The 63,790-nt window shown below is 45.3% G+C and overlaps 3 protein-coding genes and 1 long non-coding RNA gene across 8 annotated transcripts in view; 1 reads left to right on the forward strand and 3 right to left on the reverse strand.

The window, feature by feature from the left end:
* LOC122155607 (acrosin binding protein) overlaps window positions 1–529 on the reverse strand; it is an 18,419-nt gene extending 17,890 nt beyond the window's left edge. Inside the window, exons 1-2 of the mRNA XM_042809611.1 lie at window positions 505–529; window positions 1–185 (exon numbers count right to left, since the gene is read on the reverse strand). The exon at window positions 1–185 is cut by the window's left edge and continues 25 nt beyond it. Of these exons, the coding sequence (XP_042665545.1) occupies window positions 1–185; window positions 505–529 (210 nt within the window). The remainder of the gene's footprint in view (window positions 186–504) is intronic.
* Window positions 530–8,052: 7,523 nt separating this feature from the next.
* ING4 (inhibitor of growth family member 4) lies at window positions 8,053–24,118 on the reverse strand. Of its 5 annotated transcripts, XR_006167357.1 has the most exons (10): window positions 19,238–20,453; window positions 16,939–17,027; window positions 11,129–11,200; window positions 10,787–10,953; window positions 10,493–10,607; window positions 10,068–10,176; window positions 9,608–9,755; window positions 9,150–9,211; window positions 8,748–8,922; window positions 8,053–8,654 (listed from the first exon to the last, which is right to left on the reverse strand). XR_006167357.1 is itself a non-coding variant. In XM_042810440.1 (9 exons), the coding sequence occupies exons 1-9, from the start codon at window positions 19,312–19,314 to the stop codon at window positions 8,883–8,885; spliced, it is 879 nt and encodes a 292-aa protein (XP_042666374.1). In that variant the 5' UTR covers window positions 19,315–20,453; the 3' UTR covers window positions 8,053–8,882. The 5 variants fall into 5 exon arrangements, 4 of the variants coding, with proteins under 4 accessions (XP_042666374.1, XP_042666376.1, XP_042666375.1 ...); XM_042810440.1 differs by having other exon boundaries at window positions 8,053–8,922; XM_042810442.1 differs by lacking the exons at window positions 16,939–17,027; window positions 19,238–20,453 and adding an exon at window positions 24,038–24,118 and having other exon boundaries at window positions 8,053–8,922.
* On the forward strand, window positions 23,841–29,714 carry LOC122156021. The gene is made up of 2 exons (XR_006167358.1): window positions 23,841–25,328; window positions 26,672–29,714. It is a non-coding gene; the product is annotated as an uncharacterized LOC122156021 (long non-coding RNA).
* Window positions 29,715–29,766: 52 nt separating this feature from the next.
* On the reverse strand, window positions 29,767–53,454 carry ZNF384 (zinc finger protein 384). The gene is given in 12 exon segments (XM_042810439.1): window positions 29,767–33,925; window positions 34,080–34,238; window positions 35,083–35,161; window positions 35,971–36,153; window positions 36,806–37,030; window positions 43,612–43,692; window positions 48,343–48,474; window positions 48,476–48,674; window positions 48,993–49,233; window positions 49,386–49,456; window positions 53,241–53,289; window positions 53,436–53,454. Coding segments are annotated over 10 exon segments (1,641 nt in total). The 5' UTR covers window positions 49,452–49,456; window positions 53,241–53,289; window positions 53,436–53,454; the 3' UTR covers window positions 29,767–33,649.
* Between the last annotated feature and the right edge of the window lie 10,336 nt (window positions 53,455–63,790).

Below are 63,790 nucleotides of genomic sequence, written 5' to 3' on the forward strand. Positions count from 1 at the left end.
CTGCTCATCCAGCCGCAGGACTGCAGGGCTGAGGCAGCCAAAGGTCTGACGTAGGTGGCAGGATGCATGGGCCTTCCAGATTGGCCACAGGCTGGAGAAGAAGAGCTGGTACTCGTCATTGGACAGGGGGCTGCCCACGGGAGGCACTGGTGGCGCAGCAGAGGATGCCAGCAACATCAGCAGTCCTGGGGAGACAGCAGAATATACTTCCTCTCTTTTGCCTTTGGCTGGGGTCCCCCTTCTCTCCTTCATCCCCTGTGCCACTTTCCACTCTACATCGTTTCTTAGAACCTCCAGATCCCCCCCTGGTTGAGCATGATTGAGGGCTGGAACAGAGAGCAGGCCCGACATGATGGTCCTGTGAGAGGCACGGGGCTGGAGGAGATGTGGGGTGAGGGCACAGTAGCAGGGAATTCTAACACCCACCCCCTAGCCTAAGCACAGTGCCCCAAGGCCCTGCTGTGGCCCCTGGGAGGATGGGCAGCAGCCTCGTTAGTCACTCACTCAAAAGGGAGGGCAACCTCAACATTTCTACCCCTTGTCCCAGCACTCCCGTCCTGCTGGGCCTTCTGCTTGGTGGCCATGGCAGCAGCGGAATGAGAAGGGGATGGCATCACAGCTGGAGCCTGGAGCCCTGCTGGTACCAGTAAGGTGGGAAAGGCTGGTGGGAGCTCACAGGGACATGAGGTGCGAAGGGCTGATGAGGGGACATGTGGACACAAGTCCCACTGGTATTAGTGAAGTGGGAAGGGCTGGTGGGCACTAGAGTGACCAGTGTAGGAGACCCGAGGCGCAAGCTCATGATGTGAAAGAGCTCTAGCATGACCATACTACAAGGGATGAAGGAGCTGATGCAGAGAGCAGATAGATGGGGACTAGGGGACAAGGCAATACCAAGGAGCAGGAGTTATGTGTGTCCCTTAAAACTTTAAAGTATTTTGTGCTCTTCTGCAGAAGAAAGGATATAAAACTGATTCCTCTTCTACCTGCAGAGACTGAAGCCCACCTCATGCCTCCACAGAGTGTCCAACCAGCAACTTGCTTCAAGAATCACTAGGAAATCGGTGTCAGCTCTCTTGGACAGCTGTGCCACTTTCTGGTTGATTGGAGTCAGTGGAGCATCTTCCAGAGGGAGTGTCCCAGGCAGTAGGGAACAGAGCTGTGCTCTGGACATGAACACCTCCATGGAAAAAGGAGGGATTTTGACTGTGGAGTTGGCAGAGCAGTGCTGGTACAGCCTGTGAGCATGGAGCAGCCCAGGGGCACTCAGCTACCAAGGCTGAAGCCCAGTGAGCAAACACAGTGACCCAATAGCACACTGCATGGTTGATGGCCAGCAGTGCTTGGGAGAGCCTCCTCTGGCTGGGTGCCTTCTGATGTGACAGAGAATGACCACAATCATCATGGGCAAGGAGCTGTCAGTGTGGCTGTGGCTGCAAAGCAGCGTCTGGCACAGCTGCACCAGAAACTGCATCCATAAGCAAAAACCAGGGCAGCACAGCAGCTTTCAGTACCCACTGCCGCATCACACAGCCTAATCTGATCTGAGATCTGCAGGCAAAACAGAGTGTTGGACAGCCCAAACAGCAGGAAGCCCCCAAAAAAGTGGTTTCCAATGCAGATCGCAGGAGATGCAAGCAGCTCTGCTTTGTGCAGCAGCTGCAGAGAGAATGCAGATATGCTGGCTGCCCTTGCAGAGCACCAGCTGCCAGTGAACAAAGTGGCCACACAAGCTGCCAGGAAAGATCAAACCACTACAGCCAGGCACTACAAAGGCATCTGGCAGCAGCACAGAGCTTTGTGTCTCCCTGCAGGAGACAAGCTACTGTTTGCTCCAAGAGGTCCTGTTGACAGGCAACACTTTCTCGAGGCTTGAAGGTCAACCTTTTAACAACAGCACTGAGTTTTAGGATGCTTTTATGGCATCTTTCAAACACAGTGAGCAGGAGACATTTTCTAGCTGTTTCTTGCCACTCCCATTAAAACAGACAACAAAACTCAAGCTTTTTCCATTTCTTCTTTTTTCCATTGCAGAGTTTGAGATGCATTTTAGACATCTCTAGAGCCTTCAGCTCCCCAGACTCATGAATCACCTCTGCTCTGCAGTGACAGCAGAGTCCAGGCTGTGTTCTGCCATCACTGGGCATCTCCCTGGGGGAACATAATGCTCACCTCGGTGGCTGATGGAAATTCATGACTGAGGAAAGCACCAACCTGGCACATCACACAGGGTTATCACAAGAGCTCCTGTTTGGACCTGCTGTTTATGGCATATAGATGAAGGAAACAAGAATGAGCATGCCAGAAAACAGTGCCCCCTCCTTGATCAGGCTGATGGAAAACATCACAGGATGGATGTAAGCACACAGAAACGTGCTGGGTGTGATGTGCTGATGAAGCCTGACCAACTTCTGCCTTGCTGTGGTGGCCCTGTGAGGTGCTGACGGCCTGGCACCAAGCTTGGCCCTGGCTCTGCTGGGCAAAGGACCCACGGGGCCAAGGGGAGTGCGGAGCCTGGTCGGAAGTGGGGATAGGGAGTGAGCACCAGCCTACTGTGAGCAGGGCTGGCATCTCCACAGGCAAAAGCATGAGACAGTGTGGTGAACTAAACCAAAGTGGTACAAACTGATGAGTTTAATAACAAGTTACCTGATCTTCGCTCTGAGTTGCACTTTATTTTTGTGGGTTTACTGTCACTGACCGAGAGCTATTTGAATGTGCTGGTAAATATAGCCTTGCTTTAACTCAGTGGGTGCATTAATCTCTTCACACTTATACAAGCACTCTACGTAATAATGTGCATTAATTCAGATGGCCTAATTTTATTTTGTTAGGAAGTAATGAAGTATTTTTTTACTCCCCATTTAGAAAGTGGAATATTTAATTGATTGCAAAAACATCATTTTAAAATGGTTTCTTGAACTAATAACTACAATGAGGCAGATTCTTAAAAGCATGCTTGAATGAACTGCTCTGGCCTTTCAGGCAGGCTGACTTGGGCAGAACAGCCTGAGCACACAGCCCGGTGCAAGCAGGGGGCTGGGCAACAGGGCTCCTGAGGTCCATCCCCACCTAAATCTTTCTGTGGCAACTGAATAGCATCATCCAGGCTTTCAGAACAAGGAAATCTCACGGTCTCACACTTTTTCTGAATGCTTGTCATCGATGTGTAAAAACTAATTCCAGCCTTTTCTCCTCCCAGCCTTGTTTCCTGCTTTGAACAGGTTATCCCCTCAATGGCAGTGACCCAATCCACTAAAATTAAATTGTACAGAAACTAAATCGTGCAGAAAGCAAATCTGCAAAAACAGACTGAAGTGGACAACTTTGAGAACATTTTCAAACCAGTAGGAGCTTAGTGCTCATCACAGGCTTGCCTGTCTTTAAGACACAGGCAAAAATGTCTTTTTTAAACTAACGTTTATTTTTTTTAATGCATTTGGAAGAATAAACATAAATTAGCATATATTAATCAAGACGCTTGACTATTTTTATAAACAGAATGCATTTTATTTGATAAGAACATGTATACATCTGATACTGCAACTACTAGGCAACAGAGTTGGAGTAGTATTTGGAAAGAAAGGCAGGACGCTGTTTTCTGTCTTGGTTTTGTTAGTCTTTAGCTCTATCAACACGTCACTCAAAAACGTTAAGCACTGCAGGTCAGTTTGAAGGAGGATATCACCTCCCCAATGGAAATCCACCACGAGAGAGATAAGAAGCTCAGATCAGCCAAAAGGAGTGTGTATGCTCACTGCTTATCCATGGACTTGGAAGTCAACCCTTGAGGTCCCTTCCAACCTGAAGCTCAGTCCTTCCTGTACATAGCAGGTCCATATGTAGCCACAGAACCACTTGGAAAATTGTCTTGTGGAGCTAACAGAGCCCTTTGATTTCTCAACAGTGGAAGCGATCTGGGAAACTTTGGGCCTGGACTTGTGGAGGAAGAATCCATGTTATTACCAGTGTTATTAACCTCAGAAACACAAGATCCAATTTCTGCTTGGGCATGAAAGTAAAACTCTTTGCACATATTTTATGCCAGCAAGGCCTTCTGCAAGATCTTTAGCCAGAAATCTGAACTATCACTGACAAGACTAAGGTCAGCTCTTCCTGGCTCACACAGCAGGGAGAAAAGTGCACTGTGGCCATTTATACAGGACAACTGCTCAGAGACTGCTGAACCAGCCAGGTCTGCTTAGTGCAGGGCCCTGGTTCCAAGTTCACTTGGAAGTTTGGATTATCAGACAAGCCACCAACATGCAGCTGGGACACGAGCAACGTGTCTTGCCCTGCTCCAGCAGAAACGAAACATCAATGATCCCACTGCCACTTTGCACGATGACTCACTGCAGCTGTGTTGCAGTGCTCAGTCACCTCAGCAGCCCGCATGCTTTTAGTGAAGCTTTACTGAGGTGAGAGCACAACGAGATACCCTTCATGTCCCCTTCTGGAACTTGGAGAAAGCATCACCCACTTCTCTGCAAATGCTGGAGGGGAGCAAACCCATTGTCATCTGCAACTACCACCTCCTGATAAAGTGCATCTGTAATGAGAAACATCCTGGGAGAAGCAAGCTATCTCTCAGGTAAATATATCTTTCTTCTCAGCTGTCAGCTTGAGATCTCCCGAGTGATTTGGTCAGCATTTGAATCAAGCCCTAAGCTCATCAGCAACATCACCTTTTTCTTGGAACCACACAGCAGCCACTTCCTATCTAGCTTGCCCTGCTGCAGCACTGTGCTATCCACACACCTCACTTGCCTGAGGACTGGCAGCAGCCTGACTTTGTAGGGGAAATGGAACCAGGTGACTTCCAGGAGTCCCTTCTAATCAGTGTTTCCAACTCTCAGATACATATATTTATACCTAGTCATTTTCTCATAAGAATTTATCCCCAATAATTTCAATGAACACCACCAAAGTCTGCGCTCGCTCTGCTGCCTGGGAATGATGCCCACTGGTAAGAAAATTGTGTAGTGAGAAGATAAACAGGTCGTTTGTGTGCATGGCCAAGTTTTATTAGTAGATGCGCTTACAGAAGTCAGCACAAGTCCTACTTCTTGTAGTGCTGCATTGCTCCAGCTACTGAATCTCAGATTTGACTTTAGCCATTAACTATGTCATTACCAATTGCTCCAAGAGGCAATTTCTCCAGCTCCATTTGAGAAGGTGGTTATGTTGTGCTCATTGCTATTGCAATGAATCTGTCAACCACCCAGCTCTATTTAAAGGAATTTGTGATGACTCTAACATAGTTTCTCCCTGTCTTAAGCACTATAATCAAACTTTTGGATGAAGTAGAATTTTTGGATACTTACCCATGTGATTATTCCCATGACAGGTAACTATTAAAAATGACCTTTCAAAAAAAAAAACCAAAACAATAATAATAAAAAAAAAATCACGTCAGGTCATTTTTGACAGATTTTCTTTTTGCTATTTCTGGTCAAAACATTTTTATTGACCTGGAATTCTCCTTTGTTTTAAAGAGAAGCAATTTGCTTATAAGTTCTGCCCTGTTTCAAACCTGGGTTGGTAACAGTCAGCTGACTTGTAGCAATCCTCTTGCCACCCCAGAAGTCCAGCACAGAGCTGATGCTTTTCCAATGTTTTAAACCTGTCGGATTTTGGAACCCAGGCACCTGGGGCAGCTTTTGCAGGGCTACAAATGCTATTTACTGAAGATTACCAATTCACATTGTTCTCCCCAATAGACGCCGTTTAAAATCCTCCTTACTGTTTGCCTGAGAACTGTATCATTCCAATATGACACCAGCACAAACTCATAATAAATATTTTCAGAACACTTCCACCTCCTCTCATTACAAACAATTCTGCTATCTGCAGTTGGTAATGGACATGTGCCATGTTCAGTTACACCAGAAACAAAAGACAATCTAAAAAAAGCTGCTTGTGTTTCCAGCCCTGTCACTTGCAAGCTTTGTTTCTAATGGCTTCAATTTTGTACTCGGTCATTTCTAGCTTCTATTGATTCTGTTATTTTCTCCCTTTGATTAAGTTTTGCACAGTTACTGCGTTCATTCCTTCTCTTTCAATGCTAGTTTTTAATGTCCTTTCATCTGTCATCGTAAGCTGTTTAAAAATTCTTGGTTTTCACACCTATTTGTCAAAATTCCCACTTTAAATACCCCTCTAGTAGACGTTTCCCAGAGAACTTCCAGCTAATGCTGGCCATCACAACCAGAGGCCTATCTCACCAAAAGCTATCGCATCCTTTGTCATTCTTGCACTTGGCCCAGATGCGCTTTTCAACTACAGACCATATCCTGCCTTTGCTCTGTTAGTTCAGCACTCATTTGGTCAGTGGACAATGGAAGAGCCACTGATGCCACCTATCAGAACTTTGGTGAGGCCTTTGACACAGTCCCCCATAACATCCTTCTCTTAAAATAGAAAAGTAATGGATTGATGGATGGGCTGTTCAATGGATGAGTGACTGGCTGCAAGATCATACCCAGTAGCAGTCAACAGCTTAATGTCCCCACGGAGATCAGTGACAAGCAGTACTCCTCAAGGGTCAGTGCTGGGAGCAATGCTCTTTAAATCTTCACCACAGACACAGACAGTGGGTTTGAGTGCACCCACTGCAAGTTTGTAGACAACACCAAATTGCATGGTACAGACAACACACCCAAAGGACAGGATGCCATTCACAGAGACCTAGACAGGCTCAACAAGTGGGCCCAGGTGAATATCACGACATTCAATAAACCCAAGTGTGGGGTTTTGCACCTGGGTTGTGGTGACTCTTGCTATCAAGACAAGCCGGAGGATGTAAGGATGGAGCACAGCCCTGTCAGAAAGAACTTGGGGTTACTGACAGATGGCAGCTGAACACAAGCCAGCCATGTGCCCTCACAGCCCAGAAAGCCAACTGTATCCTAGGCTGCATCAAAATTGTGGCCAGCAGGGCAAGGGAGGTGATCCTGCCCCTCTGCTCTGAGCTGGTGAGACCTCACCTGTAGTACTGCGTCCAGATGTGGAGTCCTCAGCACAGAAGAGACGTGGACCTGTTGGAACACAGCCAGAGGAGGGCCACAGAAGTGATCCAAGGGATGGAACACCTCCCCTACAAGGACAGGCTGAGAGAGCTGGGGCTGTTCAACCTGGAGAAGAGAACGTTCCAGGGAAAACTGACGGCAGCCTTTCAATATTTGAAGAGAGACTATAAGAAGGAAGGGACAGGCTCGTTAGCAAGGTCTGCTGTGAGAGGACAAGAAGTGGTTTCAAACTAAAAGAGAGGAGATTGGAAATAAGAAAAATTACGTGCAGTAAGGGTAGCAATAATGCACTGGAACAAGTTGCCCAGACAAGTGTTGGAAGATCTGTATTTGGAGACACCCAAGGTCAGGCTGGATCAGGCTTTGAGCAATCTCATCTAGCTGCAGATGTCCCTGTTAATTGCAGGAGAGTTGGACTAGATGACCTTTAATGATCCCTTCCAACTCAAAAGATTCTGATTTTAGGAACTGATTAAACTGATAAAGGCTATCTTCAGTAAGGAACATTTCCTCACCTGTCAACATTACAACACTACCTTATTAACAGCAGCTGGAGTTTCTGGCAACAAAGTGGTCCAGGGTGAAGGTGACTCACTGGGGAACAAGTTAACAGGATATCTAAAAAACTTGTCCACATTCTTGGATGCAAAAGCTTTGCCCTGATAACTTATTTTCTTAGCGTTCTGCCCAATAGCTATAGTGAGGGCTGGTCATCTATGTTCTTCCTCACTCATTTAACAGAGGACCACTGACAAAAAGAAAAGCCAACAAAAATGACAATAAGCATCTTTTCATTTGTGAGGAAATGACTAAAGAGGCAGATGTTCTTCACAGACATTAGAAAGCTTAGAAACTCTTTTGCAAGTGTATTAGTTGTATTTTAAAGGATGACCTTGGCAGAATGTTCAGGATTATTACATGAAAAAAGCTGTGCTGCATTTGTCAGTAGAAAAGCTGAGCTGAGAAAGAACCAAAAAAGAGACCAATTACTTACTTTGGAGGTAACAGCAAGACAAACCGAGCATTTGTTTGAACGAATTTTATTTAGTTCTATAGTATACAAGTGGGATTTGGATCCCTGAACTTTCCATCATCATCAACATAATGGAGAAGCTCCACTGTACTAAAGGGAGGGAGAATTCTGGTGCCAGAAGACAGGCTAGATCAAACTGTTTCTCACCACATGGCCAGAAATTCTTCTTCCTTCATACAATGTGCTTCCCAGGAGAGCAGGTTTACCCCAGGAGTAAGAGATAAAGCTAGCTCTAAACACTCCTTCCTCCTTGCCCCAACAAAAGAGGCTGCTCAATGCCAGACAAAGTAGTGGAATGATTAAAGATAGGGAGTACATTAAGTTTTCAGTCTCTCAACCAAGCTACTAGATTAAGCAGTGGCCTGGTTACTCCCTCTCTCCTGAAAAAGATCCAGGAAAATAGAAGACCTAAAATGCTGAAGACTTACCTCCTTTCCTTCCCCCATCTCATAGCCTTGTTCTCTCAGCAGAGAGTAGGCAATGAACTCTGAGGAGGCTGAAGGAAAGCCAAGGAAAATCAGGGGCTACCTGAATCCCTGGGAATCTGGTGGCTACCCTGGTGCCCTCATTCACTCCCTTTGAGGTTCAGAGACCTGTTTGGAATAGTACACAGAGAGGGCCTCCCTTAGGGATTCGGAAGCAGCCAGGGATACAGAACATACTGGAACTGCCGTGAGGGTACACACCATTCCAGGGATGGCCCAAACCACAAACAGGGCAAAGACTCCCCCTAGCCAAGGTCCCAAGGGCTGGGGGAGCTGGGACGAGGCCCTGGCAGGGGGAAGAGAGCTCCTGCAGCAGTATCCGAGGCTCATGGGATTTTACTTCTTCTTCCTCTCCTGGGAACAGCGAGGGCAGAACCTGGTAGAAAGGAAAGCAAAAAGCCAGCATTTATGATCTCATATGAACCCTGAGTTTACAGTTTCAAAGGATCTTTTCCAAGATACCAAAGCCTTAATTCAAGTTCTTTTGCTGAAAAAGTCTTACTCTCTTTAATTTTCTCTTATTTTCTCTTCTGTCATCCACAACCCTCCTCTTTTCAGAGACCAATGGGCCGTGCAGTATGTTTGTTTTAATCACTCACTCACCATTTTCCTCTTGGTTTTGTTGTCAGACCCACACAGGCAAAATGAAACCATTCGATGGAGCACTGTTGAGGTGGAGAGCATTCAGTTAAAAAGCTGTTCTCTTTTGAAATCCTTGTTTCTGGTCTGCTGAAACTTCCCAATGTTTAATCACAAATTCTGAAACCACTAGTAGCAATCCTAACAGGATCTGTCAGAAAACAGGAGTCTCATATCCAACCTATACATCGTTAGTAAGCAGAATTATCCCTTGCTGAGTATGGGGCCAAGAAAACATCCATTTATTAGGGAAAAGCCCCAAAAAAGCTGCACTAAACTGGCCAGTCCACTGCTCTTCCCAGCTGAGATGAGCCCTGCTACTATCACTGCTTCTACATCAGGCCCCACCCAAGCAGCACAAGACTTTCTGTAGGAGACTCTCCACTCCCTTCTCCCCCACTTCCATCAATACAGGCTCTTACATCTGGGTTGTCGCAGCCAATCATCTCCCCATAGGAGACCTGGTGGCAGAGGCAGTAAGTAGGCTCATTGGGGTCCACAGGCATATCCAATACATCTGAAGGATGCACATTTCCAAATGTGACTGAAGGCATTCCGTATTCTGTGCTACTGCAGGAAAGAGAAATAAATCAGGTTAGTAAATCAACTAGCACTGGTTCCCTTCATACCTCCCATTGCCCAGAGACAGCCACTCCTCTTTTTACAGCACATACATCCACATCCATTGAAGTGATCTGTCTTTCCCTTCACACCACACTCCCTTGAAAAAACTAAAAAGTCTCCTTCCTTTCTTTCCAAGGAGAAACACACAGGATCTGGTCGGGGTGGGGATCAAATTCTTCATAGGGAAGTCTGGCTAAGCCTCCCTTGGTCTGATTTGTAGTGCTGCTCCTCATTCCCCCAGGTGTCTTAAATGCTTACGTGCGGACAAGCTTTAATTTCTTTTGGGCAGTCTTTGGTGCCTCCTCATCAGAATTCTTCCCTTTAGAGCGTGCACGTGCAGCTTTCTTCTCCTTTTGGGCTCGGCCCTCTGGTAACAAGAGAAAAAGTTATTGCATATTCCATTCTGTTAAAACAGACACCTGACAGTAACAACCTCTTCAGCACCAAAATGCAATCCTACTTTGGAATGTACATTGGCTTTAGGCCACGCATCTCATCTTAATTTTTATCTAGTGGCCTTGAATATGCTCACACAAGAAGAGCCCAGGTCACCATCTTTTTACCTGTCCTTCAGATTCCAGCGTAACAGTCTGTACCACTTCAGTGCCTGCCTTCATCCCCACCACTTCCACAGTCACTTGGCTGCCTCCTGTATCAATCTGCAGCCCAGTGGTGGTACTCACTCTTCTTGCCCTTGCTGGAAGAACTGTCATAGTCACTCGATTCTATCTGCTTCTCCTTCAGGTCTGCTTCAAAGCGAGCAAGATCTGTGTCCAGCCGCCGGATGTGCTTATCGACCTGCAAAAAAGACAGTGACCAAGAGTTACCACAGAACAGAGCCCAAGACAGCAAAGAAGAGAGAGTACAGGGCTTGCACTAAGAGCAGAAAAGCAAGAGTGGGTGAGGCTCGAAAGAGAGAGAACGGGGTCTTCAGCACAGTCTTTCATAAAATAACCACCAGACACTTCCCTTCATACCATCTCATAGGTCTGCATAGCCAGCTGAACCTTGTCATCCCCAAATTCTTTGCATTTCCCGTAGGCCTCCTGGATTTGCTTGAGGAGCCCCAGTTTTTCCTCTGACGACAAAGTCCGTGCGTTGCTGATATACTCTGTGGCCAGCTTATCGATCTCCGACTTGAGGTCTGAAACAAGTTGACCATTCAACACGTAAATATGTGTACATACATACACAGGGTCCTCTTAAGAAAGCTGCAGGTTTCCTTCTCTTCCCCAAGGTCCCAGATGAAGGCAAAGGAAGAAAAGCCAGCCAGGCTGCACGATTCCTTTCTCATCACAGAAACCATCTCTAATCCTCACCTTCTGTTCTCTGATCCAGATCTCGCATGAGCTGGAAGTTTCTCTGCAGTTCAAAAGGCAGGTTCTCAATGCCTGCAGGGAAAGAAGAATACATAGAGAAGTCAAGTCCCTGTCCACGATGTCAAACCAAAGCTAAGTTCAACTAAGTACTGACTGCTCAGCTTAACTAACGCCACAGCAGTCCAGCGATTCCCAGAACTCTCTCCTAGTTCACACTGGCGTGCCTCTAGCTGCTGCCAACCATAAAGGAGAGACTATAAAAACTTGATGCGTTTAACCCAGGTGTTCAATTCTACAGCACCAGATCAGCTAACAGAAAACTGCCACGCAGAAAGGCATGAATTATAATAAGCAGAAAAGCAGAAAACTTTTTTTGTAATACAGTCAGTCATTCTGATGCAGCATTCTAACCCCATCCAAGAACTCACTTCACTAAGAAACAAAAAAAAACCCAAAAAACAGCACAACAGCTGGTAAATAACACCATTTAGTTACTTCTATGCAAAACTAAAGCTGATCAAATGCTAATTCACTGAAAAGTGAGTCAGGATTAATATTTATTTTAACAGACAGAGATAGAAGACTTCGCAGAACCAGTGAACAACTCTGAGGCAGTACAAAACAGTAAACAGCAGCCTTAACCCCCTGCTCCTGGTTCTGCCTTCTACACCACAAACGCAGTATGGCCTGCCCTGCACATGGAAGGATGCTAAACATTGTGAACAACAAAACATCTGTACAGGTCTGAACCAGCAACATGAAGCTGATAGCCAATTAATTTCCAACGCGCTGTGCTACTCAGCACCTAGTCATCACCACATGCTCAGCTGACAAGCCTGATAAAAACACTTCTTATTTTGCCATGCCTGTCTAATCACTGAGATCTACTGTCACCACATTGACCTGAAGTCCAAGCTTGATTGTTATCAACTTTACACCTAATAAACAGCTTAAAAAAACCAAAATCTTGCAAGTTGCTGCTGTTATTATTAAAAACAACAAAGGTGGGGAGGAGTATGGGGTTGTAGAAAAAAAGCTCTTCAGAAGCACAACAGGAGCATTTCTGCTTCCTGAACCCACCCTGCAACACACACTGTGTAAATGAAGGCATCCCTACCCTTACTCAAGGCTGTCTAACACATCAGCCCCAACAGCAGTCTCTATTTTTCACCACCACACATTTCTACAGCAGAGACATTTCTGTGAAAAGCAATCACCCAGCAGGGAAGGTCTGCACAAAAGGAATTCATTTATTTTGAAACAAGTGCCATACACATGCCACAAAATTAATTTCTACAAATGCAAGAACAACTGTGGGCCTCGCTGGGCTTAGAAGCTGTTTCTTTAACAAATAAAATAACAAGTAGGTTTCCACACAATCAGAACATAATTACTTGTAAGGATTTTGTACGTCACTTACTCAATATTGCTTCAATCAATTTTGGTTGCCATTTCTGTTTTAAATATCTAAGAAATGTGCAGATAGTAGGCCCTTACGTACACGGATATATGACCACTCAGCACGCAGGCACCACTGCCTTGCATTCAAGGTTAATACTGCGAGATCAAGTTCTCAAAAAATTAGGAAGCAGCAACATTAAGGTTGTTTGCCTATTCCTAAATGTTGTGCTTCCTTGTCCACAGGGCTCAAGCAGCCCACTACCAGATTACATCCCTACGGCTCAAAAAACAAACGCGCACCGACTCAGAACACACCGGGCACACAGAACTGAAAATCGTCATCGCTTACAAACAGAATTTGTGGCAGGGATGAAATTCAGCTTGAGAATCTTTATATCATCCCTTTTTCTTCTGTAATCCCCAGCCTCACTGACTGCAAACCTTTCAATTTGCACAGCAAATGGAACATGGTCATGCAGCAGCACGCTATTTTTCACTCTCTCCTCCAGGAGAGGGATCCTCTAGAGAAAACCAGCATTTGTTCTTGTATTGTGCATAGCATGTCAGATATGCACAAATCCCAGGCCATCCGAATTCTTGGTAGTTTTTAAAAAAAGATCGATGTAATTTCCTTTTTCTCCATCTAAAAAAGAGCTCATAAAAGCACACGTTCCATCACATACTGTTTTCCCCCAGCAAGGCTAGAAACTGTCAAGATACAGAGAATACCTCAGCTAGCTCAAAAACCAGTGGGATGCTATTCTCTGGACAGAACAACCCTAAATGAGGTTACGGCTAAGTTTCACACTCATGCTTAAGAGAAACTCAGACAGGACTTTGCTGCTGTTGGAGAACCTGAAAGGAATCATGCCCTGGTTTCTACAGGTATTGCAGCAAAAAGAAAAGCTGTCTCCAGCTGTCACACACACCAGTACACACCCCCACCTGGAAAAGCGTCCTTTCTCCTTTCACCTCTACAAGATAAAGCTGCAGCTAAACAAGTTTTAACTGAGCAATTTCTATGGCAGGCAGCTTACCTGTGTATGGGAAAGCTTTCTGCTCTCTGCTGCTTAACCCAAAAGAACTTATCTATTCTAACAAACAAAAGTACTAATAAACAAACAAACACTCTTCATCACAGTATTTTCCAGTGGTCTGAAATTACTTGGCCAATGTTGTGACGGCTATCAGAAAACAACACTTCAGCAGTCCCATAAAAAACAGATGTCTTGGTGGCCTTTCACGATGGAGTTACAACATCAGTGGATAAAGAAAGAGCAACTGATGTCATCTACCTGGACTTGTACAAAGCATTTGACACTGTCCTGCATGACAAAATGGAATTGATGGATGGATCATCCACTGGAATAGGAATTGGCTGGATGGTCACACTCAGAGAGTTGCAGTCAATGGCTCAATGTCCAAGTGAGACCCGTGACGAGCGACGTCCCTCAGGGACCAGTGCTGGGTCTAATGCTATTTAATATCTTTGAAGGCAACGTGGACAGTGGGCAGTGTCACATGTGACAGTGGGCATGGACAGTGCATCCTCGTCAAGCCTACAGACAGCACCAAGCTGAGTAGCACAGCTGACACGCTAGAGGGAAGGGATGCCATTCACAGGGACCTGAACAGGCTTGAGTGGTAGGCCCACGCCAACCTCATGAAGTTCAACAAGGCCAAGTGCAAGGTCCTGCACCGGGGTAAGGGCAATCCCAAGCACAGATACAGGCTGGGTGGAGAATGGTTTGAGAGCAGCCCTGAGGAGAGGGATTTGGATGTGTCAGTTGATGAGAAGGCTAAAGATGAGCTAGAAATGTGTGCTTCCTATCCAGAAGGCCAATCACATCCTAGGTTGCATCAAGAGAAGTGTGGCCAGCAGGTCAAGAGAGGCAATTCTGTTCCTCTACTCTGCTCTTGTGAGACTGCGCCTGGAGTACAGTGTCCAGTTCTGGGGCCCCCAACACAAGAAGGACATTAAGCAGGTCCAGAGGAGGGCCACAAAGATTATCAGAAGGCTGGAGCACCTCCCCTACAGACTGAGAGTTGGGGCTTCAGCCTAGAGAAGAGAAGGCAGGGACCTTACATAGGCATTCCAGAACCTGAAGGGAGACTATAGAAAACCATGGACTCTCATTATTGCGACTTCACTCATTTGCACAGATCACAGAGAGCAATGCACAGCCCCCCATGTATCCTGCATTCCTGCCACAGCAAGATTACCCTATGCATCACTGCACGTCTCCAAGTTTCTGCCTCCCCTTCCTTTTCTTACCTTGTTTTCATTCTCTATTACAGGTTAAACTTTTTATTCCTTTCTGCTTCCCAGGTCCTTGTCCTTTCATCATCCCCATTCTTCTCTCATCCTTCATCCTTTTTCCTTGCCATTCCTTCCACCATTCCTGTTCTTCTCTCAACACATCTCTTTTCCCAAAAGAACCACGCAGACCCTTAACTTTCCAAAAATTAGAATCCAGCACCACCCTCCTTCCTTCAAATCAAAAACAAAACAGAAAACAAATCAATAAAAGTAATGGGTGAACAGCTTTCAGTGCAGGCAATCGACATTTAAACTTCAGCTGCTGAACTGAGATGTTAATTCACACCCACAACAAGCAAGCCCATGAGCCCATGGAATTGTACAATCTGGTAACTTTTGCTGTTCCTCATCCTCTCACTGTGCATGTTTCAGCAGTGCCAGACAATGGGTTTGTACTGCGAGTGTCCACATTTCCAAAGAGATCCATGGCACCAAAGTACTACACAAATACATGGTGCCTTTCCCAAGATATCCGCTCATCTACCATGTCCAGGTATGCTTACATTTATTAAAAAGTCAAAATGCATTTTAAAACACAATCACAATGCTTTATTAAACAGTACAGATTTCAACAACCAGCTTTAACGCTACACTGCTGACAGCAATTAAGACATCCTGCTTGCGACAGACTGGCAAAGAAACAGGATAAGTTCCTTGCCCTCTGGAATGAAAAACTGCTGAGCTCTCATGAGGGAAGAACACAGGACTTTTTGGTGCTGAGAGATTTCAGAATTTTGTAGCAAACACAAAAGAGTGTGTGCCCTTTCCTGAAGGGATGAAGGGTTCTTTCTGACTTTTCAATACTACAGTATCCACAACCAAGACAGCAGGCTGTACTGCTAGGAACTGTATCCCTGTGTTAAAGATCTATCACAGAATCACAGAATCACAGAATCACCCGGGTTGGAAGGGACCTCAAGGATCATGTAGTTCCAACCCCCCTGCCTAGCAGGGCCACCAAACACACACATTCAGATCAGGTTGCCCAGGACCCCGTCCAACCTGGCCTTAAACACATCCAAGGACGGGGCATCCACAACCTCCCTGGGCAGCCCGTTCCAGGGCCTAACCACTCTCCTTGTATAGAACTTCCCCCTAACATCCAACCTAAATCTTCCCTCCTTCAACTTGGATCCATTTCCCCTAGTCCTGCTGTTGTCAGCCCTTTTGAAGAGTTTACTCCCCTCGTGGGTGTAGGTTCCCTTCAGGTATTGATAGGCTGCAATGAGGTCACCACGCAGCCTTCTCTTCTCCAGGCTGAACAAGCCCATCTACCTCGATTTCAGAAGTTTGCAGGATACGGAAGACTGGCAAGTCAAATTAGAAACACTCCAGGCATTCCCAGCCCACTGCAGATCTCCAAGGGCACCACCAAAGAGAGAACAGGAATGTCTGACAAAATGGTTGCACCAGATTCGGTTTTGGTCAAGCGAAGAAACATGGAGAAAATGCAGAATGTTTTGTCTTATAAAACCATTTGGCGGAAGCTCTGAAAAAATTACCAGTCAACAACAAAATCAATTTTAAACGAACTGGCCATTAGCAGTAATAAAAGCATTAGCTGAGTGTGGGTTGTGCCTGTAGCTTTCACACAGAAACAAGCGATGCCTATGAATCACCAAATCCTCTCCCTTTCACGAGATCTTTTGTAATTTTCCATAGACCATATGTGCTGCGTCACAGATGCAACTAATCCGAAGTCTCATAAAGGTGAAAGGCATCTTTCAGTACGCTACACTAAAACAATTTAAGAGATGTGTGCATCTGAAGTGTAACGTGAAACGATTTATAAGCAGGAACTGAAGGCTATGGCCACATACTGCATTGGTAAGAGACATTCCCGTGGCAGCTGCAGGGGAAGAAAGATGACTTTCAAGAAGGTGGATGCTGCTACTGTTGCTCTGTGCTTATTCAGGAATAAGCTTTCTAATACTGACAAGCCTTGAACCAGTACATGCCCACGTGCCAGTAGAATAAAAGGAGCAAAGGAAACTTGATGTCTCCCTCATAAGGATAAATAATAATAAATAAATGAAAATCAAAAGGGAACATTCCCCAGAAGTGACTACACAGTACCGTGCTAACTTACCAGCTGAGGACTCCATCGTGTCCCAGTGTCTACTCCTGGAATAGGTCCTGACTGGCAGCCTCCAAGACAACGGGAGGAACGCCAAGCAGCTATCAGAGCAGACAGACCAGTGACATTCTTTTGCTTCTTGAGCTCACTGAGGCTACTAGCTCTCATCTGATGACTCTTCCAAGTATTTAGATCTAATTTAGACCAAATGTTGGCAGAATCTAGATAGTCAGAAGTTTGGGGTGGGAGAAGCTGGAAACTACTTTTTTTTTAAAAAAATTGTCCCTTATCATCATTTTCCAATGACATTTATTCACTAACTCAACTTTAATGAAAATCTGAATTTCCTTCCATTCTGATGCACACTTTCCAAATGGAATTATAAAAGTTTACGTTCAGCAAGGCAAATAAAGCCAGAGCCTCATCTGTCCAGACTGAAAAATATGCGGTGGGCAACAATGGCTGGAACCAGCAGAGAAGGCACCACTTGATTTCCTAAGGGTTACAGACCCTTGCAAAGTAGGCAGATGTATCCTTATCATAAGGAAGCAAGCAGAGTGCAGTTCATGGTAAATTCAGGCACTAGACAGTTGGAGAGTGGTACATTCCTCGGTTCTGCTGCCATAAAGGATTTTTGTGATACCACTACCTGTAACTTACTTTATTCTGACGTCCTCTAAGTAAATAAAGAGATGCATTGACTTTACTACAAAGACAATACCTACAATCATGACACTTTCACAGAGACTCACAAAAAACTCACAGAAAACTGTAATTTCCCTCTATCCATGCATTTCATTGATGCCTACTCACAGCTCTACAGTCCTCTTGAAACATCTAAACACAAAGAAAACTCTGGTGTTTGCATCTTGTCTTCTAGAAGATCTGTATTAGTCACCCTTCCTTTCTCTCCCTTAAAGCTTGCATTAAGTATTTCTAGCTCTGTAAGAGAGCAAACACTGAGCCAAACACAGTAACTAGAGTCTGACCAAGCACAAATTCATTAGAAGAGCTTTCACATACATGCAATCACAAAATACCACGGTTTTCTTCCCTCTTATTCCTCCTCCATCCCTTTCCACATTTCTAATTCCTTTGCATCCATAGCTTCCCCCAAACTAAAGTTGTGTTCCTTTCTTGGCATGGAGGAAAACACTTCAGCATCTGGCTTTCTCTCCTCAGAAGCAGACATTAATTACTTTATAGACCATTAAATGCTTTAGAGAAGGAGAACAATATTTGAAGAGATGGAAAACTTTTCATGCTTAACTTCAGTCACTAAAGGAAGGTGAAGAAAGAGCCACACAAATAATCGAAGAGAACAGAACTGGAGCAAGAAACATTCCTCCTCTCTCTTTAATCCTTTGGCTCAGTATTGTCATCAAAGGGACAGCTTCAGTTTGGTGGAGGAAGGAAGGAGGGAAATCAGAGAAGACCCAATATGGAGCTCCTCTGTGAGGCAGCTCAGCACAGAAGTAACACGGACATTTTTTCTGCTGCAGGAGCACCTGCTGGGAGCATAACATAGTTCAGACAATTGAGCTTTAAAATTAGCACCTTACAGCAGGGGCACGGAAGGGTGTGTCTAATCCTAAACCTAAAACCAGTTTTAAATTACAACAACCACTTGAAAGCCAGTAAAATAGCAGGGCTAGGAAGCTGACAGACAATTCTACCAAGAACTCTGTTGATAACCTGGCTAGCACAAAAATCTCCTGGAAAAAAAATCTTGAGAGGTCCAAAATAGAGAACTCAAAAAGTCACAAGTTGAAATAACTAAGCCTGTATGTACAGCTTTGTCAGATCTTCTGTGTATTTTAACATTCAGGCTTCAGTTGCCACATGGAATGGTCATACCAGCTGTTTCTCATACCAAACTACTGACTAGTGACTGAAAATTTATTTTGTCCTTTTTGCTTAATAAGAGTCATCACATACACTATCCAAAACGCAATCTGAAACCCAACCAGGCAATCAGCTTTTCAAGGTGCTCATTAATATGACACGAGAATGCTTTCTCATGACACTGCTATGGAATAGCCTGCTTCCCTCACCAAAGGAATGAAAAAATAAGATGAAGAGTTAAGGCCATGTAATTGCAAACGCGCTTCTTTAGATGTCTAAAAATGCTACAGTTTCTCACAAGTTGGAACTATCTGCTCAAAGCACATTTCAGTTGCATTCATCATGTGCATTCTGCAAGTCTATTTCTCTAACTACAAATGTTCACCCAATTTAAGGGCAGAATGATCTGTTTGAGAAGAACTTGTAAAAAGCACGTCCTAAAAACAAACACAGACATCAAACTCACTTCATCAGGGTGGTATCCAACTGCCTCAAACACGAGACCACCTTTTTAATTCCTACCATCTGCACTAAATTCATCATACACCTTCCTTTCTTCAAGGATTTGAAGAGGTCCTACAAACAGCTGCCCTCTTTCATCACATCCTCCTCACACATTCCCTGAGCAGATCCAGCCAGTGAACGACATGGAGGAGAAATGCTGTGGGAGGAAAAAAAAAAAGTCAATGGAAAACTATATCTAAACTAGGTGCTAAAAGAACACTCTTTTTTTTAGTGATTAAGCTACAGTTTGCATCAAATACTTCTGGTACCAGAAAACATCTTGCATCTATAATAACAACAAAAAGCATAAGATACATTAAAATGAGTTTAAAAGGCTACATAGGGCTTCTGAACTCATTACAGACAATTACAAGCACCACTCATGCAAATCACACGTGAAGTAGGTCTTGATGCATTAAAGAAGTGTATCTTGCCTGTAAGTGAGATAGACTGGAAGAACAAAAACAAAAGGAACAGACCACCAGGGCAGTAAGACAACAGCCTAACTCCTGATACATTTTATCTCATGTACATTTAAGTCTTGTGTAAAGTAATACACTTAGGGAAAGTAAGGGATAAAGGATGCCAGACCGTATTTCCAAGAAACAGAAAGGCTTGATTACTATGGCAGATAACTGCCAAATAAGAACTTCCAGCTGAAACACAACGGCCAACAGGGATAAGGGCATGCTCAACAGAGGAGCAATAACCTGACTTCTTTAGTTAGCACCATAAAGAAGACTGGTACTAAAGGACTGCATTTTCAGAAAGTCAGAAATTCAAAGCTGTTGACAGAAGATTAGAGTAGGTTTTGTTTGTTTGTTTGTTTGTTTTGGTTAATTTACCAGAAAGAAGATCATTTATTTAATTTGAATCTACACAAGCAATAAACATTTAGTAACAGGACACTTCAATGTGGCAGGCAGAAGGTGTTACAGGTGCAAGAAAATATTGAAACTGTGAAAATGAACTTCTACAAAACAGTGACAGGAAAACCAATCAGTAAACTAACTCATTGAAGGATGATATGATATATTCTCTTCCATAAGTATTAAAAATTACATACTCCGCTTTTCTAAAGGAAACTCCTAGACTGAGCACAGCAGCTCTCTTACAGTTAGCTAATAACAGGATGTTGCATGTGATACAGAATCACAGAATTGTAGGGGTTGGAAGGGACCTCCAGAGATCATCGAGTCCAACCCCCCTGCCAAAGCAGGTTCCCTACAGTAGGTCGCACAGGTAGGCATCCAGGCAGGTCTTGAACATCTCCAGAGAAGGAGACTCCACCACCTCCCTGGGCAGCCTGTTCCAGTGCTCCGTCACCTCACTGTAAAGAAGTTCTTGCGCACATTTGTGCAGAACTTCCTATGCTGCAGTTTCCAGCCGTTTCCCCTTGTCCTGTCTCCACTCACCACTGAAAACAGTCTGTCCTCACCATTCTGCCCCCCACACCTTAGATATTTATAGACCTGGATCAGGTCCCCTCTCAGTCTTCTTTTCTCAAGGCTGAACAGACCCAGTTCACTCAGCCTTTCCTCATAGGAGAGATGCTCCAGGCCCTTCACCATCTTTGTGGCCCTCCGCTGGACTCTTTCCAAGAGATCCCTGTCTTTTTTGTACTGGGGAGCCCAGAATTGGACACAGTACTCCAGATGAGGCCTTACCAGGGCAGAGTAGAGGGGGAGGATCACCTCCCTCGACCTGCTGGACACGCTCTTTTTAATGCAGCCCAGTAAGCCATTGGCCCTCTTGGCCACAAGGGCACACTGCTGGCTCATGGCCAACCTGTCATCCACCAGGACACCCAGGTCCCTCTCCGCAGAGCTCCCCTCCAGCAGCTCATCCCCCAACCTGTACTGGTGCATGGAATTATTCCTCCCCAGATGCAAGACACTACATTTGCTTTTGTTAAACCTCATTTGGTTTCTTACTGCCCAGCTCTCCAGCCTGTCCAGGTCTCGCTGAATGGCAGCACGGCCTTCAGGCGTGTCAGCCAATCCTCCCAACTTCGTATCATCAGCAAACTTGCTGAGGGTGGCCATTATCCCCTCATCAAGGTCATTGATGAAGATGTTGAACAGGACCGGACCCAGCACCGACCCCTGAGGAACACCGCTGGTTACAGGCCTCCAACCGGACTCTGCACCACCAACAACGACCCTCTGTGCTCTGCCAGTCAGCCAGTTCTCAACCCACCTCACTGTCCACTCATCTATCCCACACTCCCTCAGCTTTGTTATAAGGATGTTGTGGGGGACAGTATCAAATGCCTTGCTGAAATCGAGGTAGACTACATCCACTGCTCTCCCCCCATCCACCCAGCCAGAGACAACATCATAGAAGGCTACCAGGTTGGTCAAGCACGACCTCCCCCTGGTGAACCCGTGCTGACTACTCCTGATAACCTCCTTTTCTTCCAGTTGTCTGGAGATGACATCCAGCATAAGCTGTTCCATCACCTTTCCAGGGACAGAGGTGAGGCTGACTGGCCTATAATTGCCTGGGTCTTCCTTCTTGCCTTTTTTGAAGACCGGGGTGACGTTGGCTATCTTCCAGTCTTCAGGCACCTCCCCCATCCTCCAAGACCTCTCAAAGATGACAGAAAGCGGTTCAGCAATCACCTCTGCCAGCTCCCTCAGCACCCGTGGATGAATCCCATAGGGTCCCATGGATTTGTGAACACAGGATACCAGGATACCAAACAAAAATCAAAGAACACAAAGCCACTGTAACAAACACTTTGCTCCTCCTAACATCTGTTTAGCCAGAAGACACATTAAAAAAAAAAAAAACAACAAAACAGCACCACTCTATTAACATCTACCTGCAGGACCACACATCCTGGCTGAGACATAAAATAGAAGCTTGTAATTTTTGCTGCATGTTTGTATTAGAGGAGGATGAAAGAGTTTCCACAGAGTTCACAGACTTTAGCTGACAGTGACAAAAATCCTGAGGCACTTGGCATTGATGGGAGTACTCTAGCTACCAAGCTCATCTAAAGCTTTTCTCATCTTCAACTTCATGCCTGCCATACATCACTACACTCAGCAGCAAATCTTTCTCATTCCTGTCTACTGGCTGTAAAACTCAATCTTTCATTACTTCGTCTTCGCAGCTCTTAATATACACTTGTGCTCCCTGCAGTAAAGAAACACTGCATCCCCCACACGCTTACTCTTCGTTTGTCTCCTTTGCTCCACTCTTGCCCAGCCCCCATCCTCCCATCTACCAGCTATCTTTGTCTCCTTGTCCAACTTTTCTTCCTGCTTTTTGCATTCTCCTTCTTCAAAGCTCCTAGATCAATATTCTTGCCTGTCCACTACCAGTGTCTCTTCAGCTTTTTTGGCAAAACATTGCGTATTGTGGTTCTTGACCTTCCTCAATTCACTATATGCTCCCGTAGATCGTAACGCAGGGAATGCTTCAGCTCTGTTCCCACACAGCAGCTCTGTGCTGGAGGAGATCTAGATCAGCACAATTCCTGAAGAACCATGCTCCAGTGCTACCTAGCATATGCCAACAGATGTAACTTGGCCAAGTAGACTGAAATAAAAGATACATACCACTAACATCATGCTCTAACACACCAAACTTTTTCATCTCCAGTGCTGACATCCAATCAGAAAATGTGAAAACTGCATTCATCAAAGAGGTGACCCAATCTTAACCCATGAGTATATTTCTTGAAGAACAACTCCTCCAATCACTTTACTGGTCTATTTTAAGAAGACCGGAGGGGAGAAGGAATATATTTATATTCTAAGTCTCACCGTGCGGAGAACATAATTTGATACAGTTATATGCAACTTAAAGGAGTACCATCAGTATTCATAGCCGAAATAAGGCTGCATTTTTAAAATGTCAGCGAAAGCAGCTGCAGCAACAATCCCCCAGCAGACACAGAAGTTGCCCTCAGCTTCATTCCACCAACGCTGCACCACCAGCGAACCCAGAAAGGCTCCCGAAGCCGCGCTGCCGAGGAGCAGCAGCAGCAGGCAGCTCCCCTGGGGGCAGGCAGATAGCGCGGCGCAGCGTCCCCACGGCCGGAGGCAGGGCCGGGCTGCCGAGGCAGCTCCTCTGAGCCCTGCCCGGCAGCAAGCTACGAGCGAGCAGCCGGAGCCCCAGCCGCTACGAGCGAGCAGCCGGAGCCCCTGCCGCCGCCTCTAAGCAGCCGCCTCTGCGCGGCGACGAGGGAAGGAAGGAAGGAGGAAGGGAGCGCGGTCGGGAGCCCTCACAGCTCCGGGAAGCCTCACAGCCAGGGCAACGCTGCCGTCCGCGGGGCTCGGGGCAGCCGCGGTTCGGCCAGCGCCCAGGCAGGGCTCAGTCCCCGCCCCGAGGCACAGTCTGCCCGTCCATCCTCAGCCGCGGCCCTCGGCCCCGCCCCGGCAGCTCTTACTGTCCAGGTAGTGCTCCAGGTACATCCCCGCCGCCATCTTGGGACCGGACACACTGGCGCTTCCGGCAGGAGCCGGACACCGGCGCGCCCTCCCCTCCGGAAATAGCTCGTGCCCTGCCGCCGAAGCCACTTCCGCCCTTCTTCCCAGTCGTTTCCGCTTCGTTGCTGTGGACGTTTGGGGCTGCGGTTGGGGGGGGGGCTGCCTCTTCGCCCGCTCTTGGCGGAGCGCTGGCCTGAGGGCTGTCGCACGGGGCTGCGGAGAAGGGAATTGCCCTGCGCGACCTTTCGCCGCGAGAGGTAAACGCCTGCATCCTTCTTCTCCGTGCTGGAAGAATCAACCCTCGTCGTTTGGAGGCTTACCAGAGGTCGCTCCTGGCTGCGCCTAACTTCCGACAACCCGTCTAGGCGCTCCCGGGGGATCGGCTGGGTGAGGAAGTGCTGCTGGTTTGTAGTAGTTAGCGGTTTTGCCATCCACCATGCTACTTGCCAGCCACGAGTAACTGCTGCGCTGTAACAGTTGGACTTTGCTGTACAGTGACAGCAGTACAGACTTTAGGTACGTACCGCACCGCTAGAACAGTTACACCAAGTTAAACACGTGAGCGTGCTCTTTTTTTCTCCACCTCGACAAAACCGCTTTTCTGACTGTGCACTGCCACGTATTACTTCCAGGTTACAGGCCCTTCTGCTACAGACTTCAGGACTCCTTCCCCTAAGAGCCCTTTGCCAGTGGCTGCACATGCAGCGTGCAAGGGTGAGAAGGTGAGGACACAAGTCTGATTATGAAGGAACTGAGACAAAATTATCTTGTTTCTTTTGGTCTTTAGACCAAAACATAACATCCAGGATTGCTGTATCAGGAGACTGAGTTAATTTTCTACGATGCAGTGTTGAAGAGACAATGAATTTCTTTGGTAATGTTAAATTTCATTTGCATTTTTGCTGCCTGCTTTTTTGTTTGTTTGTTTGTTTTGGTTTTTTTCCCTCTCCTTTTTCTCCTGATTGACTATACAGCCATTGTTCAGGGTACCTTGTTACTAGATACCATCCACGAGGAAAATTGATCAGACTTGGTTGTTCTTGTTCCTCCTAAAAATCTTCCAAGGCACCAGATCTTTATTTATATGGACCTGCAGGGATTAAGCGTTCTAGCAGTCTGCAATACAAATCTGAGAGGCTGCGACAAGAATGAATCGCAGCTGTTCAAATTATTGACCGCTTTGCTGACAGACTGTTTGGTTAATACAGAGATCCACAATGTTCTGGAGATACAAATAGTCCTGTTCCTGTAGTCATTAAAGTTACTCAATATTTTTAATCAAAACCTTTTCTTACTCTTTTTGGTTCTTTCATGAAGCAACTGGTTTCACTTAAGCTGAGCATTATTAAGCCTCACTTTCTTGTAAAGTACTTCAAAATTGTTATATAAATTGCCTTACACTCTTTAATTAAAGAGAAGGATATGGCTGTTATATAAAAATCTTATCTCCTATATCCTGTCACAAGACTAAACCAGAAGCCCCTAAAAGCATTTTGTTTGCAGTTACCATGGTGGATGGAGCTGATTTTAAGGAAGAGGTGTTCTTCAATATTACCAGTTTGGTCAAGAGACTACTCGGGAATCTCAGCTTACCCTCCAAGCCAAGGCTGTGTATGTGTCAAAACACTATTCCACTGAGGTAGAAAGAAAAACACCGTCTGGCTTTGCTGTCACTGCTGATATGAAAGACAGAACACTATACCTTTTCCAAAAATATACATGATAAACCTTAGCAAAGTGCACAAATGAATCTTTAACCTCATTAACTACTGCTGTAAAATTGAAAAACAAAAAGGAGAGGGAATTTTGTATACTCATGTGGCATCATGAGCAGTAGAAGTAAAAACTCTTCCAACAAAAAACTAGTTCCTGAATTGAGAAGTTTGCTTTCTTCCTGTTTATGCTTTCTTTAAAAACTCAAGGTTAATGGAGAAGTACATCTCTCAGGTTTCTAGAAGAATCCTGATCTGCAGTGAGGTTACTACTGTTGTTACTGCTGAGGTGTGACATGTTTTAGCATAAACACTTCTATGAGTTAAAGTACCAGTGTAGCAGTGTTGGATGAGGTATGAGCTAATAAACCTCACAGTAAGGCTTCCTCAAGGTTCTGACATCCTGAGATGTGCCAGGACAGGTGTCCAGTGCCGCACTGGAACTGGTTCTCTGGCCAGGAACAGAGGCAGAGAATTATCTTGAATCTCTTTCTGCTTTTCTGTTACATTTTTCAAGCATCCATCACATACTGTGATGGCTGTTCCTCACGAGGAAGGTGATTGTTCTGCCCTGTGAAACTCATCTGGAGTACTGCAACCATGAGGCCCTCAGCATAAGAAAGATGTGGAGCTGTTGGAGCAGGTCCCAAGGAGGCCACGAACGTGCTCAGACTCTCCTCCTATGAAGAAAGGTTGAGGGAATTGGACTTGTTTCGTTTGGAGATGAGAATGCTCCAGGGACACCTCATTGCAGCCTTCCAGTACTCAGCAGGAGCTTATGAACAGGAAGGACAGCAACTTCTCTGATGGTCTAATAGCAATAGGACAAGGGGGAGTGGCTTTAAAGTGAAATAAGAGAAAATTAGATGTTAGGAAGAAATTCTTTACTCAGAGGGTGGTGAGGCACTGGCACAGGCTGCCCAGCAAAGCTGTGGATGCCCCATCCCTGGAGCTGTTTGAGGACTGGTCGGATGGGACCCTGGGCAGCCTGAGCTGGTGGGTGGCAAGCAGCAGGTGGGTTAGAGTTCAGTGATCTTTGAGATCTCTTCCAACCTAAGCCATCCTATGTCTGACACAGGTAATTTTAAAGGAAGATAGGTTGAGTAGGTTCAAGGCACAATATCATCCACTGCTATCTCCCACCCAGCCTCACATATTGATAGTTGAGTTACCATTCTCCTCACCTGAGTTCACCATTTCAATTAGATCCTGTTGCTAACATGGTGATGTAATTTCACGCAGGATCTGACTGTACCCCACAGAAGGCCTGCACAGCTCACAGAGGGAAGCTAAACAGCCTACTGAAGACTAGTGGTTCTCAGCCTTTATTGATCTACAGATGCCTGCATATTTTCCCTTGGAAATGTAAACACCTGCCTAAAATGTAAGCCTCTGGTTTTTCAGTTACCTTACAGACCTCTTAAATGTTGTCCACGGACCACAAGGTGAAGGTCAGTACTTGAGAGCGATCATTATGCACACCCAGCAGGTAGCCTACAATTTCAAAGTCTCTCACTTAGTTCCCTTTTTTTGCCATAAAGGTACACATTCAACTCTTCTTGGAGGTCCCTGCTCTGTATTTCCTCTGCAGGAAAGACTAGTTCCCCACCCCCACCCCCCCTCTCACTCCATTCTCACAAACATCAGTTGATCTGGAGCACTTTCCCCACGCGTGGTTAATCAGCCTTGCATATGAAAGACGATGCCAAATGCCCCAAACTATAGCTGCATCCACAATCCAAAAACATATCCTAATTCAGCAGCAAAACTAGGCATAGACTCTAGTTCTTTGGTGTCATGATTTCTTGCAGTTTTTTTTTTTTTTTTCCATTCATTACATAGACACTACATGAAATCGAAATGTTTGTTGGACCAAGTCACTACATCTCTTGAGTACTTTGGTGTTCTACTATACAGAAACAAGAAACCATGCACACAAATTTAATCTGTTGTACCTGAAATGACGATTGGACAGGTACCTATCATGTACTTAGCGAAATGTACAAAAAAATTTCATTCTATGTTCAGAACTGTACTAGTAAACTTGGGCAGCTTTCGGGTACATTACCTGCAAAATCCTAGACAAGATATATATCCTTTTGTTGATATAAAGATGATAAAATAATTGATAAAAATATAGAAGACAAGCAGAATCTCCTAGTTATATTCTATATTATGAAGAAAATTGGATGATGTAGACAAATCTATGAAGTAATGAATTATTACCTATTGCCAATGATATCTATGAAGACGTTTAGTTCCACCCATAAAACATCCTAGAATTTGCATAGCTATAAACTCACAATCAAGAATTTTGAAAGAATCATCTGGCAAGCAAATGGAAACAATGGCCTTTCCTTTCAAAACAACTTTGGAGTTTGAGTGTGTTCCAGAAAGCCAGTAAATACTTTCATTTTAAAAGCATTTGAAAAATAAGAGGGATCATCTAGGTAGCTTAGAAGCCAGTTGACCTAATGCTGACTTGGCAAAATCAAAGCGTAATCTATTTGGGTTACACTCAGCTAAGAAAGGAAACATAATAGTATTTGATTTAATTGAATGAAAAAGATCTCATTAAAAGAATTACGTGTTCTTTTGTGGCAATGTAAGTTTGGTACTTCAAGATGGTCCAGGACTAATATAGCAAGACTTGCATCTAAGTACAACACAGCCTGGTCCTTTTGTAAAGGAAAAGAAAGGCAATAGCTAAGTGCTACAGGAGGGAGCCAAGCCTTACTGGGAGACACCTACACCAGCTCAATTAAATTCAGTTGTTTGGAAAGATGAATACAGCAGCTCGATCACGGGCATGTAACTCATTAGAAAAGATTTTTGATAGCAGAAGACTTTAATGTACTGAAGAAAGGCGTAATAAGACCTTATGAGAAGGAAAAGAAAATAAAAAAAGAAGAGAATGGCAGTTTCAATGGCAGTGAAAACCAGCAAAATAAGCGACATGGTTGATCAACCATAGGGCTTTAAATTGTGCAAGTTTAAAATCTTTCTTGAAGATTTAACTGAATTATAGACCAGCAATGCTATCATTAGTCATGGCTGAGATTCCATTGCCATGTTGTGGGTGACTTTTCTAAATGATTTCCAGCCTACATGATGTTTCCTTTTAAAGCAATGAGAATTTGCAAAATCCAGCTAAGAAGTGACAACCGATTCAGGAAAGGACAAGGAGTGCTGCCACATTCCAGCAAAGACTCAAGATGCAAACTAACACAGAACTCCAGAATCAATACCAAGTCTTCTTCAGTATACACATATGGGAACAAATGGATTGGCATTATGAAGAAAATGCGGAGTTAAAGATTTCAGGAAGCTGAAGAGGAAGGACCACAGGATCTTATTGGAGAATATCCCATTCCTGCATGTGGAATTTAAATATTTGAACTGCTGTCAGCTTGAGAATACAAATCTGACAAAGTCACACTCTGAAACTTGAGGCTCCTTCTCCATAGCAGAAAACTGTGTATGGATGTTATGCTTTGCATCCTGCATGTAGCTACTATACTGTTTCGGTTACCCTGAGGCACTCTGAATGTCTTAAACAGCCTCAGAAATTCAAAGAGAAAGACCTGATAAAAACTCAACTAGGTGACAATGAGAATGAAGTATTTTTCATTGTTTCTACCCAGATTTCTGTTGCTGGTGTAAACAGAAATAAGAAATTCAACTGATTGGGGGGGAAAAAAAGTCCAGGAATAAAGTGGCACTTCTGAAACTCAATGGGAAAGCATCGTAATAAAAGCCAGTTTCCTCCTGTGTGATAGTAAAAGTTACAGAAACAGCAGCAAACTGCACAAACATAAGCAGTACCTTTGAAATTACCAGTAACAAAAGAATTGTACAGCCTTAAATACACAGACATCCCTGTGCTTGGTAATAGATTCCAAGAAGGAAGGATAGAAGACATAAGAAAACAATGCACCAAACAAGGGAAGGTGATCTCAAGCACCTTTAACACAAAACAAACAAAACAACAACAAACCTCACAACACTGCAAGAAATGTTTTAACTTGCAAGACATTCCCCAGGGTATTCAAGCAGTCAGCCAAATATCCTTCCCATTTTCAAAATTAATTTCCTTAAAACTAGACGCTGCACCCAAAACAAGCCTATTTCTCAGAGTTCAACACGATGCATACAAGACATGGCAATGTGAGTGCAAACTGGCAGTTTTATATGTTCGTATTGAACATGGGCGTGTGGAGGAGAGCTACAAGCAGTAATAAACCTATGCATAGTCTGTGCTTCACAAAGCAAATTCCAAGGTGAACTTGTGAACTGAGTTGTCTGGAAGAAAAAAAAAAATGTAAGGCAGGAAAATGTGAATGAAAACTATTCTTTAATTAAAATAGGATTGTATGGCCAAAACCATCCCAATTCCACAAAGCTTTCAGGAAAAGCTTGTTCTGGGTTCAGTGAGAAAGTCTGTGAGCAAGAAAAAACAACTGAAACAAGGGGGAAAAAAAGACAAAAGGCCAAAATACAACACATGGAAAAGGGGAAGGCCAGACAAATGAGATAAAACAGATATTATTAGATAGAAAAAAAAAACCCTCAAAAACTAGTAAGGAAAAATTTGCGGCAAGCAAAACCACCGATAAAAGGAAAGGAATTTTGGAGCTTTCATTTGTTTTTGATGTGTTTTTGTTGGTTTTGGTTATTGTTGTTGTTTGGTTTTCTTTTTTTTAATAAAAAGCAGACAAATAAATACTGCTAATATCCATGCTAAGTAAAAATGATTAAACTGCTAGAGAATAAAGAAAATCAGTCAGCAAATACTTCTAATCCCATAGTCAGAAACAGAACGTGGCAGGAGTATGAAAATAGCAACTTCTCTTCAGTACCGTAGTATCAGAGCAAGAAATCAGACAACATCTATTGGGGACATATATTTTTAAGTCAGTAAAGAAACAGTCCTAGAAGAGTTGACTAACAAGCTCTCTAGCCCAGCAGTTCCAATTTTAATTAAATGTGGGATATTAGAGAAATACTGTAAGACATTCACAACAGTATTCCCAAAATGCAAATGAAAGGACTCAGCATCAAAATCAGTCTGAGGCAAAATAATGGAAAACCTGTTAAGATGAAGAATGAATGAATGAGTGAAGAATGAATCCTATAACCCAAAGATTTACGAAATACAGGTTTTGTAGAGGGGAAAAAAAAAAATGAAACCCTGGATTCATTCATTGATGACATCATTATACGTTTGGTTTAACAAAGGGGACTGCATAGGTGCAACATACTTAAATTTTCATAAGGCATTGACCTAGCACCATAAGTCAAAAAGATTTACTGTACATAATCACATACTAAGAGGATTAAGAAATGCCTTCTAGCCTGCAAGTCTCAAAAAGAAGCTAATAAAAAGTTGCACTGAATGATGCTTTTCAAGTTAGTGTAGGTCAGATGGATCTGAAAGTTAAAAAGTAACAACTGATACAGTTTGTGGGTGACAAAAACTGGCAAAAGTGGCTTGTGACCTGGACCACTATAAGCCAGGTCAAACAAAATGGACTTTGAGACCGTCTCACATTAAACAAGCAGGAAATAAGAACTCTGACTATCTCTATAGAAAGGGGAAAAGATTACCATAGGAAGCTGAGATTTCTGATGATTTAGGAATTGCACCAGATAAGCAGCTAACATGAGCTCCTGTATAATGCTGGAGAAAAGAGAAAATGCAATCCTCTGCAGACTTAAGGCAAAGGGAAGGGCAACCTTGTCCATGGCACCGGAGATTGAACACTTAATTCAGAAGTGAATGTTTTTACAGGATTCAGAAAAAATTGATGTGAAAATAAAAGAATAATTCACAGGCAGGAGGAAATCCTTTATAGTGGAAGACTGAAGGAGTTCCCTCTACTTAGCTTGTAAAAAGTAGATTTTGAGAGATGTTAGTGTTTTAAATACCAGGTCAGAGGAGGAAGCTCGAAGGTTCTCTAAATCAGTAGGATGGATCTGAACTGGAAGCCAAAGGCAACCAAATCCAAGAGAAACCAGACTTAGATATTTAGAGAGCAAGAACACAAAGCCCTTGCAGCGGGTTACCAATGGAAGGGATTTGCTATGTCCCTGTGCCTCAAAATCAAGCCAATACATTCTGTGAACATGCACTTAAAATACACCTTAGCTATCAAGGCTCAGTGCAGAATAGCTTGAAATGTCACCTGTAAAATGTAGGAGTCAGGTAGTCTCTTCTAGCCTCATCTGTGAACCTACAAAAAACTTCAGCCACTTGCAGTCAAGCCTGCTGACTAAACACAGAGAAGCAACTCTCTGCCACAGACTACCCAGGTGCAGAGCTCCAACTTTCACTACGCAAACCACAAGGCTGCCTGAAGACAGGGATGCATTACTCACGGTGCTCGGTGCTTGCAGCAGCAAGATGCTCGTGCTGCAATCTGGTGCGTGAGGAAGGAACACACGGCACAGGGGCAGGGTGCCTGCAGTAGCACCTCTGAGGAGCCTTTTACACCAGTTTATTTCTACACAAGGTGATAAAAAAAAAAAAAAAGCTCCTTTTGTTTGTTCGTACAGAAATCTGAAACTATAGGCTTTGAGTGGGTATTTTAAAATCCCAACACATGCTTTTTTCCCTTGCCTTTTCATTTGAGTCAGCCTCCACGATCCAAAGAAACTAAGAAGTGATACACAAGACCATAGTCATGTGGACCAAAAAAAAAAAAAAAAAAAAAAAATTAAAACAAACAAATAAACAAACCAAAAGGGAAGGAGAAGACAAAGAGAGAGGGAAAAACAAACGAAGATTGAAAATAAAAATTTGCCAGGATAATGCGTTTTATAAACACAGAGATAGAAACAGTTACAGCAAGGACAGAGCGGGCCAGGGGTGGGGAATAGATATTTATATATATATATATGTATATATATATAAATTCACGGGGCCTTCAGTTTATTCTCGTTGGCTCCCCGTTCTCTTTAGATTGGTCTCTCTGTGGGGATCTTCATCCCTTTCTCTCCACTGTCCACCTTTTGGGGATTCTCTCCCATGATCAGGGTCCAGAAGAGGCCACCACTGCCATGTGAGTCCAGCCCGTCTTGGCAAGAGGAGCCTGAGAGAGCACTCTGGTGGGAGCTGAGCAGAGAAGCTAGCCTTTCCCTATCACCCGCCGGCTCCTTGAAAGACTGGTCTACTCCTCCTCCTCCTTCCCTTTAGGAAACGGGGCAGGACAGGGGGGTGTGAGTCAGAACTGCTGTTGTTCCACCTTGCGAGAAAGGGAGTAGAGAGAAGGGCGATGATTATTTTGGCAGTCTCTCACCCTCCCCTCCATTGCTTTTTGGTTTGTTGTTGATGCCTGCAGGCTTTTCTGAGGAGGTGGGGGAAGCAGGAGGGAGAGAAGTACAAGCTGCTAGGACATCATCCACAACGGGCAGGAAGAGCAACGAGCAGGAACCCACATTCCTATGGGGCCTTGGCCATTACGCTGCTCAGATAGCTGGGAGAGGCAGCAGCCAGTTCCAACAGACTCCTCTCTATTGCTCTCCACTAGGGGAGAAGAAAGAGTGCAATACTCCATAGCCCCCAGGCAGTGCAGGCACCTGTCCAGCCCAGAGAACATGCCTCATCTCTCCCCCACACTGGTCTCACTTTCCACTGGGGAGGTTTCTCCCATCCAGTCCTGGGGGCAGAACAATCGACCCCTCCTCCCTTTCACAAGCAGGAGGAACAGGAATGGATATTTCCCTCTTAGACACTCAAGGAAATCCTCAAAAAAAAAAAAAAAATAAACCATCCAGTTGTGAACCCTGCCACATTCTTCTGTGGCCCACTGAAAGCATGTCCAAGCCCCTGTACATACTAGGACTCCATTCCATTCACCACGCATGTCTCAACACCTCCCCACCCCTTCATACGCATCCTACAGTGAGAGAAGGCAAAACAGAGGCCTTTCTTTGGGTTTTAAAGGAGGGGCTCTTGCATGAGGAAGTGATCCCAGCACAGGAAAGGAGCTCTTGCACAAGGAAGCATCCTCCTACCAGGCAGGTTGTTGCACAGAAGGAGCACCCCCTTGATAAAGGCTGTTATTCAAGGGGCTGCCATGAACAGGGTTACACGGCCAGAAGAGGCTGTTGCAGGAGGAGAGGCCGGAGACTGTTGCACGAGGAGGGCCACCACACGAGCGGTGCCCCTGGGCGCAGGCTATGCACAAGAGGCTTTCTGCTCCCTGGCTTGAGGTCTCTCTAGGAGCTGGAGAGGTGCTCCACTTGGATGGCGCTGGTGCTGACAGTGAGGCAGATGTCCTTATGATGCTCTGAAGTCTTGTAAGGAGTCAGGTCAAAGGAGCACTGAGGGGGAGGATTGGGTTGGTTAGTGTCTCCAGAAGGGCCCCCTGCTGCCCCACCTCCCTGTGGCTGGAAGTGCTGCTGCTGCTGAGAGGCCTGGGCTTGGGCCTGAACCACCTGCTGCTGTGGATCAGGGATGTTGTGTTTCCGCATGTGCTTCATCAGGTACGTCTCCTGCAATGGGAAGAACGGCATGACAGGTGGGGATGACTCAGAAGAAAAAAAAGGAACAGGGAGGGATACGACAACTCATGGTGCTGCTTCCACAGAACCTACTCTCTGGGGAAGTGTTCCCGCTTCTGATAGCTCTCAAGGAGCCAACACTCACCGAGGTGTAGGCCCGGCTGCAGATGGAGCAGGTATAGACCTTGGCATGTTTCACCGTGTGTGTAGCCAGGTGTACCTCCAGCGAGGCAGCATCTGTGTATGCACGGTGGCAGTTGTGGCACTTGAAAGGTTTGTCTTTGTTGTGCTGCCGTCTATGGGACTGGGGAATGGCAGCAGGGCAGAGGAAAGAGAAAGCAAGTGCAGAGAAAGAGGTGAATATTAATACGGGAGATTGCTTTACCTCTAACACTCCCTTCCAACCAGGCTCCAAGTCCCCCAGGACCCAGTATGCTGAGCTAGGTACACCCAGCTCCTAGCACAGAACGTGGTACTTTCCACTCCAGCCCACTGTGTCTTCCCCACAAATTCTTTATCAGCCCTTCTACACATTTGAAAGCAGTCTCCTAACTCTCCGCAGCATCCATCTTCTCAGTCTCAATGCAATTCTTTCAATCTTTTCCTGCCTTTCTTCTCTCCTGCCTCTCTTCACACTGACTCCCCATGTCTATCAACTGTCAAAGCAAGATCTTCCTTAACTGATCACTGACATTTTGCTATTTGGCATTTTTCACTCTTCCCTTCCTCCTCAGTACTGCAACAGGACATATTACTTTTGCTTCCCTAAATCTCTAGTCTTACACTAATTCCATTGTAAAACAAACAACAACAAAAATATCAGATAGTGAGATTTTATTCCACTCATAACATTTAGAAAATTTATTGCCCCAGCTATGTTAGAAAACTGCGGAACAGATGGGAAGAATGTTACTAAGGTCTCTCCACATTCTAGTCAAGCTCATAATTTTACAGGATGCAACTGTTTTTGGGACTTACTTGGGTCACTAGTGCCACAAAAGCCATGAATCTTTTCCCTACTCAGCACTTCAATAGTATTTCTGTACTCTTTCACTCTCCTCCCAGCTACCCCAATTTCTCCACCTCCTCCCGCTTGACAGCTGTATTTGCCACCCACACTATTGAGCAGGGCATGCCCAGCCTCTTACCTGCAGGTTGGAAAGCTGCGTGAAAGCCTTTTCACAACCAGGGTGAGCGCATTTGTAGGGTCGGTCCCCAGTGTGGATACTGTCAAGGAGGAAGAGCACAAATGGGAAGCAGTGAATAGACAGGCAAGGCGGACTGCCAGGGCCTGATGCTATGATCAAATCTCACAGCCACTCAGGAGAGCAAGGGTACAGATGATGCTGCCTCCAGCTGCTGTTCTATCTGGACAAAGAGAGCTCTGCCCAGCTCCTGTGTCCAGCTAGAAGTTAGAAAGTACATGCAGACAAGCAATGTTCAGAATGTCACTAGGACTGAGGAGTAAGACTTTATGAATGGGTGGCTGGCTTGGCACGTGGGCCACCTAAAAATTGGTGGTTAGGAGTCTGGGGGCCCAGGCTCCCTACCTCAAGCTCAGGAGAACCAAGAGGAATCCATTCTCCTGCTTCCACAGTATCAAGAAAGTAGCTCTGCTCCTTCTCAGGATACACACTCCAAAAGTTCTCCCCTTATGTTATCAGGGAAATGTGTTCATGCTCCTGTCCCCCTGCAATGCCAGGACAAGCTTCCACACACTCAGTCCAACCCCCGAAGAACCGGGCTGGGATCCCCTATGGCCAATGCCTCTCACTCTATTGCTCTCTCTCTGTACCCCCCGCGGTGCCAGACCAAGGATCCCCAGGGATAGCACATGCCCGCTTCTGCCCTGCCGTGGTCAGCATCTCCTGCGCAGTCTCCATTCCGTCCACTCTGCTGGGCCACCTCCTCCTGTGTGTGCAGCCGGTCGCGTCCCCCGCCCGCCCCCCGCATGCTTGGCGCGCGTGTGCTCCACAGGTGCATGCCGGCAGCGCGGGGGGGCCAGGGCCAGGCCCCCAGCCTCCTCTGGCCCTTACCGTGTGTGCTGCTGCAGGTGGGAGAGCTGGCGGAAGGCCTTCTGGCAGTAGCGGCAGGTGTAGGGCTTGGCCCCCGAGTGGATGCGGAGGTGCTGGGCCAGGTAGGATGTGTTGGCGAAGCTCTTGGAGCAGTGAGGACACTTGTGCGGCTTGACAATCGCCGTGTGGAGCTTGGAGTGGATCCTGCCGAAGAGGAGGAGGAGCAGCAGCAGTTGGACACGACCGCCATCTGGCTAGTGCTGACGGAATGAGGGCACAAAGGGGGTGGGACAGCACCACTATCTGCTACACAGAGGAACTCCAATATGGCATGAGCTCACTCAGCCTCAAACCGTGCTCCCCTTGGATTCAAGAGCCTGTGGTCTGTCCGCACCGGGGGAGGATCCAGAGAGAGAAACTATAGAGTTTGGACTGAGGGGCATTGGCAGAGCTGTGTGTGGAAAGCCTATGGCTGAAATAACAGGGGGCTGCAAGCGTGGACTGAGTTGTTTGGCAGAACTACACTGGGGTGACAGGGAACAGATCTTCTATGTGTCCTTTACTCTAGTGCTGGCAAAACCAGCCCTACCTTTTGTCAGATGACGCTGTTCCATTGCAGACACCCCTCAGAGTAGGTAACATTAACCTCTGCGCACACCCAGCCCCTCACAGCAAGCAACAGGTCTTAACGTGTCAGATACCACGACTGCTGGTTGGTTGTGTCTGAGACGTGACCAGCCCACAGAAATCAGCAAGGTCTCCCCGAGTAGTCACCCACGGAGGGTGCCCACTCACAGCATGCTGGGATGACAGCAACATGCAGTGCTGAAGGCCCCCAGCCTCCTCTGGCCCTTACCGTGTGTGCTGCTGCAGGTGGGAGAGCTGGCGGAAGGCCTTCTGGCAGTAGCTGCATGTGTAGGGCTTGGCCCCTGAGTGGATGCGAATGTGCTGGGCCAGGTAGGAGCTGTTGGCGAAGCTCTTGGAGCAGTGAGGACACTTGTGTGGCTTTGTCTCCGTATGGGACTTGGAGTGGATCTGCATCTCCGACTTGGAGTAGAAGGTCAGCGAACACATCCGGCACCTGGGACCGGGGTGAGGGGAAGAGACAGTGTCATATGGGGGCAAGCCCCAATATCTATCAACTCTAACTGGAAGGGCTCATCCACACTGAGTGAATATGGGATATTTTCTTACTATGAGGTTCTGGGGAGGTTTCACCTGGGACATTGTGCTCAGCTGCAAGTGCTCCAGTCCCAGAGGAACAATCTTAAGCTAGGAACTGGCAGAAGAGACCAAACTATACTTCGCAGCCATACAAGTGAAGGTCTTGGGAGAATCAAAGAGATTAATTTATTGTGCTTACAAGGAAGACAGGGCAGCACTTTGGAAATTTTTCTACAGCAATCTGAAGGGGACAGGAACAACAACTCCCAGACAAAAAACATTTTGTTCATCTATTATTTATTTCAGCCAAAAAAGTTGGAAAACCTGAAAATCCCAGGTTAACGTTCATCCTCATTATAAAAGTTAATTCCATGTACTGCAAAGTCTGCAAAAGCAGTTATGACAAAACCATTTAATTCTGCTCCCATTTTTGGAGAAGACATGTTTACGAAGACAATGCTGGAAGTAACAACAGTGCTGCCTTCCTAGTGAGTCTCAAAAGATGTTCTGCATATCAGATCAGATATTTCACTGGTCTAATTGGCTTTCACCGTTTCTATCTCAGTGATGTTTTGAAATGTTTTGTCTGGGAGTTTGGACCCATCTGTTCCCACAATGATCAGAAGCTTGTTTGATAACACAGACTCTTTGAACAGGAAGAAGCAGTGGGCAACTATCTCCAATGGATGCTGATGTTAAAAAACATTCCTCCACCATAATACCAGGTTAAGAGAAGATTGTACTTTTATAAAATTAAAGGTGGTAAAAGAGTTTGTGGTTAATAAAGTGACAGAGAGCTAGAGACTACATCCAAGTTACTGAAGGTTATCATCTTCCCACAGAAGTGCATGCCAACAAGTGGCAGACTTAAGGTTTCTCTGAACTAAAAGTTTTTCCACTTGCAGACTTCTCAATTAAACAAGACAAAATGGAACCTGCACTTGGAACTTCCAGGGTCACACCCAAGGGAAAAATTCCACCTACACGACCTCTGTTCAATCTGTTGTGCTGTGTTAATTATGTTTTGTGCCTGGGAATTTCCTTAAGTTTTACAAGCATTTAAGAAATTGCTCAGTGACAAAAGTCTCTGCAGTTATTACAAACAACAGAGAGCTTATCCTGCTCCTTCCTACATTCAAGTGTTTCTCCTCCTCCTAGGAGAATACTTCATTACATTTACTACAATGGCTATTTATTTTGGAGCCAGAAGCCTTTATGAAGCATGTGGTCTAATTAGCACACGTAATGTAGGCAATATTTATCCAGAACCTACCTTCACTTCCACAGGCCCTTCTAAGCCACAGCTTGATTTTGAGCCATTTAACTGGAAGCCATGCCTCCCCAGCGAGAACTCTACCACACATATGCCATTTTTCTTATATATCACCGTTCCTTTGAATTCCTTATCATCTCTAACAGTTGTTTCCACGTTTTCTGCCTTCATCTTTCTCTTACGTCCTTCTAACTGCACAACTGAAAACACCACATAAAAGAATGTGTTTAACCTATAATTCCTCCCTCACATACACACAACTATCCTTTCTAGCATCAACAAATAGAAGCAATCTGTTTATCCCTAGGTCTATTTGAGATGCAAGGAGCAAGAAAGAACATCAAGATCACCTTTTAGAAAAAGCAGGTTTTGGTTTACAAACCCTCTCTCTCTCTCTCTCTCTCTCTCTCTCTCTCTCTAAACACTTGTCCAGTTTGCTTTAGACTTTATGAAAAATTTAAAGCTACACTTGAAGACAGCATAGGCACTCCACAATTTTAGTCATATTTAGAGAATGAGAATTGTATTCCTGAAAGTAGCAATGCTAAAAGGAACTTTAAAGTGAACACTGAACTGAAAAGTATCTCCAAGTCCAGTGCCCTGCTAATGCAAGGAATTAAGCCATAACCCCCATAACAAGAAACAGGATCATTTCAACCATGAGAATAAAACATCTTTGGAACAACATTCAGAGGCTGTATTATGTTCTCAATCACTTGGCTCCTACAATGACTGGTTTTAGAATTCAGCTACCTGTCCAAGTGTACTACTTTTCTAGACATGTATCTCTAGTGTACATACAGTCCTGGGAACTGTTATCTTCTCTGCTGTATATGACCATTTATATTAAACATCCCATTCTTTTTTGAAAAAAAAAAACTAATGAACTTTACTATGTCTAAGCACTCCCACCCATTAAGTATCTAATGACAATAAAGCCATCTAGTTTATTGTCCAAAACATCCGCGCAGCAATTTCTTTACTTCTTTGCTTTGTCAGGTATCTGCCTTCAGGTCAGAAATTCCCTAGAATAAACTTTGATGCAGAGAAACAATGTTCTTCTCCATTCTGACAAAAATCTCCCTGAAACCTGCATAAGAATGGAAGATAAATCTCAATTCGAGGAAAAACAGCAAAACCAAGAGACCTCACACCCACATACAAAACAAACAAAAAACCCTCCAAACCTCAGAAGATAAAACAACAACAACAACCAACCTCACTTGTCTGCATTTAGCAGTTGCAGAGGTCTCCAAATTGTTTTTAAAACAATATGAAAATATATTTCATATATATGGACTCATTTTCCAATAATCCAACTAGCATCAGCTGAGAGAGGGCAAGAATGTTATGTAGCATTAACAAATTCATCAGCCTTACGAGTTGAAAAGGCCCTGGAATAGAGCAGACAGCTGCATTTTAGAGTTCTGCATTATGTGGTTGCAGGCATTTTCATGGGAACAAGCGATCTATTTAATTAACAGCTTTGCATTTTGCCTCAGACTACATCTAATATTAAAGGGGAGGATGCAGTCAGTCCTCTGGTGGGGAAATATGGATTCAAAAAAATGTTTAAATCCATACGGCTAATGAGGACATCGCACCTGACAGTTGCAGTGTTTCAGTATTCTATTTCATTGAAATTCTCCTTGCTGGGAAGAGGAGAAGTAGGGAGTGCTGTTTGCTAAGCACGGACACGGCGCTACGTGAAATAAGTCACCTTTTTTGTTAATATGCATCTTTAACCTTTTCTCCCCATTGTGCTTCTGAACTACTACTACTTCCACTGTATTCTGAAAGCAAGTAACAGAAATGAATGCAGTATTCCCATTGAGAGTGTAACAAAATACCCTATGACTGTTTGTCATGGCTCTGCAAATTTAGCCTCGGAGAATAAACTCTTAATAATGCAGAGGTGCATTTCTCCATATAAATAGTTTTATATTCATCAGTATACTAGGGAACAGAAGTAACACCTTACAATGTTTCTGATCTTTTCTTTTTATAGGGAATCTACAGAAATAAAGTGAGATAAAAAGAATACGTGCATGGTAAGACTAACACCCTCAAAAAAAATCATGAAATGCCAGTAAAAGTTGGATACATAATTCTAATTCTGCTCCCATATGAAAGTCATCATGATGAGTCACAAACAAAATTATGCTTATAGGAGCTAGACTACAACTCTGAGGCACACAGTGCCATGTTTTTGCTCCTTCTCATAGAATGTTTCGCCTCATTCATCAGATGCTGTTATGAGATAAAATACCATCTGAAATATCATCTCATAGTAAAATCTGCCTACCATGAATTAACAGCATTTTTCAATCAAGTGATTAATTAATTGGTATCACAGTTGTGAAAACTGTAAGCTTTTACATGACTTTCAGAATTCAATTTCCTATTGAGATTCATCTTCAAATTTAACTGAGCCCTTGCTCTTTCTGCTAGACTTCAAATACACCATCACAAGCTAAAAATAATAATAACTTAAAACAACAGATCAGAAAGGTCAGAAGTTAAACTAGTTAAGTTTAGGCTTCCTGAGTCAACAGATATTTAGTAAGGAAAGAAATTTACTGCCTTTGCAGTGCAGAGTTAATGAAGTAACTAACGCAATCATTGCATAATAATGGATGCACAGTGCATAAGAAATGCTGATTTAACCTTCAAATTATCCCATATTTTAAAGCAAATTAAACATTTCCTCACTAATATTTTGTAAGAGGCAAGGAGAAGGAGATAAAATATTTAAGATACAAGGCTAGAAAACTTGTATAAGACCTAAATAAAAGTATATGAATGCCAAATGCAAGCTTGCAAAATTGTACTCCTGCATCCATTTGCCAATTTACACTATTGACATGCATGCTATCAAGTCTGCTAATTACACAGAGATCTTCATAGACTTATTTCCACAGACCCTCCATTGCTTGGTATCATGGTAAGACTACAGAAAACAAACATGCACCATTGTCCTGGCAAAGCAGTGACTATTTTTAAATGCTCTCATCGTATAGCATTTCTCCAGTCCTCAGAGGTGATTCCTGCATTCTGTCAATATTTCCAAATGATCTTAGAAAAAAAAAAGTCAGACCCAGAATTTTGTAGCATTTCAGTGTGCTTCACAAATTGCCTGTCTTCCTTTAAATACCTTGTTATTTATTCTTTCAGCAACTGCATTTACCATCTTCTGTCAGAGCCTCACACTGGGAACTCACATGATGTCATTTAATTTCTAGAAGTCTTCTGCACTGCTTTCCAGGACACTGTTTCCCCATTACTTACATAACTTATTCTTTAGATTAAAGATGTTCAACTGCAGCCAATTGGACACTTCCTAGAATAACTTAATGTTCTGAGTTGGAATGGACCCACCAGAAGGATCTTCGAGTCCAGCTCCTGACTCCAATTCTATCCAGGCCTACATTATTCTTTTAAATAGTGCCTGAGCATCTAGGTCTCAATCCCTAACTCTGCTGGAGAAGCCAGGCTGTATTAACAAAGAAACTAAGCCTTACATTGGACTGTACTAAAACCACATTTTGCTTGAGCAGCTCAAGTTTACAAGCCACATAAAACTTAGCCTTTAAAACAACAACAACAACAACAACAAAACCCACAATTATCTACCAGCAATTGCTTCCATCTGTAAATTGTCAAAAGATTTTCTGTTGACCTCTGACACCACTGAATGACATCAGGCTTAAGACCTCTATCGATTTCTGAAATCAGTAACCATTAGAATAAACAACTAGCAAAGCAATAAAATATGATAAGGTATTTCCTACGAACATGATAATACCCAATGCTAAATTAAAAAAAAAACAAAAGCCCCATAAGAAACACTAATAAATTTGGAACCAGAAGTAAGGTCATCTGTGTCAACAAAATTTGGCTCTGCAGTGCAGCCACATATTCTGATACAGCTTTATCGACCGCTTCAACAGAACTGCATCCTTATTATGTTGCACAGATAGATACTTAACAAGCAAGTGGTCGGGATTCTTCATAACCACTGTGATGCATACAGCATCAGACTTGTCAAAGTGAGTGCAATTCCAATCACTCCTCTGTTTGAGCCACACAGAAGTATCAGCGTCCCACACTCATCTGTCCCCACAGCATCCATTCCTTTTTTCCAAACAGTAGGAAGTGACAAAAGACAGGAATGAAAAAAAACAACTAGTAAGATATACCCACTAACTCTGAGTGGCTAACCCAATATCTGCAAACGTTGATTTTCCTTTAAAGGAACTTGACAGTACATACATTTAAATCACAGCCCCTATAAGACTTCTGCACTGTAGCTGTAAGATACTACGCTTCTGCAAAGCTAAAAAGGATGCAACATGTAACAGAGGACTATTCAATGATACTTGGCAAGGGATTATGGTTTTGGGAACACCAGATGTGACCTAACTTGTGTTTGCACAGTGTGGCCTGAACCACGACTTAAGACACACTATTAAAACTGTACCAAACAGCCTACAGGTTCTTCACATTAGCAGTCAATTGCCTTCCCCAAATCATCCTTATCCTTCTCAACTCCACAACCCCATGCCATTTCAATTTTTATACTGGTCCTAAGTAAATTTTCTGGACTCTGACAGGCTATCAAGTACACTATAACTGTAAACACATAAACAAAGATGGTACAAAAGTGCATTGACTCAATGGGGTCAAATTAAGGTGTGACCACGCAGACAGATGTGTGACATAAGAGATTTGATGCTCTCTCTCTCCAGCTGAAACAGTTACTGACTCCCTCATTCCCTTGCACACACTGACAAGCAAGTAAAATGCACTAAAATTAAAACTCGTGACTTCCTGTTCTTTTTACTTTGCACTATGATGAACTACAATGAGAACACACGTGCACATGCAAACATGTAGTTAAAACACCATAATAGAAGGGAGATAACTTACCATAATCCAGGTTTTCTCCTTATTATATCCCGAGACACATGGTCAGTCTTAACTACCATTTCTAACCTTCTTACACGGTACTCATATACAAAGCAAAGCTTACAAACAGTGTGTATATAAAGAAGCACATGTGCACCTGTCCTCCTTAGAACTTTGAAAGTATAAGCCAATTTTAACCAAATCCGAAAAAGGGGTAAGAATTTTTAAATCACAACAAGCGTCACAAAAATATGCAGCTGGAAAAGATAAGAGACCCTCTTGGAGCCCCCTGCTGAGGGAAAGGCTAGTGAGCTCACCCTTGATTAGACATCAGAGAATCCACACAGGAGAGAGCCGCTGGAAACCAGGCTTCATTAGTTCCGCTGCTCACGGAACTACTTGTTAAAAAAAGCAAACAGAAATTCCAACATGTGGCATCACACTGACACCCACATTGGTCAACAGCAATCTTAAGAACCTCTGCACAGATTCTGCCACCACAGCTAGGACAATAAATCATATTAATAGCAGTTTGTTGTCTTTTTCTAGCATCGGAGGGGGGTGAGGCTCTTTGCCAGAGGAGGTTATATACTAACTAGTGCTGACAGCAGAAACGTGGCAAAATTTAGGAATGCTGGATTTAATATTTCTAGGCTTTGGAGGGAATGTGGTCAAACTTCCTGCCCCATACTTCAATCTCTATTTCTCCTTTGCCTGTAGCCTTCCATCCTGTTGCAATCCCGTCTCTCCTGTACCAAGACCCAGCCCCAGGCTCTTTTCCCATATGCCCCAGCCTCCTCATCCTCAGTTGCCAGTAACTCTCCCCTGTTCATTAACATTTATCTCCTCTCCCTCACACTTCTACTTGTCTGTCCACATCCCATGCTCTTTTCCCCATCTGTTCTGTTAATCTGAGGTACCTCCTTCATTTTCCAGCTCCTCGCAGATCTGCCTCTTTCTTCCTGTTTCAGTCTTGACCCTCCCTAGCTTTTCTATAACCTTGCAAATAGGCTCTCCATCACATCCTCTACTTTGTGAGGCTCTTTCCTCTCTCCTCCTTCCTTTCAGAGATTCCCATCTCTGCCTTATCAAGCTTCCAGACTTCAATCAGCTCCAAGCCCTAGCCCTATCTCACTCTCATCTCCACCGCGTTTGAATCAAGCACTGCCTTCTTTCACCTTGCCATTGCACCTGCAAGAGGGGAAGGCTCCTGCCAACACTGAGCACAAAGATTCCCTTCTGAAGCAGAATGAGGGCTGTGACTGAAGGAAAAGCAAGCTTGGCTCTTCAGCACTAATCTAGAAGACGCTTATCACGGTATAGAGAGCACACACATAGTACAGCCTCATATAAACACAGAGAGGTCAGAGCCTATTTAGTTCTTCTGTGGAGACAAACAGTCTGGTCAGGGCCTGGATTCATGCAAACCTCAAATACCAACAAAGATGATACAATAATCTTTGCGTATTTCAACTACTAAAGTATGCAGCATCTCAGAGCATGCTTAACCGATAATTTTCAAAATTTACAACTTGACCAAATTTTCAGGCAGACACGGCTTATGAAAGCCATTACCATCAGATTTCAAATCTATTGAAAAACAACAGCAAAATCATCACCACAGGGGAAGGTCAAACAGCAACACTAAATTCAGTGTAGGGCCAAAAAAAAAGGGGCTGAAAAAAAGGACATGCCCACCACCTGTTGTATTCAAGCCACTGGCTCCCCTTACTTCCATCATCCAGATTTTTCCCCTTTCACAGCTTGTCTCTGTTTCTTGCCAAGACTTCTAAGGCTTCTGCACATTTTTTCTCCCTAGACACACTTCAGAAGCTTATGTCTCTTAGCTGTTTATTGTCTCCCAAGCTAAAACTCCCTCCAGCCCAGAGAAAGTAAGGAAACTTACCAATGAAGGCAGGAAACAGAAAGCTCTATGACTACAGTGTAACAGCAAGGTTCTTCTCAAGCCTACAACTTTTCTACACGTACCCTTTGCTCAAAAGCAGAGTCTACAAAACCATCCCAGACAAAAACCTTAATATATTGTGTTAGTGCTGATAAAGAGGTTCCTTCCTCCAGTAAATGCAAGACCAAACTATTCAGAGAACTGTTTGACAGAGAAAACTGACGATCTGAACCAGAGAGACTGAACCATTTCAACCACCTTGTCTACACATCACACCAGAAGCTTTAAGAAGTGAACTTGAACACACACCAAAACAGTACTGAGAAATACCGCTGTCTCCAGAATCTATGCCCTTTCTTCCTCAGGACCTTTTAAAGTTCTGATTAGAAATCATGTGCTTCACACACTGACAGCATCTTAGTAGAAACACTCTTGATGCTGATCTCTTTTTCCGCAGGAGAAAAAAGTAAATTCTACCATGATGTCAGGAGATATTAACGAAGAACTGGCAATGAATCCAGACAAGTCTGAAATGACATTATTCATGATGGAAAATGCTTCACAGAACTGGTTTAGATGCTTGTCCCCTGCAGGTACAAGCCTCTTCTAATATCACAAAGCAGAACAAGGACTCTTGCCAGACTAATCCTTAGGGTAGACGTGCAAGATCTGCAAGCAACAGCATCATCAGTAAAAGCCTCACGCCTTTTCTTACCGAGAAAAACCTAGTCGTAAAAGATTGTTGCATCAATGCCACAGCAGTCTAACTCACTTCTAGAGACGGCAGCAAAACATCTGCTATTTGCTGGGGCAGGAATCGCTACATTCAATGGGCTGATCTGCAACACTTGTATCGTCTTTGTGCCTCAATCCCTTCAAGGCCTGCTTGCAGTACTGCTCATTCAAGGCCTCGATCCTTCTTCACAATATGCCAGGAGTCAAGAATTAGGGAAATTAGCCACCAGCTCAGACACCCATGACAAAAGAGCTCATGAAGATAAAAAAAAAAAAAACAAAAGTAGTCAGACTGATCAATATAGTACAGCTCCTTCCAGGCATCTGACTAGACTGTCCTTAGCGTATCAGGATGAGTCAATGAAATCACACAAATGCCTGCACGTACACCACCAGCAACTCCTTCAGCCCAGAAGGGATCACGTTCAGAAAAACCTCCCATGCAATCCTAAACTAGCTAGGATACGTCTGCGCACTACAGTAACGGCAGCTACCCAAATCATTATCACCTAGAACAGTGAAGGAACCCACGAGTTCTCAAGTTTTAACCTATGGATGTTATATACAAAGATCTTCCCACAGCTACAAGAGCACTCATTGTCCTTTATATTTAACAATTCTTTTTAGTTCCAGACTTGCACATGGAAGCATCAGACAAAGAAGAGACCCCTTGGTGGTCTTCAATAAATCTCAATTTGGCTATCTTGCACTTTAATACTGCTCAGAGGAAGTTTGTCTTCGAATGGGAACTGGAAGAAGAGACAGAGGCGGACGAAACGTGAAGACGTGAAATATTCCTGGTTACAAGTTTCCTACATATAAACCTATTTGTGTGGGTTTCTTTTTTTCTGCAAAGTCTTTTTCATGATCAGTTACAGAGACTATGGGCGTTCATAAAGTTTCTGCTGAGTCACTCCACATGGTCATTGGCATTTTTTTCCAAACTTCCATGTAAACAAGGAGCTATAATTAAAGCTTTGGTTCAGCTTTAATTCTAACGTTCACTGCCAATTGTGTCCCCTGTAAATACATATCTAACAACCTAATTAGCAACCCAGACTGTAAGCAGCTTGAGTAGTGTGGAATTGTGGCTAGGGCCCAAAATAAATGGTGGACTTAAAAATAGCAAGCTACCTAACACTCCCACCCCTCTTCACCATACGCTGATTGTATTTTCAAAGTGGAAAAACTGGGACACTGGGTAAGGGAATAAAAGGACTGTTCCAAGCTCTAGTTTTGCAGCTATTTGACTGTATCGATTTAAAAATGTAAACATTTTAAAAACGCTGTAGTTAAAAATGAAACAAGAGTCTGGGATGGATGCATAGATTCTGTGGAGGTGCCTTCATACTCATGACTTACTTCCAGAAACATAACTAAACTGGTGCAAGAAAGAAAAAAAAAAAAAAAAAAAAGAGGTAAAAGGGAAACTGAGAAGGATTCATGGACACATAGTAGGGAAGTGAGATGAGCTACGAATCATATATCTCTGCTTTGACTCACTGACCTTAACCAGCCCTCAGAACCTCAGAAACACACATCACTAAATACCCATACTGGCTCCTGCTTCCCAACCAACACTGACCATCACATCCCCACCCTAGCACTCATCTGCTCTGTCCAGCTGCCACGTTCTCAAAAATGTTGCGCTCCTTATTACTCTCTGCTTTAAGAACTTCCTTCTAGTTAACCTCTCTCTCCCTTTCCCAGCACTCACTTGTGCAAGCTCCTTAAGCCACATCCCTCCAAGCTCAGAAACCCAACCTCAAGGCTCAGAACGCTCTCCCCTCCTATCGAGTAACTTTTGGGCTCAGTAACACCCTTACATCTAATTCAGAAAAGAACTTTTTTTCCTGTTTTGTTGGGAATGCTGAAACAGTAAGACAGCACATGGGGCAATGCACACAGGAACAGATGCTATCACCACAATTCACTTCAGCTGTGTTCCTTCACTATGGAGAATTTATACTGGACAGATTGGAGTCCTCATTCAGGGGCATTCAGGTACACTAGGACTCTCAACCACACCAGAAGTGCTCCAGGTGCACCAGACAGTGCTGCACTCTGCAGTATGCCAGCCACAGCACCCAACTGCAGCATCAAGGATATGGCTCAGCCTCTGAAGGAGCTAATATTAACTAACCGAGCAATACTAACATTCATATGTTTAGAAAACTGAGGTTGTTCACTACAAAGAAGATGCTTAGTTTGGGGTCAATCTACCAGCTTGCAAACATTCCGAATTATCAAGAAAACTCAACCCTCTCTGCAGCTAAGAGTTTCTCTATTCAGGGACTCTACAAGGAAGAGGCAAAGATCTCTCCCACCCCCACGTAACCCTCCAAAGAGCTGAATATACCCCCAACCCCATGCAATGTAACAATCACGGTTTAAGCCTGCTCCCCACCTGTATGTCTTGCCATCCTTGTGCTGGTCCTCATCATCCTCGTTTGACAGCACAAAGGGGTCGCTCATCTCTGGCAGCCCCGATTCCTGCAATCGTTTCTTCTTCCGGCCCCGAGGCGGTTTGGGGGCAACTCCCCCCCCCCCCCCCCCCCCCCCCACCTTCGGAGAGGGTGGTTGTCCCCTTCTTGGTCAGATCAGGCACCACCTGGAGGGCTGCCTGGGAGCCAGGGGGTAGTGCAGAGACGATCATGGGAGCTGAGATGGGGAAGGTTTGTGCAGAGGAGGCTGTAGTCACCAGGGAGCCTGATGGAGAAGTTATCACGAGACCAGGACCTGAAAACAAAGATGCAGGTCAAGTATTACCCTTCTAATGATCTCCTCATCTCACAGAAGTAAGGTTTATACATCTACATTTAAAACAGAAGAGCAGCTTAACATCTCCAAAACATTCTCAGTCTTCACAGCTAGAAGTCAAACATCAGCACAGAGGCTAGACGAATAGACTTCCTAGAGATTCACAGTGAAACTACGCTTAGAGGCAAGGCAGTCTACACCATCAGAAATGCTTGGGATGATCTATAGTCCCAAGAGGATTTTCCAGAATCCTGCACTACACACATCCTGGCATCCTCCTGTAGCAGAGTTCCCTACCTGCTGTCATGAGCCCAGCAGACTGCACTGGCACCACGGTGATGTTCTGAGTCACAGGGGCTTGGCTGTGTGGTGTCAGCTGCTCCGGCTTGGTGTCAGAGTCCATTGCAATGCCAGTGGGAAGGGCCACTGAGGTGGGCACTGTCAGCAAGGCAGGGTAGTGGGGGGGAGCAAGGCTGCAGCCCTTCTCTGTGGGCAATAGCTGCTCCTTCATCTTGTTAATAAACATGGTGTTGTCAATCTAAACAGGTGGGAAGAACAGCTTTTAGAATATTGCAGTACAGCCTCTTCCAGCAGTTGGCTGAGCAAGAAAAGCAACAGAAACATGCATCATTCACAAACTTTTAACGTGAAGCAACATCAGCAAAATGGGTTGAAAGACAAAGATCTTACCTGTCCCGAAACCGTGGGCACTGCTGGCCAGAAGTACGGAGAGGAGTTGAAATGAGATTCTTCCATCCTAGCTGGGCACAGGGGGGAACAGGAAGGGGGAAGGGAAGAGGAATGGAGAAAAAGGAAGACAGAGACAGACGCACACACACACAGAAAAGGAATATTAAACCCAAAATGACTCCAACAGGGAACTGCCTCAGTCTAACGCTGTGACAGTTCCTTAATCTCCCCTTTCTCATTTAAGCAGTCACTCCCCACTTTTGAGCTATCTACCCAAATCCTGTTATTTTCAGGGAAAAAGTTATCTGCTATTCCCACAGACTTAGGCCCATACCTCTTGCCTAGTAGTCCTCCATGCAAAATAAAATTAACAATGATTACACCTGACCCAAAACACCTCTAATATTCCCCAACTACCATCCACCCAAGTACATGGCATAAAAGATCAAGTCTGTGCACGTGCAACCTGGCTGGCAAATACAGCTGAAAGCCATTTTTCACCGTCACAACCATCCTGACCCCAAAAGCAGTGAAAATTCTGGACCCTGCCTGTCCCTCCACCCCAGTTCACTAAGGATCCAGATGCAGCAAGGGCACATTAGCAGCATGTTGTACAGGAAGAAGGACAGGCAGAGAGAGGGAAACAGACTTGTCCAAGATAACAGACAGCCACAGAAGACCAAGCAGTAAAACTCAAGGCTCCTAACTTCCCGCAGCCCTCTGCTCTGACCACTCCAGCCCCACTCTTATAAGAAAACCAGAAATGTCACTCAATCCTGACAGACAAGATCCACCTCTTTCATCCAGCAAGACAACAGAGCAGGGAAACAACCTGGCTGCCCTGCTCTTGAGGTATTGAGGTATTCCCAAGAGGTACCACGTCAAGCTCTCTGTTGCCTGTTGCAGTCCTGTCTCCAGGACAAGAATCAGTAGCATTCTGCCCTCAGTCTAGTGCCCACTGCTCAATCTCAGCTCTCCATGGACAAGTCAGACACCAGAAGACAGTCCTCTGAGGACAGAGGCTTAATCTCTTTAGGATCACCTAGCTGAAAGAATCTATTTTACTGTTCTTTCTATTCTAATCCTGTCATTCCTCTGTGTAATATCATTATCAAGAGCAATTTGCAATGCTCTGTAGATGCTATTGAAAAACTAAGAGATCCACAAAACAGTATTTTCTGGAGTAGATGTACCTGTTTCTGAACAAATATGGCAAAATCGGCAGGCAAAATAAATGCAATAAAAACTGTGCTCAGTGAACATTACATCTGGCACAGCAAGCTGTTTAGATAAAGCAAACACTACAGGTTTGCAGCTATCTGCAAATCGTACCAGTCCTATTTCTGTTATGATGTGGCAGCAGACTAATTAACAAGTAAATATTGTTTCTGAAGGACCTATCTCAGTCATCAGATAAGCTAAGGAACATGCCCCAAGAAGCATGAAACATTTTCCAGAAGTACATTAGGACAGAATAAATACATGTGGAATTACTGTGTATGAGCCAAAACGCAGAGATAATTTTCCTCTACGTAGAGAAGCAGTATTTAAATGAACCAAATTACCTGTTAATTTTGTTTTTATGAATTGCTCACGCAACAGCAAAGCCAAGTATTCCTGCCTCACTCACTCACTACAAATCAACCAATAAACACACTTAGGAATGATTTATTTACCTTGCATCAGTGGCATGCAGACACACTGCTAGCTGCCTGACTGAATTACTCTGGATTTACATTGCAGCAATTCAATCAGAATCCAATGGGGCACATACCTTTCCTTTGCTTCTTTTACTGAAATTAATTACGTATTCTGTCAACAACAAGGCTCTATGTACATAACACCCAACTACATGACTGTTTGCTTCCACAGAAAGAAAAAATACATGTAGAGGATAAGGCCTTCCTTGGCAACTGAGCGCCACCTGAATCAAGAAGTTTTTTTTTTGGCTGGAATGTAAAGGAGCTTCGTTGTTGTTGTTTTAAATCAGTAAGCTCCTATTTGCTCAGCTAAAGAAAAAAAAAAAGCCAACCCTAAGCAAACCTGATTACGTAAAAATGAAGTCTCATATAGTAATCACATACATTTTTTTAAAATAAACTTGGTAATTGTCAAGTCTTGAATCCCTCAGACTCAACTGTAAACTTCAGCAGTGAAATGCAGGGACATCAATTTCAAGAAAAACCTCACAACAACTTTCTTACTTAAGGAGCATAAAGCACGAAAGGCACCTCCATCTTCAGACTGTAAAATCCAAATGAGCACAGACGGGTGGCACGCAGTGGCCTCCTGTTTCTATCTAGTTCCTGCCAGACCTTCATAAAGCACCCATTTTTTGTTTGCTTATTTACAAAATGTTTCAGTTTAAAACCAAAACAAACAAAAAAGCCCACACACCAAGAAAAAAAAAAAGCAACAAAACAACACAAAAACGAACCAAAGAACCAAAGAAGTTCTCAATGATTCTTGAAAGGTGACTATGCTGTTTTCACTAAACTCTCTAACAATCCTTCTTCCCATCCAGCAGTGTTTATGCTTGAGCAGCTATTGGACTCAAAAGACTTGGCTTGAAAGACTGAGATGTAAAGAAGTTACAAGAATGTGAAGAAAAAGGAGAAACAGTGTAAGAGTCAAAGCTGTCATGCAGTCTCACTAGCAAGCCAATCTTCCAAAGAGAGAAAACAAAGATAAGATTCCTCTACCAAACTACCATTCTAATACCCACAGATGTCCCTCCCCTATCCCACTTTTAAGCTAAAGGACATTTTGAAAACATGCACCCCTATTCATAGCCCCCACTTTAACACCACTCACACTTACTTTACCAGAACTCTGCACGCAACCCTTCCAATTGCTCTATAACTATCCCACATGGGCTGGAGCTTCAACCCTGTACCACAGCACGTTCCCACTGCAGTGCCTTCATCATCCCAGCTTCCACAAACGGGCCAGAGATGGGACCTTCTTCCTATTCACCAGTCTAGTATCAGACAGATGTCAATGTACCCTCCTGATATAAACCAAAAACACCTTCTGTGTACAAGCCACAAATGTACATGCACCAAATAAACAACTGAGTGAACCAGAGAACTCACAAGGGACAAGGAAACTGAAGTTTATATCTCAGAGAACTTCACAAAGTCACATACTTAATGGGCTGGGCTTATACTTCTTTGCAGGTCATCACTTTTAATCACAAACACACAGATAAAAAGCACGTGCAAGTAAACGGTGAGGCAGAGGCTGTGTTTCTGGAAGGTATAATCAAGGTTGGATATGCAGATATTTACAGATTGACTTTAATGTAGTTTCCTCTATTCTCCAGATACTCAGCATTTATTTATATGTAGCGTAGAGCTTTCATCTGACAAAACAATTATTGAAATTGTCATTCTGTGTCTGCCCAATACCTTTGGCCAGTAAGAGTGAGCTTTTGGGCTCAACTACTGCAAAATGCTATAGATGCTGAAGGCCACACAGGATATGGGACCAAATGCCAAAGTGCCTCCCCTAAGCTCCTCAGTACTAACAAGTTCAAGCACTGCTATGCACAACAAGCACATGCAGATGTACATCAAGAACACCCCAAAGAGAACGGGCAAACCCTGAGTCCCAGGCCCCCAGCCCACACACCACAGCTACAGCAACATTGGTGCTGTACCAGACATAGGGGCAGCCATCACTCCGGCCGACCAGACCCGGGCAAAAGCCTCTGCCTGGCGAGGAAGCGCCCGGCACCCCACCGGCCCCATCCCCTCTCCCACCCCTGGCCCTGAGGTCCCGTCCCGAGGTCCTCCCTCCTCCCTCCGGCTCTGCGCGCCCTCAAGCCCCGGGCGCTCTGCGGGCGCTGCTTACCCCTCTCACTCTCCCTCCTCTTGCATCGCTCCTCCTTCCAGGGCCGTCTCTGCAAACAAACCGCCAGGGTTACGGGGCTGCTCGGAGGCCCCCATGACGCGGGCCGCCCCTCGCTTGCAGCCCCCCGGGGACGGGCCATGGGAGGCGCGGGGCTCCCCGCGGGCACCGGCCGGGATCGGAGAGGCCCGCACCCACCTCCCCCCGCAGGGCCCCGCCACCGGGACGGACGGGCGAGCGAACAGACAGGCGGCCCGCTACCGTTTCCGCTTCCGGAGCGCCTCGAAGCCGGAAGTGCCGCTTCCCCGGGCCCCCCCGGCCCCGCACCCGCCGCATTACCGAGCACCACCCCCCAGCGGCGACCCCAACCCCGACTCCGGCGGCGGCCTCCTCACCGGAAAGAGGAGCGGCGAGGCGCTTCCGGATCAAGAGGAGGAGCGCGACTCAGCTCTTCCGGGGCGCCGAGCGGAGCGGAACGGCGTCATCGACGGCTTCTCTTGAAAAAGAGGAGGAGCGGCGGCAGCCGCCGGCCTGGGTCGGCTTCCCGGCGGCGGGAGCGTGGTGGGCGGGCGGCTGGGCCGGAAGCGGGGGGCAGAGGTGGGCGCGCGCCTACCGGAAGCGCGGGTGCTGGCGAGCGGAGAGCCCGGGTTGCGGGGAGGGCGGAAGTAGCTGTGGCGGCGCGCGGCGCTTCCCAGCCCGGCGTTGAGACGGCTTCCGGCCCAGGAGGCCTCCCCGACGTGACGTGCGCCGTGCGGGTGCGCGGCCCTCGTGAATATTCATAAGAAATATGAATATTCATGAACGGTACCGCCCCTCCGCCGGGCTCCCGTCCACGCGCCCTCACCTACCTTCGTCCGGGCCAGCCGTCGGAGGCCGGCGCCGGGCGTCTCTTCTGCGCGGCTCGGGGCAACCCACCGCCTCCTGCCCTGCCCCGCGCCGTGTCGGCCGACCTGTCGCCCTGGGCCGGACGCCAGAGCCCTGCGCTTCTCCGGTGGCCGGGTCAGATGGCCTCCTGTCGCCGTGTGGGCCGTGCCCCGCAGTTGCGCCGGCTCTGGCACGGCCCCGGGCTCGTGGCGCTGACACGCTGGCACGCAGCCCGCCTTGCAGCAAGGCTGTTTTCTGCCAGCTTTGCGAGTCGGAGCGCCTCAGCCACATCAGTGCTGTAGCAGACATAAGGGAGAGGCCAGGCTTAAAGGAGGCAGGGTAACCCCCTTTCTGCAGTTGCACACAGCATAAGCGCACCTATACGCTTTTTTTTTCATTATTATTCACAACTTGACGCCGATGGGGATGGTAGCTCACAGTTTGACAATGTGGTTTCTCAGATTAGGCCCAGCTAGACTGCTCGTGTTGCTGTGCAGCGTGCTTGGCTGCACATAAGGCAGTAGCACATCCTTCAAGCCTTGGTGATGGCACAGGATGAGGCATGAGGCTGTTCCTGGACAATGTAGTGCACCTTGAATTGGAGAAGTCCCACGCAATCGTGAAACCAAGCTGGCTATTGCAGCCCTACCCTGCCCTAAACTTTTGTAATTCAGGTGCTGAGAGACTTTTGGATATAATCTACTTCATTCCACCATGTGCAGCAGGACTAACTTTGGCACTGGAGCCACCTTCCGGGTTAAATTAGGTTCCCTTCTCATTTATGTTATTACTCGCCAAGCATTTGGCTGAGCTGTTTCAGTACTCTGACTTAACAAAAAACTTTTCTTTTTTTTTTTTTTTAATTGTTATATGAGATTTGTGCCAGCTTGGCCTGCTGAAACAGCTCTTCAGGGCCAGCATGAGTAAGAGGGTGGGACCAGGGAGCACACAGCTGTAACAGCCCGCATTTGGGTTCGCTAGGGTGATCATGAAACCACAATATCCGGAGTGCTGGGCAAAAGGAAATCTCCTGGTGGCCAAGAGGTAGTGCCTGCCTCACCCAAAAAGGTGCTGGGACAATGGTCATCCCAGGCAATGCAAAACTTCTTCCTGTGAGGAGCCAGGATTAGCTCTGTTCTTAGCAGCAATCACATGAAGGCAATTGTTGATTTATTTAAATAAAAGGAGTTGGCAGACTAATCAGTTTGGAAATTAATTTCCTTGTTAATTTGGGGGTTTTGACTTGCTCATGAATATTCACAGACGCTCATCTCTTTTATTTTTTTTCCTCTATGTAATTTACTTTTGTGATTGTCAGATCACCTCTGAAGGTGACATTTATCATTCTGCAACACAGCAAATTAATACTATCTTATGTCTCAGAAGAGGAACTTTGGCCTGACACTGGTGTCTCTTATGTCTCTCCTTTGCCCCAAAGCCCCTTGTAGCCTCTCTGCACTTCTCCTTCCCTTCTTCTGCTGCTAAAAAGAAATTAACCTGAGGGTCTCAGAGAAAAGGCTGGCCTTGCCTGAGTAGCTGGGAGAGCTAGTCAAGATGTCCTGCACGAGGTAAAACCACAATTGCCATGAGGAGTGGGACAGGTGGTTAATTTTCCCTTACTATGCATGGAGTTTCTGGCTTCCCACCCCAAGCACTGCTAAGCAACTTTCAGAAGCACGTGAAGCAGTGTGACTAACATTTGTCACAGGCATTTGATTTCTTTATCTCCTTAGCAGATAAAGTAAAAGAAACAGAGGTGTGTTTCTCTGGAAAGCACACCTAACCTTTTCACCTTCCTTCCCAACTATTGGGTGCCCCCCTGTACTTATCCTGCCTGTCCTTGTTCCTTCTGTGTGCCACAAAAAAGTATCCTGGCCTCTGTCTCATGCTGCTCCTTGATGAAGCGTGCTCATGTCCCAAGTGCTTGTCCTTAGAGCTGCTGGTGGTTTGCAACACCTACCAGGTGGGCTAGCCTGAGGATGGTGCTGGTTGAAAACCCAGATGGAACTGGTGCAAGCAGCTCTGAAAGTGCGGTGGAGTTCCCAAGAGACTGCATTGAGACAGATTTGATGCAGCCTTCATCTATGTAATGTCCTGTCCTTTGTAGGGCCAAGTGCTATGCAAGGGGAGATGGCAGTACCACACCAGCTGCAGGTTCACCTGGCACGAAGCTAGGCTGGTGAGTGGGAGCAGGGCAACTAAGAGGAGCTGGCAATTATGGGGCAGGACAGCAAACAAGCAGAGATGAACAAGAAACTGGGGGAGGCAGGCAAGACCCAGATGGGGGTAGCAGGTGTAGGCTACCAGGCCTCAGTCCTGGGAGAGGGCACACAGCAGAGCTGAGCACCTCCTTCCTCTGAGGGACCAGCTCATAGAATCATAAAATGGCTTGGGTTGGAAAGGACCCCAAGGATCATCAAGTTCCAATACCCCCTGCCACAGGCAGGACCACCAACCTCTGGATCTGGTACTAGACCAGCCTGCCCAGGGCCCCATCCAACCTGGTTTTGAACCCTACCAGGGACAGCAAATCCACAGCCTTTCTGGGCAGCCTGTTCCAGCAGCTCTCCGCTCTCTCCATGAAGAACTTCCCCCTGACATCCAATCTAAACCTTCCCTCTGTGAACTCATGACAAACTCAGAAAAGAAACTATGTGGAGAAAGGTACCTGAAACAAAAGCTGCCACAGCAGCTGCTCTCTCACAACCTTTCTAACAAGCTTTTCAACTCAGCTTTGACCCAGGAGAGAGGCAGACACAACTCTACACTGCCTGCCTGCTCCATTTCCCATTACCCCCTCCTGTCACATCTATTTGTCACATTCCCATCTCAGCTCTTTCTGCTTCTCTGATGTCTTCATCCCCCTCCTTTCTCACCACTCTAACACACGAAACACCTACCTCTGGACCTTCCATAGTCACTGGAGGCCGCTTGTGGCACCACTGTATGCTCTGTGTTTGTCTTCTGCCTGCATATTAACTGCTGGTCACGGTGGCCACTCCTTCAGTATAAGTGTTAGGCTGCACAATGGGGTCCTAGTGGGCTGGCAGACCTGATGCATTCTATAATTAACCTCTCTTGCTACTTGAATTCACTGATGGACAAACGGGTTTGGAAAGAATCATGATGTGGTGACATCCATTTTAAGGATGGAGGCTGCTCATTCTTGCTCAAATTTTCATCTGCTTGTGGGACAACATTAAGTTTATCCCAAAGCCACTGTTTTGTACTCACAAGCCAGTGAGTACATTTCTCAGCAAGGCATGTTGTCCTCACTCTTTCAGAGAGCTGACATCTCTTTGGCAATCGGCTGATTAATTCCCCTGGCAGCGCACACTAGAGAGCATTTCAGCACGTCATTTCTGGCTTTCTTTCCACTGCGTGGAAATAGATTGCATCTTTCCCTGCTTGGTAGCTTCTCTAGTTAGTGTTGTAAGATTTGAGTAACTGAGTTGTAGCATTATCCTGCACATGCTTGCCCTGAATCATGGCATTGCAGCCGCATCTACTCTTTCAGGGGCAAGAAAACACACATCTGGGATTTACTTTGGAACCTAAAGCACACACAGTAGCAATGTGCTGCATTTTTCATCGAAGGAAGCAGTTGCTCTGGAGCTGGGGACACCAGGGTCCCTTGAGCAGGAACATGGTAGCTCAGGGCTCCTGGGATTCATCAACCTTAGCCACAGACCACTGTGTTTTGTTTGGCCACTGTGATAAAGGCAATTATTTACCAAATTTCCTGGCCAGTGTGTCATGAATACAAGTCCCATCATTTGGAAGGAGAAAAAGGAATCACTGGACATGTGAAGAAAGGCAGAAAGGCTGTGCCTGAGTACCTTCAGCACAAGAGAAAAAACACTGTCACATCAGCAGTGCCTGAGGGGGATCTCAATGGCATGGCCACAGCCAAAGCATACCAGACAGGCACAGGCAAAACCTGTTCCAGTGCAGTAATAGCTTCTCTGTGGCAATAACCTCAACAGGCTTAAATCAAAATTATTTTTATTAGATCACCTCAAAAAGTCTCAAGTATTCTGTGATTCTGTGATTCTGAACATTATCCAATCAAGCAAGCATTTCAAGCATGACATATGCCTGCAACCTAGGCTGCATTAGCAGAAGTATATCCAGCAGATGAAGGGAAACTATAATTCTCATCCATGTGAGATGTGTGAGGCCACATCTGGAAGGTGTGAGCTGAGGTTGCAAGATGCATGTTAACAGACTGCAGCACATCCTGTTAAAGGGCCCCACAATAGAGGGCTGAAGCACACAGTGCACAAGGATAAGGCTGAGGGAGCTGAGAGAAGGCCAGAAGGGTGTCAAATTGCTGTCTGCCCCTACTCAAGGGAAAGTTGAAGAGAAGATGGAGCCAGGCTCTGAGGAGGCGGCAAAGTGAAAGGACAAGAAACAAAGGATGCAAGTTGCAACAGGGGAAATTCTGAGCAGAAAACCTCTCCCTCTTGAGAGCACTTTAGCAGTGGAACAAGTGCCTACAAAGGCTGCAGAATCTCCACCCCTGGAGATGTTCAAAATATGGGGAGAAATGCCCTGAGAAGCCTGATTTGGCTTTACACTTGTCCCACTCTGAGCAGGATCCCTGAGGGGACTGGACTATATGCTTCTGAAAACTCCTTCCTGCTTGAATTTTTCTGTGAGTTTGTGATTTGATCTGTGCTACCGATTTGCTGTGAGCAAGTGTCCAGTGTCCTCATAATACTACAAGCCAGAAGGGTAGTATGCTTGTTTGACCCTGTGGAAATGCATCTCTGTTGACAGTAGCACTGGCATCGGCAAAGCCCTGGTACACGAACATCTCTTCTCTAGCTGGCCTGCTACCCTTTGTAGCTCTTCTCAACCCGTCTTCCTTCTCTTCCAAGTACAGGCACATCTCCTAGCAGCAGGACCTGTTTGGTTTGGGGATCACTCCCTTAACCGTGACATCCATATTCTTCTGAACAGCAGCAGCCACAGAAATGTCATTCAAAATGCATGAGAGCATAGTTGTGGGTGCTTGGCTGATGCCCTCCTCACATCATCTTCAGTGCTCACCAAAGTGCTGCTAAAGCATCTCCGGGTCTTTACAGCTGCCTTGAGCCATTTTTCAACAGGAAGGATGATGCTGAGGAAGGTGGGAGGAGAGACAGTGGAGAACAGTAAGTTGTATCAGGGCAGAAGCAAAATTCAAGCATCAAGACCAGAGCTCTTCTTGCTTCTATATTTGTGGTTTTACAAAACTGGCAAGTCTGGGGAGCAAAGATTTGCAGCAAATCCATCAAATTCAAGGTAAGTATGCGAGGAGTGGAAAAGGGGAGCTATATTTCAGGAAGAGAGAAAACAAAGTACTCAGGGCCTCTGCAAACCCATTAGTCTGGTCTTAATAGAATGTAAGGTTAAGAACAAATTACAGAAGGAAAACAAAATTAACTCTACAGCAGTAAGTGGAAAATAGAATCAAATACAGGATGGCTTTAGCAACAAAAGCAATATGTGCCTTTAACTTGGTCTTTTTCTTTATACCTCCTTTCCTTTACCTGGATGAAAAAAAAAGAACTTGGTAGAACCAATCTAGCTGGATTTCAGTAATGTATTTGCTACAGTATATGGTGGAAGGCAGTTGTGAGGTGAAATGACAGGAGTGGTTAGGAGCATTTTAGATGGGTAAAACACTGGGGAAAAGGAGGTGATGTGTTGAGTCAAAAGGGAACTGCCACCGTGGAGCGATGTTACTGGCCTTGGGAATAATTCTGTTTGCAGTAATGGCTCTAGCTCAGCAAAAAAAGCAGCATGAAAAGGAAGTTTGCTGATTAAATGCATTTAGAGGAATTACTCACAGACAGTGTAAGGCCCTGTTCTTTGCTCCTGCTAACAAGAATTTTTCTTATGTAGTGAGATTCAGTGGTTAGAAATGACAGAAGAAAAGACTGATCTCTGTGCATTCATCACTCACGAGGTGATTATGAAGCACAGATGTGACGTGGTCACAAAGACAACAGCCTTAAAAAGATCATTACGTGAATCTTACTGAGGATGGTGTTTACAGTTTGTCAGAAGCAAGACAGGCTCAGAGCTGGCAGCAGTGCAGAGGAGCTGCAGTAATAGAGTCTACCTCTTTGCTTCCCCCGCCCTCCCTGTGACAGGATGTAGGGAGGTTGGCTTCTTCAGCTGGGCAGAGGGCTACTCCTTCCCCAGAGACCTTCTTTCAAGGGTAAGAGATCAGTCCTCAGTCTAATATTCTTAATGCAGAAGATTTATTGGTTTCTATCCCACATGACATCTTCTCCCAGAAGCCCTCCGAGGAAAGAAGTTTAAACCCCAGGATCTTAAAAATGGCTCAGTTCTCTGGAGAGGTACAGAAAAGCCCCTCTGAACTCAGTGTGTTGCATGCCTGTACAGACAGAAGACACGACAGTTTCATTTTTGGGTTCTCAGCATCAGGAGAATGGCTGATGGTTTACGGGACAAGGTTAGTGCTGGACTAACACCTGGCCTGTGAGGAGGCAGTAAGCAGAGCTTGCTATGGCTTGTTTCTGTCAGTGGTTTCTGAGGTCTGCTTAATTTAATTGAAGGAAATGAAACTGGGGTGAGACCTCAGGCAATGATCTAATTCATCATCCTGACCCAGGGACAAGATTAAGTAAGCACAGCTCGTCCCTGACAGATATTTGTTGAACCTGTTCTCAACAGTCTCCAGTGACAAGACTCCCTTGGCCAATCTGGTCCAGCATTTTACAGCCTGAGAGTTAAAAAGCTTTTCCAACCAGGCAGCTCAAGTCTTCACCAACGAAAATGAATCCTCTGATTTCAGAGGCCCCATTGGAAATGCCTTTTCACTCCAATGGCACAGTGCTCTTGAACCAGCTGTAAACACTTTTTGGCAATTTCATTCAGATTTAAGCAGTTCCAGACAAAATTCTTTCCCTAGTTTGTTTATGAGATTCATGCCTTCCTTTGAAGTCTCAAAGTCAAAACCCATCACATCTATTGCATCCCCCCAGTCCACCCGGCCAGTTACCCTGTCAGAGAGTGAAGTTAGATGGGCTTGATGTGATCTTCCTGATGAACTGACATCAGAGATTTCTTTTCTGAAATATACACTGAAATATATATTGAGTAGGAAGCTAATTCATACATGCTGTTGCTGCCTGGAAGGCATGAGAAGGAGGATTAAGAGAGAGGCATCTGGGGCTGTGGCAATCTGAAGGGAAGGGAGGCAAAAGAATAAAATGCAGGAGTAAAAAACTGAAATGCAATAGTGAGAAAGTGAAATGCAGAAGCGAACAAGCAGTCTGCTATTTAAATTCTGGAGCTGCCAGTAGCCCCTCAAGTAAGCACCAAAAGCTCAGAGGGATGGTCTGTAAATGCTTTTACAGGCTGTAGTATCATTGAGGCATCACGTCTGTACCAGGAGTGCCTCTGAAATTCATTGCAGATTCTGACACAGCAAGAGGCTTTCAGACCAACACACTCAGGCTGCATCACTCTGAGTGGCTATTCATGTTTCAGATGCTCTCACATCTCTACCATATTCCAAAGCTTTCCTAATGTCTGGATCACATCCCTTGGGCAGGACTCCCAAGTGTCAGGTAAGCATTGTGTTTACACACATGTGTTTACAACATTGTCTGGGAAAATTCACCAGCTGCCTTGCTTCCTCTCATTGTACCACAGACAGATTATCTCCCTGCATTATTTCTTCCTTCTCCTCGTGATATATTTCCCAAAAAGCTAAACCCAGAAACAGTAGTGTTACCTACTCACAGCACATCTTGCAAACTTTCCATCTTTTCTCAATCCACATCACGTACCTGGATGCTTGTTTGTCCTTAGCAGCCACAGTGTGTAGTCACCTGGTAGGAGATTATAGGTCCCTACAGGAATCAGGGCAAGCTGCCATGTCCTTCTTGTCCATACCAGCTCCATCCCTTCACCTGGGACACGGAAGACACCTTGCCCTCCTTGTAAGAATCACAGAACCATAGAATATCCCAGGTTGAAAGGGACCCACAAGGATCAATGACTCCAACTCCTTGCTCCACACAGGAACACTCAAAATTTAGCCCTACGTCTCAGAGTGTTGTCCAGTGCTCTTTGAACTCCAGCAGCTTGGGGTTGCCCACCACCCCTGGGCAGCCTGTTCCAGGGCCCCAGTGCCCTCTGGTGCAGAACCTGCCCCTAACCCCCAGCTGCCCTTCCCCTGACACAGCTCCACGCTGTCCCCTTGAGCCCTGTCGCTGTCACAGAGAGCAGAGCTCAGCGCTGCCCCTCAGCTCCCCTCACGAGGAGCTGCAGCTGCCATGAGGCCTCCCCTCAGCCCCTCCGAGCTGAACAAACCAAGAAGCAGCCACATCTAGAGTTTTTGTGGCAAAGCGCACAGCCCAGTCACAGGGCTGGGACCTGCAGCCACTCTCCCCTTCACACCACTGCAGCTGTGGGGATGGCACACTTCAGGGGCAGTTCCCAGTGAGTGCGTCTGATGCGGGTCTTACGTTTTGGGGACAAGCAGATTCTGCTGTCCACACCTATGGCTGTGATCTGTATATTTTGACAGAAAACACCATTCTTTTTACATTTCATACGCTCTACCTTTATGTTTCTGACTCTTCACAGCGCAGCCTGGTTTCTGGGTAGTTGTGCACCAGAAAAACTGAGTACACTGTGGTTGGGAACTTGTTTCTGGGTGCTCTTGACAGACCCAAAAGCTGCACTGACAGATTAATTCCTGTTGCTGTTTCTCAGCAGGAGCACCTCTGACTTTCCGGACAGTTGTACGGAATCCAAGAGGATTCTCAGATTGCCCAGAGGAGTGTGGGCACCATTTGGAAACCATTTACTGCACTGTTCCTCAGAAGCAGTGGATCCTCGGGCCAGTCTGTGTGAGTCGGGCCCTGTTGCAGGAAGCTTCCAACAGGCCAGGTGCCTCCTGCCTAGCAGGCTGAGCAACTCCTCCCAGGTGGGCTGCGGTTACTATCTCCACATCCTCAGGGCAGTTGTTCTAGAAACTCCTTTGCATCATTACTTGGGCTCATTTTAGCAAGGTTTCTCATGTTTTCCGGGGACTCCTTCAGCAGTGTGGTCACCTGGGGCTGTTTTCCAGCCTTACTGGCAGAGTGAGCATCTGCCACAGGAGCCCTTGGCTCTGCCTGGGGAGAAGCTGCCACCTAAGAAATTGCTCTGCACTCACTCCCTCTCTCCTTCTGGATCGGAGCCTTCCAGGCCTGCCAGATGAAAGCTCCAGCTTTTCCAGACTGGTTCCCACCATCTGCAGGTAATTGCAAGCATGCATGTGGATGAAAGGGAACTGTTCTAAGAAAAAGGGAGGTCCTGCAGAAAGTCAATATGCAAAACAGTAATAACAAAAAAAAAAATCAAACCCCAAAAACTAGAGAAACTAGGCCATAGATTTAAGAAATACTGCTTGGTGCCCCAAAACTACTAGAAATTGGAGTCCAGCACAAAGCCTGGTTTGACAGGACACGAAGCAGTCCTGTCAGAGCAGGACCAGATGGGTGGCTGCTGCTCAAGCTGAACCTTCTCTCCTGCAGTACACTGCTTAGCGTGAGCATAGCCAGCAGCAGTGACTGCAATAAGCTTGTTTAAACAATCGGTTTTTTTAAAGCACTAATGGCTTAATGGGTGAGAGGAAGATGAGCTGAAAATGGCAGCAGTAACTGGGAGGGGTGCAC

Source organism: Centrocercus urophasianus, unplaced genomic scaffold (assembly GCF_019232065.1).
Source record: "Centrocercus urophasianus isolate 14NV4802_14NV808 unplaced genomic scaffold, USGS_Curo_1.0 seq_12, whole genome shotgun sequence".
NCBI classification, from domain to species: Eukaryota; Metazoa; Chordata; class Aves; order Galliformes; family Phasianidae; genus Centrocercus; species Centrocercus urophasianus.

Excerpts from the sequence above, each read along its gene's own strand:
- ING4 (XM_042810440.1), bottom strand. The coding sequence starts at position 19,314 with ATGATGAATTTAGTGCAGATGGTAGGAATTAAAAAGGTGGTCTCGTGT. Across the intron at positions 10,177-10,492 it reads TTCCAGCAAGGGCAAGAAGA|AGGGCCGAGCCCAAAAGGAG; the intron begins GTGAGTACCACC and ends TCTTGTTACCAG. Across the intron at positions 9,756-10,067 it reads AAATTAAAGCTTGTCCGCAC|TAGCACAGAATACGGAATGC; the intron begins GTAAGCATTTAA and ends TCTTTCCTGCAG.